Source organism: Calidris pugnax, unplaced genomic scaffold (genome assembly GCF_001431845.1).
Source record: "Calidris pugnax isolate Ruff unplaced genomic scaffold, ASM143184v1 scaffold95, whole genome shotgun sequence".
NCBI classification, from domain to species: domain Eukaryota; kingdom Metazoa; phylum Chordata; class Aves; order Charadriiformes; family Scolopacidae; genus Calidris; species Calidris pugnax.
Genome location: NW_015090885.1, coordinates 13141444 through 13213532, shown reverse-complemented (window position 1 = coordinate 13213532; position 72089 = coordinate 13141444). Strand labels below are relative to the sequence as shown.

At 39.0% G+C, this 72089-nt stretch overlaps 1 protein-coding gene across 1 annotated transcript; it reads left to right on the top strand.

The window, feature by feature from the left end:
- The first annotated feature begins 33925 nt into the window (after window positions 1-33925).
- On the top strand, window positions 33926-69603 carry ZPLD1 (zona pellucida-like domain containing 1). Its single transcript, XM_014947175.1, has 11 exons — window positions 33926-34024; window positions 46166-46279; window positions 51978-52198; window positions 55233-55414; window positions 56071-56143; window positions 59233-59330; window positions 59981-60061; window positions 60899-61070; window positions 62480-62588; window positions 65576-65605; window positions 67829-69603. The coding sequence occupies exons 2-11, from the start codon at window positions 46174-46176 to the stop codon at window positions 68002-68004; spliced, it is 1248 nt and encodes a 415-aa protein (XP_014802661.1). The 5' UTR covers window positions 33926-34024; window positions 46166-46173; the 3' UTR covers window positions 68005-69603.
- Window positions 69604-72089: the final 2486 nt, after the last annotated feature.

Below are 72089 nucleotides of genomic sequence, written 5' to 3'. Positions count from 1 at the left end.
CATTTTTCATTCTTGAGAGGGTGGCAGTGAGCACAGACATCATAATCTCACGTGCAAGTGCAGGTAGAATTTCTCTAACAGAGCCACATTTGTGTATACGTAGGCAATAATGTGAGGGGGTAGGTCATGGCTAAATCTTTCTGATTTCACTAAAAATGATTGAATTTTACCCACTGAAACAAACTGCACAACTTTCCCAAAGGGGGCTGGATATGTCTCTGAGTGATGGAAGAGCCGTGTTATTGCACATGAGTACATCAGCCAGGGAGCCACTAAAGTCATAAGTGTTGATTTTACAGTTAGATCCAAAGAGTTAAGTCCTCTGTCTGGCAGCTGTTTAATGGACTTCCTCTAATCCTTTGTGTTGGCTGTAGAAGGTGGATGTGTGACACACACAGACAGTAGCTAGCGCTTGCACAGGGTAAAGATGGTGGGCTTCTATTGGGTTAAGTCCATCCTTATGCAAGTGGGTGACATTCCGTGGAGAGAAAACTTACAAGATATTCAGCTAATACTGTACTTACAATTAAGCAACAGGCTGAGTTTTAGCTTCATTTTTAAATTTCCTTGTGACTGTAGCTTTAAGTCACCTCTTTTTTGATATTTTCCCTTGTTTTTCTGGTTTGGCCGTATGTAGATACAGTATCATGCTAGAATGGCTGAGATGAGGCTGCTAAGACCAACTGATCTGTATTATTGAGAGCTGACATGCATCAGAATACTAACTTGCATCTTCTTTGGTGCCAGTAATCTACACAACCAAAAAGCCTGTGACTGCATTAAATTGCTATGATTTTTGACAGAAGAGACCTTGTTTGCATAAATCCCTTGAATACCGATGGGAGTGTGATTACAGCTTTAACAAAGGGAGAGGTTGAATACAAATTTGGGAGGGCCAGAAAGTGTTTAGTACCTCTTATTGTTTTCATCAGAATTCTAAATCTTATTCATGCAGATGACTCTGATCTTTATATCAATGCACAAAAAGAAAAGAAGAGAGGAGCAAAAAGACTCTTCTATTTTGACTGAAACGCTGATTTTGTTATCGTGTTACCAATGAGGGTCCATTTGGGATATTATTCAAACACAGAGATCAGTGCTGGCCTTTTGTAAGAGCCCTTAAATGTTTGGAATACATTTGCCCTTGAGGGAGATAATCTACTACAAAACAGTTCGATTCTGAGCAGGAGATATAGAAGGTGGGATTGTGTTTAGCACATTGATGCATGCTGGCAGAGCAGTTCTGCCTTAAGCTTAATACTACCTGCATTCTTTTGTAACCCTCTATACTTAATAGCTGGATTCTGTTTTCTGTGTCAGGTTTTGTTCGTGAAACAAATTGGCAATTAGCCACTGGCTGAGGGAACAAAGGGTATTTGTTTGGAATAAATGCAGTGATCAGGATGCATCTGCTATTTGGTTTCTTTTGAGATCAAAAATACCAGGTATGTGTTTTTTGAACCAAGTAAGTTAAATAGGATGCTTATTATACTTAGAATAGACATTCAATTCTGTTTTCTGTACCCAATATTGACTCTGCTTCAAGGGCAGTAGCTTTGCACTATGAGTGGACAAGTAAGTTGACTTCTGCATGGACTCAAGGGGCAGAGAAAAATTTCTAGCTCTTTTCCTATCTTGTGCCCCATGTGACTTGGCCAGCCTTCCACTTGGAAGCACAGTTGCTCTTCCCTGCTAGTGTCCTGGGCATCTCCTTTCAGAAAGGAGGCACGGTGTTTGAGGCCTGGGCTGAAAAACCCATCAACATCCCTGAGGCTGGGGGATCTCATCAATGTATACAAACATCTGAAGGGACGGAACAGAGGACAGTCCCAGCTCGTTTCAGTGGTGCCCAGTGACAGCATAAGAAGGTATAAATACAACTGAAACACAAGAGGTTCCCTCTGAACCTCTTTTTTTATTTTTTTTTACTGTGAGGATGGCGGAGATTGGGAATGAATCAAAAGTGGAATAAGTAGGGCAATCCTGACTGAATTCAGAATCATTAGATTCAAGCCTGCAATGGTACAGCCACTGCTTTCATACTACTCCAAATGAATGTATCAGTTCATTGTTATTTGGAATATCAGACTAGTTCAGGATCACTTCAGTTTTAAATTATGCGTAAATGGGTCTCCTGCAAGACCTGAACATAACTGAGAGAAAGGCTTTGTGCTGAACTTCACATTAGGAGATATCCGTATGAAACCTGAGGTTTGGGCTAGGTTATACTTATATATGACAAGTCGAGTGAAACTGTGTATTTGTTGTGGCTGAGGACTTGAAAACCAGGCCAAGGTGCTCTGCCAGAGTCCTGGCTCACTGCAATATTCTGCCTCTGCTGCCCAGTGCCTGGAAGACTATAATCTAGCATCCTGTGCAAATTTAACCTTCTAGAAATTTCAGCTCCCATTGAAATTTGGAAGAGCTGGGGATGTTTTAGGCTTTTCAGAAAACAGTAACCTGAAGTCTTGTCTTCCTATGGAATTTTTATGGCAGAACTGCATTGATGTAGTGCTGCTATAGCTATATTAATGCAGTTTTCCCCATATAGATATATAGACAACCTTTTCTTGTTCTGATCATTGTTTGTGTAAAGTTAAGAACTACCCTCATTCCTAGAAGTGGTCTGAAGCCAAAATTACTCTCCATATGGTCAATATAATGGTATACTTAATTATATATTGTACTGATACAGGCTTTTCCCATGGACTTCTACAAATGGACCAGGTCTGTCTCTTTTTCCTTGCCTCTCTTCCTTCCTCACCATTCCAAGCTAGAAGAGCTGCCAAAAATGGACATTTCTCCTTCCAGGAATCAGATCAGAATAATTGAAATAACCTTTTTAAACATTAGCATGGGTCATTAAATGGCATTGGAGAGAAAATCCACTCTAAATTGTATTATCAGTTTATGCTTTTATCAATACATAATGCCTCAGAAATGAGCACTTTAGGTCATCGGTTTTGACAATCCTAAAGAAACTGTTGTTAAATGAATGTTCCTCATCAATAATGCAGAGTTTCTAGGAATACCTATTAATTTTATTTAGTTTTTTGTGCCAAGTGGATGGACCACCATAAATAGCAGTGAAAGCAACTAATGCACTGTGAAGGAGATATATTATCTGTCTTGTCCAGTTCCTCTGGTGAACATGTTCCTCTGTACCGTCATATTTTCTCTGGTATTGTTATTCCCATCAATGCTACTAGGTGATCACAGATTTTTGCATGACTGAAACAATTTGGTCTTGAGGCTTATTGTTTCCCATAGACCTTGCTGGTCCAGTAACACCCATCCTGTTCTGATATTAGTTAAACCTTAGGTCTGCTGATGCCTAAGTAGTACAGCTCTCAGTGACTCTGTCAGAGGCATGCTTATGTACTCAAGGGCAGAATTTAGCTCTTAATTATCTTGCTCTTTTTTCAGCTCCTTACCCAGCAGAACAAATTCAGAGCAAATGAAGCATCTAAAAATTCCAAAGCACTGCTCTCAGTAGCCAAAACTAGCAAATGATGAGCATCAATAGAGAAGACTGATACTGTCTGTAGGCAGTAATGTAATCGGTGATTAATGTATTTTTCCTGTGCAGAGAGATTGGGACTGCCTGAACATATGGAGGTTAATCATGGGAGATGTTCAAATCTGGGCCAGACAAAGTATAGTGCAGAATCATCAGCTCTGGTTCAGAGAATGGATGGGACAAATAATGTGCTGGATTCTTTCAAATTCAGAATGGTTGATTATTAAATTTAATGACATGCATGTTTTGCATGGTAACTAGGTTTTATGGAGCAATACTTTTAATAGGGAATAAGTATATAGCAGACATGCTACAACTTGAATTTGTGCAGTTTTGTTTTGAAATGTTGCTGGTATAAGCCCTTCTTGGTAGGCATCAAGGCAGATATTTGTGGTGTGTGATGTTTTGGTTTGAGGAATGTGCTTCAGGCTGAAGCTTGACCATCGCATCCTAGCCAAGTGCCAAGTATGAGTATGGCTTGAAAATCTGCAATAGAGTGAAAAGGTGGCAGAGGTCCTTACCATGTTAATCTTGGAGATATAACATTGCTTTTGCAATTCATTTACTTTTCATGTTACCTTTGGGAGCTTGCACAGGGGCCCATCTTGCTGGCCTACTTCTTGTCAGGGCTTTTGCAGAGAGCCTCTGTGGATTGAAGATCTGCATCTGGCCTAGGGTTAGCTAATGGGAAACTAGATACTGGTGTGGATCTCAGCCCTAATAATTCAGGGCTTCAATGCCTGTCTGAGAGGGGTGAACCCAGGAGTTACCTTCTCAGTTCTGATTCTCTCTGTGGTTAGGATCCCATGAAAGCAATATGTTGTCTACATCTGCTTTGGCTTGCTCTTAACTTGCACTGAGTTGCAGTGGGCCCAGCAGGGAGAGTAGGACAGCTGTGAAAGCCTACTTATGGTGGAGCTCTGTGAAGGAAATACTGTCCTCTTTTTGCAAGCATCTTTTGCAGAAAACAAGGTCTTAAAGCCCTTGGGAAAGGCCTTCTAATAGTTGACTTTGTCTTCTGTTTTTTGAAATAGGAAAAGGAGAGGAGGGAAGCCGTTTGTTGCTCTGAGTGTTGTAGGGGAAGTGCCCCTTATAAACAGTGAAACACTGAGCACCCAGGTGAGGTGTTCCAACACCTTTCACTGCCCATCTTGCAGGCAAACAGCATTGTGGGGTTTTGCCTTCACTCTTAAGGAAGAAAGAAGGGGAGGAAAAAACCCCAGCAGTGCAAATAGTGGCAGCTTTCACAACCTGCAGCAAGTAGTCATGGCTGCAGGCATTTTGGATTACAAAAAGGCTGTGTCATTGCTTGCTGGCATGTGGCACCGCCGTCAGTTCCCTGCTTGGATAGGGCTGTCTCATCAATCTCAGTGCCTGGGCTGCTTGTCCAGGCTGGGAGGAAGGTATTTAATAATTACAATCATAATAAAAGGGCTGTTAGAGGAGTATGATGAAGCCTCCTGTTAAGAATGCATTGTAAGCGTATTGACATATGGAAATGTACTTCAGTCCGTGTAGTGCTTTGTTTCCTTGAATACATTTTGATGATATAGGATTGTCATTTTTTGTGTGGGGTGGGCAGTTGATTCATGGATTGCTCCATAGCTGTATGCTGTGATTACAAAGTGGGAATGGAATTTCGAGTTGTTTCTCACCTGGGATATGGATGTCCTGCTCAGTGCAGCTGAGTGCACATGTGGCTGTCTTCACAGCACCAGCAAACTACTACATTAAAAAACCGTTAAGGCTGTGAAATAAGTGTGGAGAGCCAGAGATGAGGAGTGAATCTCCAGCCTGGTGATGTGGGGCTCAGAGGAGTATCAGACTACTGAACCACACTCTCTTCCCCTGCTCAGTGGAAGTTTAATACTTGGGTGTATGTTTCTGTGCTTATTTCACTAATTGAATGGTATTTTCCCTGTTACTTAAAGTCCCGTGTCAGTTGATGCTGGCAGGCTGATGCTTCTCTGGATACCCTATACTTTCTTATTTGTTGAAATAACAGAAAGCATTACCCTTATGAAATGGCAAGAGTGTGTGAGCAGTGGCTGCCGTGCAAGAGAATTTATTCATATAATTCATATATTCAATTTATTCATATCAATATTTTCTTGATGTGTATTTATATTTGCTTGATTGTGAAATTATATACAACTAACCAACTTAGGTAATTAGCTATTTACGACTATATTATTTTAAATTACGAAATGCACACTCTTTACTGACCACAGTTTGGTTGTTCTTTTTCAATGAAGTATATTGTGCAAGGAACCTGCAGATGCAGGACTTGTCCTTCACAATATCTCAGCTCCTTGAAAATATGGTGATTCTTGTTGAAGGAGTTTAAACTTAAAGTAATCGTACCTGTCTAGTTAGTGCAGCTGTTAGAATTCTGTCCAGAGTTGGTGCTGTTCACGGCACATGTGGTAATGTGTGTGCAACTCTAATGGTGTTTGGAAGATTCTGGTTTATGAAACTGGATTAAGTATCTGCTGTCTCTTGTGAGGTTATTAGTGCAAATTGCTGCATTTCTATCATATGGAAGCCTTTTAAACCTAGTTTTACAAATAAATTAGGCATGTTTCTAACTGCTTTTGAGTTTACGTAATTAATTTTGAGGCTTGGAAGGGCTTTGCTTTACATTTTATAAATGTATATTTTTGTGTGGTATGCCTGGTTGAGAGCACAATTGTTCCTAGAAGTTAATGGATTTTAAACAGGAACAAATAGAGAAATATTTTTTTCTTCATTTTTCAAATCCTATTCCTAGATAAAAGAAAGTGTATCAAAAATCAGGATATTTGTTCATAATATATTTTGGCTGTTTAAGCCTCAAATGTCTTGGTATTCCATAATGAAGTAGAAGTTTTGTGGATTATTTAAAAACAAAAATCAGATTTCTTTATCTTGTTTCTTTGATCTCTAAGCACCCTACATTTGCTTTCCTTTTGTATTTGTTTCCTTTCTTTTTGTGTCTGAACTCTTAGGTCTCCCATGGAGCTGCAGTGTTTAATAGCTGGTGCCTGAAAAAAAATTGGAATAAATGGGTGCTGCTAGTTCCAGCAGATAATGGGGATCAAACATTTTATTACTGTAAAAACAAATCAGTTTTGTAATAAGTTTTTCAGCTGTTGAAAATTTGACACTGTGGTTTACACAGTAAATGTAAATTAAGTACATTAAATGTTTCTATAATGCTTCTGAGTTAGCCTCAGATTCCAGGTGCAGAAGTGAAAATTGTAGGGAAAGATTCCTGCTTAAGCTTCTCCCTTTCTCAAAGGAAACCTGGTCCAAATGGGACATGGCACTCTTGGAGTTGTACTTATTACTGAAGTCTGAGCTTTGTTGCACTAACTTTTGCCTTGAAATCAAAAAGTATCTCCCACTGGTTTATATATTGTGTGTTCCTGTTTCCCTCTTACTTGATGCCAACTTATTTTAATTCCAATTCTAATTTTATTTTTATTTTATTTTATTTGCAATTTCATATTCAGTCCCTTCAAAATAGAGCTTTTCTATGATCAAATGTGCTCTGTTCTGCAATTTTGGTATCTTCTGTTAGGCTTAACTTCTCTGCTGCTTTGATACTTGCACCAGAGTTATATTTACACCACTAATAAGGTATGACTAAACAATGTATGCCTTACGCCACTAGTAACATATGACTAAGCATTGTGTGTTTGTCAGTGTTCATCTAATTACAAATTCTACATTGATCATTGGAGTATTTGTATCAAAATTGTACTGATTGTGATAGCTATTTTAGGAGACTATAGTTCTCAAAGCAGATTGTGAAAGATTGTATGAATGTAAGGACACTTGTTTCTGTACACATGCTATATACGTAATGTGAATAAATTCCCAAATACTATAGGGAATGCATAGATTAAGGTCGCTTTTGGCCATTGACCCAAGACTCTGATTACTGATTTATTTTTCCCACCAGCACTAAGACTACTGTTTGAAACACCCGAAGAGTCCCAAGGAAAAAATTTTCCCTCTTTCAACCTGCCTTTTAAATATATTATCTCTTCCAACCACTGAGTATGCTTTTGTCTGCATTTTTATTTAATTCTATTTTATTTTACTACCTAGAGTTGGCAATATTCAGTCCTGTGCTACTGACAAGCCTGTTCACGGCTGATTGATCAGGATGAGAAAGAGCATTTATTGCTTCCGCATCAAGATCAGATATGATTCTTAAAAATCAAAACAAAAAAGCCCCAAACCAGCTTTCTGGTCTGTGTCATACAGAGGGTCAGGCGAGAACATTACAAAAGTCCCTCTGGCCTTCAATACTGATTTGAAGTTAGATGTATGATTTATGCTGTTCTGAAGCTGAATCACAGACTAGAGAGGGAATATGGTTCTGATTGTGGTGGAAATGCCAGTAACTGAATTCAGGCTATGAAGCACGACACAGAGAACTTAGAACTTTGTGAAAACTGCTGGTAGTTGTTTTACCTCCCACCACTGCCTTGCTGGTCCTGCCCTTTGGTACTTTGTAGGATTTTAAGCAATACTGGTTTTCATGTAAGAGGTTTTTTGGTTATCCCTTCCCCCCCACCCAGTGCCTCTGCTTCTCCTGTGTTTATTCTCCTTCCTGGAGGTGTTTAGTTACTGCTCCAGCAAAGAGACTTCTTGGCAGGAACACTTGACACAGACACAGCACAACGTCCCTGTTTAACTGTCCCTTTTCTTCTTGTTTCCCTCCACTGGACTCGTTCCAACAGATCCATGTCCTTCTTACATTGGTGGCCCCAGAGCTGGATGCAGTACTCCAGCTGGGGTCTCAAGAGTGGAGTGGAGGGGCAGAATCACCTCCCTCAACCTGCTGGCCACGCTTCTTTTGATGCAGCACAAGATGTGGCTGGCTTTCTGGGCTGCAAGCTCACATTGCTGGCTCGTGTTGAGCTTCTCACCCATGAACACTCAAGTCCTTCTTGTCAGGGCTGCTCTCCAGCCATCCTCTGCCCAGCCTGTATTTGTGCTGGGATTCCCCTGACCCATATGCAGGGCCTCGTGCGTTACACTTGGCCTGGTTGAACTTAATGAGGTTTGCACCGGTCTACCTCTCAAGCCTGTCTAGGTCCTTCTGGATGGCATTCCTTCTGTCCAGTGTGTCAGCTGCTCCACATAGCTTGATCTCATCGGCAACCTTGGTGAGGGTGCACTCAATCCCAATCCTATTGTTCATGTCACCAGCAAATATGTTAAACAGCACTGGTCCCAGTAAAGACCCCTGAGGTTGGTAGCACTATGATGCAGAGTCCTGAATGCCCTGGCCTTGAGGGCACCACCAGCCCGTACTGCCCCTGGCCCTATTTCAATCCCCAGGACTGTTGATGCCTGCCCCAGTGAGGCTGCAGCATGCTTGTCCCCCATCCTGCCTCTGGCCTCTCTGCCAGCTGGGCCCCAGGCCTGTGGGCTTGGTCCATCCATCTGATGGACCCCTCAGATGCTGTCTGTGGTGTGTCTCCAGCCCTGCTGGTGCCCCTGTTCCCTGGGTGGACCCTGTGTCACCCTGTCTATTGTTGCCAGATGGGCCCTGGATCTGGTTCCTTGCTTGCTTTGTCAATTACTGAATGCTTCCTTATATGTGCTGGTGGTATGGTAAGTCTTACTACAAATCTTAGTGCAATATGATGAGTTTGGGTACTAGCCAGGCTAACCAGGAAGGTGTCCGAAACAGTTCTATGTGTGGAAACCCATGAAGTGTGTGCAATGATTTCCTTTGCAACAGGAGAGGAGGAGGTAGCAGTGTGAAGGCTTAGCTGTAGAGTCCGTGGAACCAGTGGTTTGGCTCAGGTCATCGTGTTGCAGGACCGTTTCAGAGGTGCTGGAAGAAGGCTGGGAATAGTTTGGAATTGGCAGTTGGTGCATGAAAAAAAAAAAAAAAAAGGAAAGTATGTATTGGTTTAGATATTTAAGTCAAGTCAGTCATAGACAGGAACAGCACTGAAAGTAATGAAAATGCAGTTGAGTGGCGATAGTTGAAGGTAATTACTGAAATAGAGGTACATAATGTACATCAGATACATCATGAATTTAGAAGAACTCTGAATTTCTGTGACTGAGAAAGGTGACCATGTGGGTTTCACATAAATTGAAAAGAGCTATTTGTTGGCAGGATGTGCATTGTGACTTCTGTTTATCAGATAGAGTTTTTTGAGACACTTTCAAGATGTTTGTAAAGTCTGATTTTCCAAAGGAGAGTCTTAGGGTGCAAAACACACTAACTATGGAAAATACTGAGTAATGTGAATTTTGAGGAAAGTAATCATGATATTGTTTAACTGCCCACACCCCACTTCCTTCCTGCTCCTCACTTTGTCAGAGTACTGAATTGTGTTCCCAGGTTCTCTGTATCATTGCTGCTTGTCAATATGGATTTTTATTTTTTTTATTTTTGTCCCCCTCATGTTTATTCCCAAACACCCATCCTTCTGTCCTGATCTGTGCAAGATGGGCATGTAGGCATATCCAACCTACTTTGTTGTTCCTACCTAATGTTTAAAAGACCTTAGGCTGGATCTAAGCTGAGAGAATTTTTCTCCCAGACGAGTAACTTAAAGGTAAGGGTGATGAAATACTGTGTAAATATAAGGTACTCTAATGTCATACAGCCACTAAGCCTGGTTCATCAAGGAGTTACTAGGAGATATTAAATACATACATGCATAGAAATAGACTGAAGTCTCACCCGAATCTCTGCCTAAATTTTCCCTAGCATAAATATTTGGATACAAAACTTAAGTGGCCTGATGCGTTATGTTGGTTAGTAGGCTTTTTTCTTTAGGGGTTGAAAAAATTGTGTTGCCTAATATTTCTATAGGTGTATTTTAGCTCCAATAGTTCTTAATGAATTTACTATGCTAACTTAAGTTGATAAATGAACTGATGTGAAACTGCTATTGAAAGCTATGTCTATCTGCATCATTAATTGCATGGTGTTCCATATCTTTGGAAAAATCATCTTTATTGTAAAAGAATCTGCCTGCAAGGTTGGCTGCCCTTGCTAAGTTATAATTTATAAATCAGTTCTAGGTATTTATGCTGATAGTCAATTTTGTTCTTCTCTTGTTGAGAATAGGTCATAGGTTTTTTTCTTGATTAACACTCTTATGGAACCTTGTCTAAGCCCAATATAAGCAGTAGAGATATTTACTAGCTGAGGATTCTTGTCTGGTACTAATTAATGTAGATTTTTGAAATAAAGTGATGAAATGATTTAATTTACTGTGTTTATAGAAACAACATGAATATAAGTAGAAATAAGTGAATTCTGGGAGTAACTACTTCCAAACATTTATATACATACCCAGGTGTATTGATCTGAGTTAACGTGATTATCTCCAGGCAGTGCCTAAGTACTGCAAATCCCTTCTGTGAAATCTCTAGGCTTTTCCTAGCTGTGTGAGCAGATGAGACTGCTCTTGTTCTTATGCTCAAGTGCCTTGCTCCAGAGATGGGGTCTGCATCATTTTCTGCAGGCTTGCTGAATGCATTCATGATCTGCTTGTATTCCTCTAGGATGCTAGTCGCATGGTTTCAGCTGGCAGTGCCAGGCTAGGGGTACAACGTTGTCTGTTTCTTTGTTGACTTGCTGTTGCCACCTTTTGTACTGATTTCTGTCTGTGCCAGTTGCCAAAGTCTTTCATGGCTTTAGCTGTTGTACCTCCTTCCTCATTCAGTACTGAGAACGTTTTCTCACCGTAACCAGCAGTGTGTCCTGGTTAAATCATCAGAAAGTATCTTTATTCTTTTGCTTGCTCTCATGCCAAGGAAGAAATACTAGCAAATGCTACCAAATCTACCTCCCTGTTCATCTCCATGTTAACTCTCCTCAGTTTAAGGCCTGCACAAATCTTGGCTGGACTACTCATGTTCTAAGACATTTCTCTTCCATTCCCAGAAAAGATGCATCAGCATGACAGGGAAGAGCACGGGAAGGCTGGGAGCAAGGGGCTGGGGAAGAGATGAAATTGGCTTTTTTCCCCTACTGCCCGAGGAACCACAGCTGAAGGCCACAACAACTCACATTGCCTAGTGGGGTCTCATTATCTTGATGACTGTCCTGTCTACATCCCCATGTTCTCGTGTACTGGAAATATAATTACGAAATCTCTGGCACAGATGCTATCATCTTGGTGTTTATGCAGTCTCTGGCACAAATGTAGCATTATTACAATAGAAACAGTATATAATAATGGATTTTTTAATAGAGAGCTTTAACTAGATAAAGCTTTTCAACTAGAGCTTTAGCTGAAAGAAAATAGAAATACAAAGCTGAAAGAATTGGAAAGGTTGGTATTTATTTGAGGAAAAAATGAATTTAAGGGTTTTCTTAAAACTTTTGCCTAATGTTGCGTATTCCTCCCATATATTATTTTTATCCCCACTTAGTGTTTGGTATTAAACTAGACAGTAGACTCCCCAAAGCAAAGTTGTTTTCCCAAAAGTACTTATATTGCAAGCAGCATGCCATCATCTAGAGAGAGGAGCTTTTTGCATATGATAATAAAAAGCAATAGTAATTACTCTTATTTGGAAGTAAAGCTGAAAGTGATTTGGACTATATGGAAAAAGTGTTTTCTTGCATGAAGTATAAAACCAGTAGGCCTTGTTTATGATCTTCATTCCTGTGCTGTAGCTTAAACTGCAAGTATAGCTGTAATCTGTGGACATTCTGCCTTAAAACTGACACAGATCACATCTTGATGCATTTGATCAGAGACTGATTATAATTATTGGCAATTAAGTTTATACTTTATTTTAGCTAGAGTATTCATCTACTTACTTTGGATTCCCTTTTTTTACTATTGGTAATGTTGTTGCTGTGAGTTTACACCTATCTTCACATCAAAAGAGTGATTCTGTATCTTATGTGACTGTCTCCGAGGTTGTACACAGGTCCTGTTGAGAGAAGAATAATATATTTTTATGTATAAAAAGATTTATTACACAAGGCTGAAATTGTATTTTAGAGAGCTTTTATGTATGTCTGACACATTTCTAAAACATGAACTTCAGTTTCTGTAGCTCTGCAGTTTGAGATGAGCTTTCTAGCTGTCTCCAATATTTTAAGTTCCTCGTAGATCTGCAGTTCTCCGTTGTTACAAGGACGCTCTTGAGGCTGTCATTTGTACTTTATTCAGGAATAACATTGATAAAGTTCTTGCTACTTCTCTGTTTTGTGACCCATTGTTATTCGTACATTCTTTTCTCTGTTCTAATTTTAAATCTGTCTGTATTCCAATTTAGCTGCAGTGTTCAATGTATTCTTTTTTACGTTACTTACAAGTTTTTATGCCTCGTAGTGGCTTGATTTCAGAGAGAGATCTAATGAAGCCAGCTGGCTGAGAAATGAATTTCTCCATTTCACAGGGAAAAAAAAGGAACAACCCACCCCTATTTTAGGAAAATGATTTCTTTATTTCTCCAACACCCAGCTTTGAAATGGAAATGAAATTTTCTATGGAACTCAGGTTCTGAAAAAATCTTTCAGATGTACCAACCTAAAAAACCTGCCGAGGCCCTAATGCCCTTTTAATGATTTATTTAACATTTTATTTGAGATAATCTGAATGACCAACATATTAATGTCTTGGTCCCTTTTAATTTGATTTTTGTTTTCACTACTCAAACAACCAGAGAGAAAAGAACAGGTACCTTCAGACATGATAAAGTACAGGAGACTCTTGAGCCACAGCGTAAGAACATGCAGAGAATGAAATAAAACTTCCATTGACCATGGCTTTACCAACACATCATTTGATTTAAATTTAAGTTTTGAGCAAATCTAAAAAATGGCTTGAAAAATGCAACAAAAAATACTTAGCTGACCAATATTTCCTTCAGCCCAATAGATTTAAAACCAATCTTGATATTCTTTCCATGTGATGAAATAGCCTATCATTGACTGTATTCCAGCCTGTCAAGACTGTTTCGAAGAATGTGTGTAACCTCACAACTCCTGACACGTTACGTGAGTATAGGTAGGAGTGCTGCATTCTTTGTGCACTTCATGACAACATGCATAGTTTAACTCAGACATGTTTTATAAGGAACATAATACTACTCTTCCTTGTAGTGTCTCACAAATTCAAGAGTTTTCCTATAAAGCCCTGTTTTGGGAAGAACTGTTATTCTTGTGTGGCTGGTAGTGAATGTGAGAGTCCGTGGCTAGCCCTGCATCATGTCAGCCACCCCTGCTCTGCACTCAAAAGCATGATAGCACTGGTGCAAACTGTGTAGCCGTAAGAGTAGTGTTTTGTCCTTTGTGCCACATATTTACCTGATTCTTGGGTAGGCTTTTCAAAATGTTTGGGGTCCCCCGTTGCTGCAGCCTGGCTCCTTACAGATAGGGCTGCATGCTTAAAACATGCCTAAGATAAATAGCCTGTCATCTTGCAGAAGAAGCCTTCAAACTATGGTTGGTGGTGCCGTGTGGGTCCCGGGGTCGAGCATAAAGAGGAGGGCTGTCTCTCACAACAATATTTCTTCATTTAAAAAAGAAAAAAAATCTCCTTTTTATACCACAAAAGACTTTCTCAGCTGAAACAGTGTAATGTGCCCTCAATACAGCTAGTTTTTTTTTTTGTGCTGACGCACATCGCCATGGGCTGTGAATTGCTGTGATCTGTTACCACTACACTTAACGCTGCATTCTTTTAAATCAAATGGCTTCTGAGCAGTTATCTTGATTAAAGCACTTGAGTGAATAAATAATGCAGTGGACTTAATAGTAAGGGAAGAAATAGATCAAGTGGAGCTGTAATTCTTGAGAGGATACATTTTTCTCACTTTTTGATTTTATGGATTATATAAAAGAAGTGTCTCTAATCACAATGGGTTTTTTTGTAACGTTTTCATTTGGTATAGTAACATTTACTTTGATATTACTAATGTACTTAACGGACAATACTGATAGTTAGCCTACAGTATCTTTCCATAATGCACAGACTAATGAAGATTTGCAAGCATTAATTTCCTGCATATTTTCTCCAGAAGATGAGTGTGAAGTTCAGAACGTGAACCTTTGTAGCTCTTTGTGCTGGGACAAAATCAGGGTATTTCTGAGCATGGCGGTTCAAAGGGGGAAGCAGTCATACCAGTTGAGACATATCTGCTAAGACCTGGGGATGGGCATGTTCAGCTAATGGGAACAAAGGAAGAAAGCTACAGCTTCTTTGACTTCTCTCAATGCAGAACTTGATGTAGGCTGTTTCTTGTGTGTGATAAACTGTGCTATTAAAAATACATGTTCAGACGATACAAGGAAGACAGGAATACAGGATTTATTGCAAGTTTGTGTGTCGGGGGTTTTTTTGGCTTTTTTTTTTCTTTTTTTTTTTTTCCCCAGACATGTAGTCCTCAATATCTGGTCTTATTTTCCCAACTAGTAAGGCAAGGGATCCTCATTCTAATTCTCCCCTGAAATGAACAACTTGAAGAATGTCTGACTTCTGCAGAGATGTGATAGAATGGATAAAGGAAACAGTGCATGCAAAGACTGGTGCCCCTACTCTAACAAGTCTGTTCCTTTTGCTAGAGAAAAAGGGATACTTTTTTTTAAAGTGATAATGAACTTTTTGAGTGCAACACTAAATTAAAACAAGAAAACAACCCCCCAACCTGCTCAGCTGCCCCAACCTATACCATTTGTTAATTGCCCTATTCTCTAGCAGAAGATAAATAACTCCTAAAGATAAACATTTTTTTTAACTGAATTTTTCCCTGGTAAACAAAATAGCTCATTTGGAATGCAACCAGGTCCTGGGATGAGGATAACTCTTAAGAGAAAATAGTACCTACTACACAGTAAAGAAGTGAGATAACAGAACATCAGACAATCAGTACCCTGTCAGTCTAACTCTGCTGACAGAGTTAAATAATATCAGTGTAAACCCTAAAAAATATATATAAGGGAATGAATAGAACAAAATGTGTAGAGGTGTCAGATAGGACTGTTCCCTCAGATTCCAGCCTTTCTCCTGAAAAAAATCATCAGCCCTTTCAGCATAGGGCATTTGTGGATTGGTGATGTTAGGTGGGAGGGAAAAGCAAGCCTGATTCACTGTAGCAAAAATGTAGATGTGTATATGGCTCGTGTGCTGTCATAAAAGAAGAAATAAATAGTAAACTTGAATGAAAAGACTATTTTTTTTTAACTTCTGTTATGTCGCCTGCGTGATACAATTTTGTGTGCCCTCGTAGAAACCTTCCTCTACTCCTCTCTCTTAGTCCAGTGATCTGGCTACTTAACTAAGATGTAGAAGAACCAGGTTTAATGTTCCCTGTTCTGAGGGCTTTTTTTTCAACTTTTTGTTTTGCAGGACAGTACTTCAGGCACTGTTCTAGAGCATATGCTAAACTGGGTTATTCTTTCATTTGCCGTAATTGATATTAGAGTGTTTGTGTAATAAGTTCAGTTGGAGTTGGTGGGCCCAAAACTGTTGTCACTAACCTGGGAGTAGGTTTCACCGTTTGACCTAATGGAGTGGTCCCGAAGGGGTGATGTGCTCCCTTTAGCTGGAGGAGGGACCTTCAGTCTCCTCTCCCCTGTACTGGATAAATGCCCTAGTAGTTGCTGGGGGTGGAGGGTAACGAGGATAGTGACCATGGGATTGGCAAGGCCACAGTGGCAGCAGCAGGACCGATTTTGTGATCAACTACTATGATTAGCCCTTTACTAACTCTGTGAAGATGCCCAGGAGGAGAAGAAAAATGTTTCTTCAATAAGGCATGAAAACCTTTTCCTTTTCGGCTTTGGTAACGGCCACATCTTGAGTGGATTCAAATTCATGACCTTTTTAGCTCATACAACGTTAAACTGTAGCTCTTGGGCGGGTGGAGCCTGTTTTGGCACATGGCTCTGCTTGGTGGGGGTCTGGGGCAGAAAGGTGTTCTTGTGCTGGATGCTTGTAGATGATCTGAAGACCAGTGAAAATCAATGCACTCTTGGCAAATTATGATTTGAGAGCTCATTATCTCTTTGTGAAACTCATTTTCCAGCCTACTGATTAAGCTTATAAAAGCACAGTTTTAATATGCCTCCTGCTCTGTTTTTAATTCCCTAGCTGGCAGAAAAGAAAATTCTGACCGACTCTCAGGACAATTTATACTCTTCTTTTATCTCGATGGCATATTGATCCTGCTGAACATTCCTTCTGCAAAATAATGAACATGCATCTTAAACCCAGTTCACAGAAGCTGCGTAGTGAGCTTTTTTCTTCCTAGGGGCAGTTTGCTGTTTTTGTATTCTGACAGCAGGTACAAACTAGGAGGTACGGGTCAAGGCTTTTCTGTGGAAAAACCTTTCTGATCTCTGTCGCTCTTTCTCTTTCCTTGATTAGAGTTTCCTGACACCTATTGCTTTGAAGTTTTAATCTCACATTAAATTGTAGAAAAATTGTCCTAGTAACCAAAACAGCAGCTGTATTCACCTAGGAAAAAGCTCATAGAAAGTGGTATTAGAAAACTTTCTGTGGCCTGAATAAACACGGGAAGCTCTGATTTATTGCACTGGGTCGGCACTTGCTTTTTTTTTTTTTTTTTTGGTCTTGAATAAAAGTACCTCTAAAAAAACCCCCAGAACCCACAAACAAAAGATCCCCAAAAGAAGCTTCTAGCTTCTTTTGTAAACCACAGCGTAAACCAAGCTTTAAAACCAAAACCCCCTCTTACATCAGAAGAGGGAGGGGAGCACAGCTGGTTTGGGGAACATCACTGGTGTATTAAAGTACATTAAACTTGAGTCCTACCTTACGTGGAGATGGCTTTCCTCCTTGGAGAAGCCCCAGGGTGTGGGCGCACTCATGGTCTGCAGCAGCGCTTGCTCGGGCAGCCCCTTTGCTTCAGTTCAGTTTGGGCTCTTACTGAACGTGAGCAGCAGCTGGGACTATCTGCATGTGATTTTTCACCATTGTGAAAAGGGCCTGAGCCCCTGAAAAGGAAATAAAGGCTTCAGGATTAGTCCCTGGAATAATGGCAAATTCAGGTGCATTTCTTTGCCATGCAAGCTAAACTACCTGTATTTTTCAAACAAATAATTATTGCCTCACCCTACACTCTGGAGGCTAACAGGCTCCCGATCGTATGAATGAGGTAATCTTTCAGCAACTTAACACTAAACTTGAGAACAGATGAAATAAGGAAACCACTTAGAGGAAAATAACCTCTCTGTGATGGCTCTTTCTCAGAAATACAAGATTTGCTGTTCAGCACCAGCAAGTGTGTAGGGAAACAGCTGAATGGGAGAATCTGTCTGCTCCTCTAAGTACTTAATGGGACACTTATTTTCCTTTGCTAAAGAAAGGCTGGTGACATCTGCATTTAGTTGAAGAAGCTAATGGAAGAGGGAGACAAGGAAAGGCTATGCTGTAAAGCAAGAGAACCAGATTAATGTTCCTTTGAGGTTGAAGACATCCTCTCTTTCTCATCTGAAAACCTGTAGGCCTCCGTGGAAGAAAAATGCTTAAAGTACTGAAAGATTAAGTATAATATAGCTGTTAAAGGAAAAGAAATAGTGACTGTGGGTTTGGCTAGGAGGTGGGAATGGGTTCAAAAAGGGGTGTGTCTCAGTTATACATAGAAGTGTGCAATGTTTAGGATTCATCTAATGCTAATAAAGTATATATATTAGGAAATGGTGGTCTTAGAAGCAAACTTTGCATCTTGTGTTTGGACAGTATAACTTTCTGTGACTGAAGATAAGATGACAAGTAGTAACAAAGTGATTTTTACTTTTTTTAGATTTGGTGGAAAATAAAAATTCTCTGTATAATCCAAGAGGAAGTTCAATTTTAGATTTATTTTCACAGCAGGTTGTCAGGTCTGTTATGGTCAACACAAAAACTCTTTTTCAAAACACCCGCAGGTGAGCTGAAGCTCATCTATGATACTAGAAGTAGATTCTGCCAGGAGGAGCTAAGACATCTAAAACCAAAAAGCAGAAAAATTGTGAAACAGAAGAATTTTAAAGCAAGAAATGAGCTGTTTGTAAATGCTGTTTCAAAGCGCTAGGAGAATAGATTGGTTGCCACCGAGCAGGCAGGTTTCCATAAAGCCAGAGAAACTGAAGTAATCTTGTGTGTGTTTTTTAATCCAATTCACAATTTGTTACCACTGCTATTTCTCATTTGAGTTTACCTCTGCCAATACTGAAACATGTTGGTCCTCTGATGTATGTTGTTTTGTGCTAGTATGACTAACAAGGATTTATATATCCCAGTTCTATGGTCTGTACCCAGATGAAACTGATGCCAGGGTTATTTACAATCTGTTCGGGTCATGTTTCTGCTTTTGGTAAAACTCTGCATAAACTGGATTTGGGTTCTGTGTGATGTTTCAGTGCAAGTATAATTTCATGATTGTTTTTTTTTCAGTTGTGCTCCCTGTTCTGCTAACAGTTTGTATTAGAGAGATTTAAATTAAAATTGCTTTGGCAAGATAGAAAGTGAACTAGTCGGTTCTAAGGCTAAATACTGTTCAGTTATTTAAAACTGGTGCATGCTCTCTCTAGATGCCAATAATGTAAACAGCCATGACAATTTTTAAGCCATGTGTTTGTGTGAGTATATGTGATTATATAACTAGGGAGAAATTTCTCATGCAATATTGATTTTTAGTTTTCTTTTTTTCCTTGTGGTTACAGACACATTGACTAGCTATAGTAAGAATGATATAAATTGTTAATCTGCATTATCTGGGTTCTGAATAAAATCTGATCTTTCAGAAAAGAAATTTGGGTAGTAGTGTGAATTGCTTATACCAAGGGGCTTAATGTAGATTTAATACTGAGAAATGGGTAGAAAAGCAAATGTGTAGGTTTTTTTTAAAATGCATTTTTTGCATTTTAAATGCAAAATGCATAATACAGGTATGAGAAACACAAAGCAACTGGAAGAAGGGGCGGGAGGCTTCCAGAATTTCACTGTAAGAAGAACTGAAAGTACTAGTGTAGACCTGCTTGAAAAAGTGGCAGGTAAGAGGAAACATAATAGTTGTATATGGATGATTATAATATTTAGAGAGGAAATCTGTGAGATCCCTCCTGAATATAAAACAATATATGTTCCAAGTATAAGCCAACTTCTCTCAGGTTATTTCATGGGAGAAGTTTGCTGGTTTTCATTTTATCAGTCGAGGTTTTTCTTTTAAAAATCCTTTTTTCCCCTGAAACTTTTTTGAAACATTTGGTGTTGAGGTATATTCTAGACAAGGCATATAGGTAGATAAAATACTTGTCTAATTACATGTAAGACTTCCTCTGTTCCTAAATAATGGAAATGCACTTTGGTTGAATTGTTCCCTTAGGAGGCTGTTTAGGCTGCAGAATTTGTTTGATGGACCCTCTGGCAATCACTGTGCACCTTCAGAACTGCCTGAAAAGGCAGAGTCCCTCTTAAGAGCAAAAAGTATTTCACTTTTGAACTAAGCATGGGGATTTCACATTTCTTACAAAACTGAAGAATATTGAAGAGTATTTTGTTTGGAAAAGACTCCTCTGTGCTTAAAAAAAACTTGTAATCTAGCTGAGCGTTGTGGAATTTCACATTCATGGTGAAATTCTGATACAGGCTTAAATTTGGTAAAAGCAAGTCTAGGATATATCCAGAGCTCTATACAAGAGGATAATAGTGATAAAAACATAGGGAATTTTTCTTGTTAGTAATAAGTGATAAACTTGTCTATTTATTTTTTTTTTTTTTTTACAAAAATGCAAATCTAGCAAATTCTGAAGTTATATCATGGGCAAATCAGTGGTGGAATTTGGCTTGTGTATGGACTCGTTAATAATCCTTGGACTTGTCTGTTTGGAATTTGTTCTCTTCTATTGACTTTTTTTTATCCTCTTGCAGCCACTCTGTCTCTTTGTAGGCATTTAGATATCCGCAGCAAATTGTGAGTGAGTGGGGGCTTTCCAAATCTTGGAGGAGAGGAGAAGAGAAATGATTTTGCTTATGCATTGTGTCTTTCTATATGAAAAAAGAAAGCTCCTTAGATGCTAATTGCTAAAACTTGTAATCAGACTCTAAGACTAATCTAAAATTAATGTTTAGAGGAATCAGCTTATCTAATCTCAAATAATCATAAAATAGTGAGACAGAAGGATTTGTGGGATGGAGACAGATCTTTTAATCATAATGGGATACATTTGGAAAGCTCTTTATATATGATATATTCAGTGGTTTGTGGTCTTATATTTGTTCTGGCCAGAATTACTGTTTGCAATCATACTGAAAGCTTGCAAAACTATTGAATATTATGCAGAGTGAAAATAACTTCTTTACGAATAAACTTTGTAAGATTAAAGAATCAAATAGTTGGGCGCATATTCCTTCAAGTAATAATGATGGAATATTCAGGTTTGATTTATTTTTCCATATTAATGAATTCAGGGATTTCTTTTTATTTTAAATGTAAAGAGTAGATAAATAACACATATTGCAGTGGAATTACTGCATTTTCAATTATTTATAGAGAACTTGAAACAGAACATTGGATTTTATGGGTGCATGCAACATATCCTTCAGATCACATAGAAGTAGAGCGTGATAGCAATGAAGTGTCTGTTTCTACTAAGTACAGCGACTTGTTGGTTGATTGCTTAATATAAATAAGAGTAGTTAATTACTGATAGAACACATTGGGGCTGTTTTTCTCCCTTGCTTATGGAGTTTTAATAGATTGAGGGGGTAACTGCTGCACTCCCAGGTTGTGAAAGCTGTTTGGAGTTGGGAACATCTAGCTAATCACTTTTTCCCTGAGAAGCATATGGTGAGAGAGGGATATGTCAGCAACAATTTTCATAGGGGGGTACATGATGTGACCTCCTGGGATGAAGGCTGGTCTTGCTGGCTGCCGAGGGCTGTGGTGCAGCTACTGTGAGCTGTGCTGCCCAGCCAGCTTTTAACCTGCTTTTACTCACACTTGTGTGCAGGTGGAAGTGCATTCATTTTAGCTAAGCTGCTCCAATGGTTTGTGAGGAGAGTTGGGTCTACAAAAGTGGCACCGCTCTTCTGTGCATAGCTGCAGAGGTGGCCAGCTTCTTGAATGAGTCTTGGGTTATAAGGACCTATCCTGCAGCCTGGTGTTTCATCTCCTTTATTTACTGAAAAGCATAGTCTCCAGCAAGAGAAAGATGGGATGACATCTGTGATGCTGGGCATCCCATCTTTGTGTGCATAACCCTATGGAGGGAAGCAACCCAGATGTTGCAGAAGTTGTACTTGCTGTCAGTGGAAATTGAGAGAAATTGCACACAGTGTCTTAAGATGATTTGATGCTCTTAATCTCGTCTGAAGACCAAAAGGCAAAGGATGACTTCTGAAAATATGAGAGTCTTAAATAATAAAATAAAATAAATAGAGATTCCAGTTTTAGAAACCTATTCATGGGTAGACTGTGCTGTAAACACTCTTGTTTGTGAAGCTGATATTATGTTGAGATATTTCATTGTGGATTTGTGTGATGAGGTATCAAACCTGTCTAAACATTTAATATGAAATAAAAGACTGGAACATGTCATTGCTGCATATCTATTGGTTTATCTTTTTATTAGCTCACGGCTACCCTAGTCCAGACTGTATTACATTATTCATATTATGTAATGTTGGATTTTGGGTATGTGCCTGAATAAAGGATGAGAAATTTGCAGAGGTAAAGAACCCTTTGGTGCCTGGTGACTTCAAAGTGTAACTCTTCTAGACTAGATCTTTTCTAGAGCAAAACTGCTGCTGGGAACAGCAAAAGCTCTGGCTGCCTGAGTAAGGGGACGGTGCTGGGTCAGGTGGGGTCTGCCATTCCCTGGTACAGAGCACAAGGTTTGTGTGTGCAGGGGCTACCCCTTTTCAGCACTGGGAAGAAGGTGAAATGGATCTTCCCCAGCTCTGCCGGAGCTGTGCACAGCGCTGCTGGGCGAGGAGGCTGCTGATCTCCCACGTGTGGAGGTGACTGGCAGGGAGTAGCTCAAGGAGCTCAAGAAGAAACAGAGCAGGCAGGGGGCACGCAGACCCATGAGCCCCCTGGGGTTCTTCTAGGAATCATCATTCCTTCACCAAGGCTTGTGCCTCTGTAGGATTAAAAGGGAAATCTGCTTTCTTCTGCCAGTGTCCTGACATGGTAGGACCATGGGAAGGAGTAAGGGGGTCAGTGCATGATGTTGCTGCCAGTTCTGCCATGGCTGCTCTTTGGGGCCTGCCTGGGTTATCATGAATATGCACAGTGTGCTCTGCAGCACTTTGATGTTTAAGAGGAGCTGGCTAAAGTGAAGGCATGGCAGAGGCAGGGGTTTTCTGTTCTAAAAACCACCCTAAGCCCCAACAAATCCAGGCATCTCAAAGCTTTCTCTATGGTGCCAAAGCCTATAAACTACTGTTTTCTCTGGCCAAAGGTGTAACAAAAGCTTCCAGGCATAGATGGTTGCAATAGAAACTGAAGGGAGAGGGCGAAAGGAGGCAGGAGGAAGAAAAAACCTAATGCAACAAAAGGGAGTTAAACACTTTCCCCTCCGCCCCCCTCCAAATCCCAGAGATAGGGGAGTAGATATTATGAAGCAGGTTTGGTTTCTAGCAGCTTGATCTTTGCCTTTGTGTGCACTTGGCTTTGTGTGCATTGATGTCCTGTTGGTAATTATCATTCTGTTGACACCTGTATTCATGATGACACCCCTATATCACATTTTCATCACAGCGTGAAATGTCGCTCTTTTTGCTTTTGTTTTGTTTAGTACTATGAATTTAGCCCAGAACTGAAAAAAGTAGACACTTCTCACAACACACAACGGGACATTGATAACCTTGCAGCTTAGTTACTGATCCTATCTCAGTGCTTCCATCGCTCTCCTTCCTCCCACCCCTCTTTTTAAGCAGACAAGGTTTTCCCTCAACAAGCTGATGACAGAATAATTTCTCCAGGTTGATTGTTTGCCCCACATGGTCCTCTGGAGATCTCCATACACGTAGAGAGAAGCAGATCAAAAGGCCGGAAGAAAAAAAGAGGCAGAGGATTGAAAAAAGCCACCATAAAGATCCTGCTCAGGTTTCACTCTGATGATGAACAGACTTGTAAAGTATTCTGAGACCTGTCAAACTTTCCCATCTAAAATCCAGACCTATTTTAAAAAGAATTTTCATAATGAGTGTCTCTTTTCCCCCATCCACAGGCTCAGAGTATTTTCTGAAAAAGTTCTGCAAGGCAGAGGAGTCGAACACTTGATCACATGCAGGAGCACAGGATAGATGGAGTACAGCTGACTCAACAGCTACAGGGGATTTGGGTAAGTGCCCACCATGTCAGCCAACTAGAACTTACTAACATATTGGAAAATGTCAAATTATTCGTAACTTTTTAAAGAAAATTCTTTATCACCTGTCAGACAAATTTGACCTCACTGGGAAATCTCAGTGGGAGTTTGTTGGGAAGAAGTACGCAGGGAATGGTTAATGGAAACATGAAGAAAAATTAGCATCCAACTGTGAAAAGCGGTGATTTTTTTTTTTTTTTCGCAACTTAGTTTTTACCTAAAAGTGCCCAGGCCAGACTCACGCTGTTAATGCGAGAGGAGGAAGTTTACAAACCCCTTGCAGTGCTGAGGCTATCAATGTATGTCAAACCCGCTCATGTTGCTCTCAGGAGGGAAACAATCAATTGCTTGAAGGAGACAATGTTATCCAACTTGTGTCAGTCAGCCTGTTCCCACAATCGTTGCATTGATGGAAGAAAATTTTGATAAGCGAGACTTCTTATCTGGCTCCACTGCAATCGAATGACATGGGTTCGCTGATTGGAAATTATATTGTCTCTGGTCACAAAGGTGACTGAGCATGATAATTGCACCACCTTTGTTTATTTTTAAGGTAATAATAATGACAATATATTCTTGAATGAAGATAGTGGGGATTTGAAATCAAGTATTTGGCTGAGCTGATGAACTGATACAGTCCAAATTGACATAGTTACTATAATTGCTTTGTGTACTGTAAGGAGAAACTTTGTCATGGTCTAAGAGCAGCAGAAGATAAGAGTGTTGGCCCTGCTTGCATGCTCTTGATCAAAGAACGTTTTTATCAGTGCATGATGTTTTGTTTTCTTTCAGCCAGGTCAACCCTCAGGCTTGTTTTAGAGGTTGGCTTGAAAATTATTTCAAACCTTATTTTAAGTCCAAAATGGCTACGAGGTGGACTTGAAATGTGGTGAAAGAAATATCCATAAATGAATCTTTTATATTTCACAATAGAAATAATTTTTCTTTTTATTTTTAAATGTAAATGACAAGCTCTAGGCAATCCTGTTTTAGCAGGGGAGTTGGACTAGATGATCTCTATGGTCCCTTCCAACTCTAAAAATTCAGTGAAATCTGGGAACAGTGTAAGTGTGCTCTGACTTCACAGTGTTCATGAAATCTGTGGTATTACATACTTACTTAGACCAAGATATTAGCAGCATTATTTACTGCAAATTTGTCTACCTTTTAAGGATTAGATAAGGCTGCACTGTACTGCACTGCAGCAGTATTCTGCAACTGGCATAAACTGTTCCTGCTTTTTGTCAGGGAAGTCTTATTTTACTGGTAACTTTTCAAGCTGCAAACAGATGGCTGCAGTATAATCTACTTGATAGTGACATCAAGCATTATTTACTGAAGATTTATATTTATATTTCTCTCTTCAAAAGCATAAAAAGAGTAATTAAGTAGAATGATACTCATTTAGATCTTTATCTGCCCATGTGACTGCAGGGCTCTGAAGGCAGGCAGTAGGATTAAGAGCATCTCATCGCTAGATCAGTGTTTGAAACCAGGTCGTGGTTAGAAGCAACTGAAGGCCATTAGCTTGTGATGACTCTTCAGTGGCCTATACCAAATGATTTGATAGACTCTGTAAATTTGCTAGCTGATGGAATGATCAGTGCTTGGAGAAGGAAATCTGTAGACCGAATGTGCATGGGATGAGAATGCATTTCAGTCTAGGAGTAACCTCTTTGTTCCAGAATTTAGGGATACTCTTTGCACGCTTGCTGTACAGGGGACTCGACTGCTGTCTAGTGATCCTGGACTTGCTTTAGTGCGTCAGTAATTTTCACTAAAAGTGAAAGAGGAACACAATATAAACCAGCTGCAGTAGAGCAAAATCAGCCTGTTTTTTTCTCAGTATTAGATTAATTAGCCAATGTCTTAAAAACCCTGTAGCAGTGTTCATTACAGATACTTCTATATGTAATAGCGAGTCTGTAAGTGGGTGTGGCAAGGCTGGTGGTTACCTGATGGTCTTTGTTTTGTACTTGGTGGCAGTTTTAACTGTTACCCATAGAATTTTTTTCTTGTTAATAATATTTTGTAGCTGCAGTGAGAAGTGGAGAATCCAAAATAATTTTTATTTTAGTTTTATGATGTGAATCAGATATGCAGTGCCTTTAATAGGAAATCTGTCTGCTTTCAATAGGTTTATGTTCTTGGCATTTCATGTTAAATTCACCAAAGTTGCACTAAAGAATCTAATTTCTAACAGACAAGATTAAAGAAACGCAGAGCTAAGCTCAAAAAGTCAAATTATGTGGATGTTAATGGTTAAATGGAGGTCTTGCTTTGTCAGGTGCCTCTCAATTTGGGCTAAAATGATCTCCTCAGGTCACTACAATAGTGTCCAAATCTTATACTGAATTTGCTTTCTTTTTTTCTCAGATCTCTTGCTGATGTCAAAATTTTTCTGATGCAGTAGACAATATGATGAGTGTGAAAGTGAGAGAAGAATTTGTCCAAAATTATTTTATTCAGGTCCAAAGCTTTGACCGTAAATCTCTTCCTTCAGACCTGCTTTCCTCTCAGATCTCCTCTCAGGGATAACATTCTGCATTTCATGCTTGTGTGAATGTTCTGTGTGAAACAGTGATTAATTCATGCAGGTTGGAGAAACAGAATAGCTCAGGAGATGTGATTTGTGCATTTTTCTATCTGAAACTTTGAGATTATTTGTGTTTTCACATTTTATTGATGTATCTGTGAACCATGGAGTCAGAAAATTCATTTGAAACAAAATTAAAATTTTTAGCTTATCTATCAGATAAATATTTAGCTACTTTCACTGTATGATGTGATGGGCATAGTTTGGAAAACCCTAGTATTTCCTTAGGTCATTAAAATTAATGTCTGGAAGAGTTTTGGCAATATTTTCTTTGGAATGCAGGAAGAAAGATCTAAATATCCTATTGAAGTAATCTTTGTGGGACGGCAAAGCAAGTATTATGGCAATATTTAAAGTAAAATCCAATTGTTCCATCATTAAGTATAACTACAGTAAAAATAGTATGAAATAGGATGGGGGAAGGTAGTGCTTTTGAATAATAGTAGTGGATATAGCAGGTGTAGGAAAAACTAGAATAACTCTGATATTTAGCATAGAAAGCAGGTACCACTTTACTCCATGACTTCAACAGTCAGAAGTGATTAAGTTTACATAAATCTAGAAAGTCATGATCTCTGTCTTGTTCAACAAAGAATTGTTCAGGTTTTTAAGCTTTAATAATTGTATTTCCCTAACAGTCTGTCTCCTTGGAAGAAGGTGTTATACTGCTTTGTATAAATCACTTGGAAATAATTAATACAGTCATATTCTTCATTTGATTACTGTTTCTCTTCTTACCTTATAAATATGCAGTTAACTTAGTTTCTCTTCAGACCAGATAAAAAAAATAAATCTCAGTGCATCCAAGGATTTGTTGTAACAATGAAGAAAGACGTATACTGAAGTACAATGTTTAAAAGATTATTATGAAAGTTTTGAAGTGCTAAAATGTAGATATCTTTTTTCTTTTCTTTTCTTTTTTTTTTTTTTTCTTTTTTTTTTTTTTTCTTTTTTTTTTTTTTTCTTTTTTTTTTTTTTTCTTTTTTTTTTTTTTTCTTTTTTTTTTTTTTTCTTTTTTTTTTTTTTTCTTTTTTTTTTTTTTTCTTTTTTTTTTTTTTTCTTTTTTTTTTTTTTTCTTTTTTTTTTTTTTAACAGCATATTGGCCGTATGGTACAGCGATTAAATTTGTCTAGTATTTAGGCAGGCAATAAAACAGTCTCAGCTGGAGTTTTGCCTCTCCAAGGCTATGAGATGAAGCGCCAGATGGACTTATGCTAGTGCGTATCTCTTTAAGCACACCTTTTGCTGATTTTTATAGGTTGAAGAGCACTGCTTGGCTGTGAGGCTTCTATTATTTACCCAACATATACATTGAATTCTCACTGCCAGTAATAAGATTAATGGAAAAAAGACTAAGCTATGCCTTTGGGAACCAGATCTAAGTTTTCGGTAATTTCTTGTTCAGGAGGGTTTAGAATGGTTATTTCATTTCCATTTGTAAGCAAGATATGTTTATATGGAAGCAATCCGTATTTATGGTCTTGAATTTCAGTTGCCAACGTAGCATGCTCGTTAAAATTTGAAGTCTCTCAGATTTAGGTCTAGTAATTTTGGTGTGGCTACCATTTGAGGAAAATAATTGTTTCCTTAGTCCATTTGGCTTTTCTTATCCTCTGAAAGAGATTATTGTAAAAGGACTGGAAAATATACCAGAATTTTATAAAATTTATACAAAGTTTTTGCTTTGGTTCTATTGTTTTTAAAAACCTGTGAAAAAAATTGTTCCCCAGTCTCATTTTCCTTGGACACTGTAGGCACCTGCTTGATTCACAAAACTTGTCATTTGAGACTTTAGCTATTATTTAGTCTTCATCAGGTAAAGCTCCTGTTTGGCTCTGATGGAAGATTGATTAAGGAGAGGCTCCAAGTTTTGACCTAACATTTAATTGCAAAACTGATGGATGGAGCTAATCCAGGACTCTTGTTTTTAAATCTCAAGTTGAGTGGAAGTATATGACTAACAAATAAACATAGATGATTCTAGGACCAAATAGTTGGTGCTGAAGGCAACTCTATGCCTGACTAGGTGTGTGCATTTAATGCGTGGCCTGTCGTGCATAGTCTGCAACTGCTCTCTGTGTTCTGAATAGCTACGAGATAGAGAGATTAGTTTACCTATTTAAAACAAACCTGCTTTCCCATTTTGTGGGCGGAAAAAAAAATCGGCTGTTTTTTGTACATTCTAGGGTGCACTGATCTCTCTCCTTCGTTTTATTATTTCTTCATATATGTTAAATTATTACATTTGTTGTATTTCTGTGCTGTGTGCCCTCAAATACTGTAGTTTTGGGAACTTACAGTCTGTTTACATGTTTAGTTCTGTTGTCTGCTTTAGTCCTCTGTTTAGGAAACTGCTGACCTTCAAGATATATATGTGGGCCTCTGCATATATTTGTCATGTGCATTTGCATGTCTGCATATATACATATTTTCAGCTTTGCAGGTTTTGCTGGTGTCAGAAATTGATGGCACTATGGAGTCTAAAATCAGAGGAATTTCTAAGAAAAGAAGTGCTGTGTTTCAAAGCCTTAGCACCAAAGATTATCCACAAGCGGAGGGAAATTTTATAGTTGAAATGAACCTTAAACTTCTTTGCATCTCAGGTGCCCTTTTTTGTGTAACAGTCCTTTTGGAAAAAGGGAATTATCACATTTGTTAGGCTTGTCCTCAGAACAGATACTGTAAAGACCCAAGTGCTATTTTATCTGCACCAGAGGACCTAAGGAGATAGTGGAAGACAATAATGAAAATGTGATCTGGAGAATTCATTACAATATGATGTACAAGTTAAAAGAGAAAGTTTCACTGAAGAACTGCTACTGTTTTCCTTCACCAGGTTACTTTTAAATGACTTCAAATGTTCTCATAGGTGTCTAGTAGCAAAGTGGTTCTGGAAGACCTGACAGCAATATAGTTAACGCACTTCACAACTATCCATAACTTGACTGCAGATGCAGAAGCAACTGTAGCAGTAAGACAAATGTAACCCCAAAAGACAAGGAACTGTTTTGTCGTGAGATGACTGAGAAATATTTGTTGAACATGACAAATTGACAATATTTTATGACAATTTGAAAATATTTTTATAAGTAAAAGTAGTAATGTTTCTATTCCATCACTTGTACCTAATATACTAGAGAGAATTTAGGCAATTACTAGATATCTGTGAAAACACTTATAAATGTTCCACCAGGTTTATTATATGCTTATCACATCTATAATTTTCTTTCAGAAGTTTTCATTATTACTATTAACTGTTTTTTCTGAAAGACTGATCCAGTCAGGAGGCATAAAAATTATTTTGCAGAACTGCCACACACTCTGAATGAAAAATAGGGAACAAGCAGTAGATTATAGAATGTTCTTATAAAATGCAGGATGAATGTTTGAAATACGCAATAGACTCAGAAGTCAGAACTGCCTCACAAGTGGTTTTCAGGAAGAATGTAGGGCTGAATCAGTGAATGGAAAACTTTTGAAGATCTTTTTAGAGAGGATGGGTGAAGATAAATGTATGTCGGGTGATAAGAGAGGAAAGAAGAGGGAATCTAGATAGGTCAAACCACTGCTGCTTCATGAAACTGAATTCCTAATATTACTGCAAAATGGCATTTGTTTAAATCATAAACATTTTTACTTTGAAATTTTGTGCGTGTTTTCTGACATGGTGAAGTTTATGAAAGCAGGGAGAAAAGCTTTGTGAATTGGTAACAATTAAAGTGAGGACTGTGTGTTCTTACTCTTATCTCTTTGTACTCTTCAATGATATGCAGCACAGAACAGTAAGACCTGCAGTTGTGACTGAGTGCTGAATATGTAGACAATTCTGGTTCAGCAGAGATTCACACCCTGGCTATTTCAGCATTCTGTAAGTTTACTCTAATTTTATTGTAATGAAACTTGGATATGTTCGTCTGTTTTTCTTCTTAACTGATTTTTTTTTTTTAGAAATATATATGAACCATGGTCTCTGAAATTATTTAATTAACCATGTGTGGTAGGTCTTTAAGTCCCGGACTGTCTTTTTGTCTATACCTGACCAAAGCTCTCTTGTTCTAGAAATGGTTGAGATAGTTGTCATGTGAACTTCTTTTCGTGTTAATGCAAGTCCTGCACACAGATTTTTATCTTCATCCCCAAGTCAAAAGAAAGAACGATTCCCTTGCTAAATAGAAAATACCAGACCTTGTTGGGAAGCGATTCTTAGGTGGATGGATGGAGACAGAAACATTTAGAAGTAAAATTATTTAAATGACTATGATAGAATTTTTTGAGGTGATTTGGGCATCTCAGTGAGACTAAGCACTACAGTATGAGTGTCATAAACATGGTAAATCATGTAAACATCAATTATAGCTCATAGAATAGTTTGGGTTGGAAGAGACCTTTTAAAGCTTAGTCCAACCTGCCTGCAATGACCAGGGACATCTTCAACTAGATCAGGTTGCTCAAAGCCCCATCCAACCTGACTTTGAATGTTTCCAGGCATGGGCAATCCACCAGCTCCTTGGGCAACCTGTTCCAGTGCCTCACCACCCTCATCACAAAAATCCCTTCTGCCTTATATCTAGTCTGAATCTACGCTCTTTCAGTTGAAAACCGTTACCTCTTGTCCTATCGCAATAGGCCCTGCTAAAAAGTTAGTCCCCATCTTTCCTTTAGGTACTGGAAGACTGCTATAAAGTTTCCCTGGAGCCTTCCCTTCTCCAGGCTGAACAACCCCAACTCTCTGGGCCTTTCCTCACAGGAGTGGTGCTCCAGCCCTCTGATCATCTTTGTGGCCCTGCTCTGGGCTCACTCCAACAGGTCCATGTCCTTTTTATGTTGGTGGCCCCAGAACTGGATGCAGTACACCAGCTGGGGTCTAACAAGAGCAGACTAGAGGGGCAGAATCACCTCCCTTGGCCTGCTGGCCACACTGCTTTTGATGCAGCTCAGGATGCAGTCAGCTTTCTGGTCTGCCAGTACACATTCATTGCTTGCTCGTGTTTAGCTTTTCATCCACTGCTATCCCTAAGTCCTTCTCAGCAGGGCTACTCTCATTCTCTTCATCCCCCAGCCTGAACTGATACCAGGGTTTGTCCTGACCCGGGTGCAGGACCCTTCACCAGGCCTTGTTGAACCTCATGATGTTTGCACAGGCCCACCTCTCAAGGCTGTCATGGTCCGTCAGGTGTGTCAGCTGTACCATACGGCTTGGTGGTGTCAGCAACCTTGCTGAGGGTGCACTTGATCCCACTGTCTATGTCATTGATGAAGATGTTAAATAGTACTGGTCCCAGTGCAGACCCCTGAGGAACACCACTTCTCACTGATCTCCTGGACATCAAGATGTTGATCACCACCTTCTGGATGGAGACCATCCAGCCAGTTTGTCATCCACCAATGAGACCATCCAACCAATTTGTCATCCACCAACGAGCCCACCTATCAAATACATATCTCTTCAATTTAGAGAGAAGGATGTTGGGGGTGACTGTATCAAACGCCTTAGAGAAATCCAGGCAGACAACATCCTGTCCTGGTTTGAGGTAAAACATAACCAATTTCCTTTTCAGTAATTTCACTTTTGGGTTAAACCTCTTCTGAGTGCAGAGGGGTCGCACCCGTGGGGAGAAGTGGACAGTACACGTGACCCAAAACTGACCAATGGGGTATTCTATCCCATCTACATCATGCTCATTATAAAAGCTTGAGGGATCGAGGGGTCAGCCTGTTTCTTCAATGGCTGCTGTTGGAGGGGGACTCTGTCTATGTCTGCCTTTGATCCTGATCTGTGCATTGCTGAATCCAGATCTGGAATCCAGTTCCTGTCCGTCTCTGAGTCCAGTCTGGACAGGCATTGGACTTTCCCAATGCCTGCTGGTGGCATTATTGTCATCCTGGGAGCTCAATATGCTTTTGTATATATTGTATATTTTCCATTATTTTCTTATTAATATTATCTTCTCATTTTATTATTTTATTAATATTTCATTAAAGTAGTTAAGTTTCTTTTTCAACCTATAAGTTCTCTCCTCTCATCTGAAGGGAGATGCTCTTTCTTCTCTGAAGGTAGAGAAGTCAGAGAGCATCTGTCATTCATTCAGTGGCTGATTCAGCCCAAATCACAACACACCTGTAAATCTTCCCTTGTCCACTGATGTAGTCACTCCATCATAGAAGGCCACTATGTTGGTCAGGGAGGACTTGCCCTTGGTGAAGCCATGCTGCTGTCTCAAATCACCTCCCTGTCATCCATGTGCTTTAGCATAGCTTCTAGGAGTATCTGTTCCATCATCTTTTCAGGCACAGAGGTGAGGCTGATGGATTGGTAGTTCCCAGAATCCTCCCTTCTATCCTTCTTAAAAGGACAATGTTTCCCTTTTTCCAGTCACTGAAGACTTTGCCTGACTTCCATAACTTTTCAAATATCATGGAGAGTTGCTTGGCCCTGACATGGTAGGACCATGGGAAGGAGTAAGGGGGTCAGTGCATGATGTTGCTGCCAGTTCTGCCATGGCTGCTCTTTGGGGCCTGCCTGGGTTATCATGAATATGCACAGTGTGCTCTGCAGCACTTTGATGTTTAAGAGGAGCTGGCTAAAGTGAAGGCATGGCAGAGGCAGGGGTTTTCTGTTCTAAAAACCACCCTAAGCCCCAACAAATCCAGGCATCTCAAAGCTTTCTCTATGGTGCCAAAGCCTATAAACTACTGTTTTCTCTGGCCAAAGGTGTAACAAAAGCTTCCAGGCATAGATGGTTGCAATAGAAACTGAAGGGAGAGGGCGAAAGGAGGCAGGAGGAAGAAAAAACCTAATGCAACAAAAGGGAGTTAAACACTTTCCCCTCCGCCCCCCTCCAAATCCCAGAGATAGGGGAGTAGATATTATGAAGCAGGTTTGGTTTCTAGCAGCTTGATCTTTGCCTTTGTGTGCACTTGGCTTTGTGTGCATTGATGTCCTGTTGGTAATTATCATTCTGTTGACACCTGTATTCATGATGACACCCCTATATCACATTTTCATCACAGCGTGAAATGTCGCTCTTTTTGCTTTTGTTTTGTTTAGTACTATGAATTTAGCCCAGAACTGAAAAAAGTAGACACTTCTCACAACACACAACGGGACATTGATAACCTTGCAGCTTAGTTACTGATCCTATCTCAGTGCTTCCATCGCTCTCCTTCCTCCCACCCCTCTTTTTAAGCAGACAAGGTTTTCCCTCAACAAGCTGATGACAGAATAATTTCTCCAGGTTGATTGTTTGCCCCACATGGTCCTCTGGAGATCTCCATACACGTAGAGAGAAGCAGATCAAAAGGCCGGAAGAAAAAAAGAGGCAGAGGATTGAAAAAAGCCACCATAAAGATCCTGCTCAGGTTTCACTCTGATGATGAACAGACTTGTAAAGTATTCTGAGACCTGTCAAACTTTCCCATCTAAAATCCAGACCTATTTTAAAAAGAATTTTCATAATGAGTGTCTCTTTTCCCCCATCCACAGGCTCAGAGTATTTTCTGAAAAAGTTCTGCAAGGCAGAGGAGTCGAACACTTGATCACATGCAGGAGCACAGGATAGATGGAGTACAGCTGACTCAACAGCTACAGGGGATTTGGGTAAGTGCCCACCATGTCAGCCAACTAGAACTTACTAACATATTGGAAAATGTCAAATTATTCGTAACTTTTTAAAGAAAATTCTTTATCACCTGTCAGACAAATTTGACCTCACTGGGAAATCTCAGTGGGAGTTTGTTGGGAAGAAGTACGCAGGGAATGGTTAATGGAAACATGAAGAAAAATTAGCATCCAACTGTGAAAAGCGGTGATTTTTTTTTTTTTTTCGCAACTTAGTTTTTACCTAAAAGTGCCCAGGCCAGACTCACGCTGTTAATGCGAGAGGAGGAAGTTTACAAACCCCTTGCAGTGCTGAGGCTATCAATGTATGTCAAACCCACTCATGTTGCTCTCAGGAGGGAAACAATCAATTGCTTGAAGGAGACAATGTTATCCAACTTGTGTCAGTCAGCCTGTTCCCACAATCGTTGCATTGATGGAAGAAAATTTTGATAAGCGAGACTTCTTATCTGGCTCCACTGCAATCGAATGACATGGGTTCGCTGATTGGAAATTATATTGTCTCTGGTCACAAAGGTGACTGAGCATGATAATTGCACCACCTTTGTTTATTTTTAAGGTAATAATAATGACAATATATTCTTGAATGAAGATAGTGGGGATTTGAAATCAAGTATTTGGCTGAGCTGATGAACTGATACAGTCCAAATTGACATAGTTACTATAATTGCTTTGTGTACTGTAAGGAGAAACTTTGTCATGGTCTAAGAGCAGCAGAAGATAAGAGTGTTGGCCCTGCTTGCATGCTCTTGATCAAAGAACGTTTTTATCAGTGCATGATGTTTTGTTTTCTTTCAGCCAGGTCAACCCTCAGGCTTGTTTTAGAGGTTGGCTTGAAAATTATTTCAAACCTTATTTTAAGTCCAAAATGGCTACGAGGTGGACTTGAAATGTGGTGAAAGAAATATCCATAAATGAATCTTTTATATTTCACAATAGAAATAATTTTTCTTTTTATTTTTAAATGTAAATGACAAGCTCTAGGCAATCCTGTTTTAGCAGGGGAGTTGGACTAGATGATCTCTATGGTCCCTTCCAACTCTAAAAATTCAGTGAAATCTGGGAACAGTGTAAGTGTGCTCTGACTTCACAGTGTTCATGAAATCTGTGGTATTACATACTTACTTAGACCAAGATATTAGCAGCATTATTTACTGCAAATTTGTCTACCTTTTAAGGATTAGATAAGGCTGCACTGTACTGCACTGCAGCAGTATTCTGCAACTGGCATAAACTGTTCCTGCTTTTTGTCAGGGAAGTCTTATTTTACTGGTAACTTTTCAAGCTGCAAACAGATGGCTGCAGTATAATCTACTTGATAGTGACATCAAGCATTATTTACTGAAGATTTATATTTATATTTCTCTCTTCAAAAGCATAAAAAGAGTAATTAAGTAGAATGATACTCATTTAGATCTTTATCTGCCCATGTGACTGCAGGGCTCTGAAGGCAGGCAGTAGGATTAAGAGCATCTCATCGCTAGATCAGTGTTTGAAACCAGGTCGTGGTTAGAAGCAACTGAAGGCCATTAGCTTGTGATGACTCTTCAGTGGCCTATACCAAATGATTTGATAGACTCTGTAAATTTGCTAGCTGATGGAATGATCAGTGCTTGGAGAAGGAAATCTGTAGACCGAATGTGCATGGGATGAGAATGCATTTCAGTCTAGGAGTAACCTCTTTGTTCCAGAATTTAGGGATACTCTTTGCACGCTTGCTGTACAGGGGACTCGACTGCTGTCTAGTGATCCTGGACTTGCTTTAGTGCGTCAGTAATTTTCACTAAAAGTGAAAGAGGAACACAATATAAACCAGCTGCAGTAGAGCAAAATCAGCCTGTTTTTTTCTCAGTATTAGATTAATTAGCCAATGTCTTAAAAACCCTGTAGCAGTGTTCATTACAGATACTTCTATATGTAATAGCGAGTCTGTAAGTGGGTGTGGCAAGGCTGGTGGTTACCTGATGGTCTTTGTTTTGTACTTGGTGGCAGTTTTAACTGTTACCCATAGAATTTTTTTCTTGTTAATAATATTTTGTAGCTGCAGTGAGAAGTGGAGAATCCAAAATAATTTTTATTTTAGTTTTATGATGTGAATCAGATATGCAGTGCCTTTAATAGGAAATCTGTCTGCTTTCAATAGGTTTATGTTCTTGGCATTTCATGTTAAATTCACCAAAGTTGCACTAAAGAATCTAATTTCTAACAGACAAGATTAAAGAAACGCAGAGCTAAGCTCAAAAAGTCAAATTATGTGGATGTTAATGGTTAAATGGAGGTCTTGCTTTGTCAGGTGCCTCTCAATTTGGGCTAAAATGATCTCCTCAGGTCACTACAATAGTGTCCAAATCTTATACTGAATTTGCTTTCTTTTTTTCTCAGATCTCTTGCTGATGTCAAAATTTTTCTGATGCAGTAGACAATATGATGAGTGTGAAAGTGAGAGAAGAATTTGTCCAAAATTATTTTATTCAGGTCCAAAGCTTTGACCGTAAATCTCTTCCTTCAGACCTGCTTTCCTCTCAGATCTCCTCTCAGGGATAACATTCTGCATTTCATGCTTGTGTGAATGTTCTGTGTGAAACAGTGATTAATTCATGCAGGTTGGAGAAACAGAATAGCTCAGGAGATGTGATTTGTGCATTTTTCTATCTGAAACTTTGAGATTATTTGTGTTTTCACATTTTATTGATGTATCTGTGAACCATGGAGTCAGAAAATTCATTTGAAACAAAATTAAAATTTTTAGCTTATCTATCAGATAAATATTTAGCTACTTTCACTGTATGATGTGATGGGCATAGTTTGGAAAACCCTAGTATTTCCTTAGGTCATTAAAATTAATGTCTGGAAGAGTTTTGGCAATATTTTCTTTGGAATGCAGGAAGAAAGATCTAAATATCCTATTGAAGTAATCTTTGTGGGACGGCAAAGCAAGTATTATGGCAATATTTAAAGTAAAATCCAATTGTTCCATCATTAAGTATAACTACAGTAAAAATAGTATGAAATAGGATGGGGGAAGGTAGTGCTTTTGAATAATAGTAGTGGATATAGCAGGTGTAGGAAAAACTAGAATAACTCTGATATTTAGCATAGAAAGCAGGTACCACTTTACTCCATGACTTCAACAGTCAGAAGTGATTAAGTTTACATAAATCTAGAAAGTCATGATCTCTGTCTTGTTCAACAAAGAATTGTTCAGGTTTTTAAGCTTTAATAATTGTATTTCCCTAACAGTCTGTCTCCTTGGAAGAAGGTGTTATACTGCTTTGTATAAATCACTTGGAAATAATTAATACAGTCATATTCTTCATTTGATTACTGTTTCTCTTCTTACCTTATAAATATGCAGTTAACTTAGTTTCTCTTCAGACCAGATAAAAAAAATAAATCTCAGTGCATCCAAGGATTTGTTGTAACAATGAAGAAAGACGTATACTGAAGTACAATGTTTAAAAGATTATTATGAAAGTTTTGAAGTGCTAAAATGTAGATATCTTTTTTCTTTTCTTTTCTTTTTTTTTTTTTTAACAGCATATTGGCCGTATGGTACAGCGATTAAATTTGTCTAGTATTTAGGCAGGCAATAAAACAGTCTCAGCTGGAGTTTTGCCTCTCCAAGGCTATGAGATGAAGCGCCAGATGGACTTATGCTAGTGCGTATCTCTTTAAGCACACCTTTTGCTGATTTTTATAGGTTGAAGAGCACTGCTTGGCTGTGAGGCTTCTATTATTTACCCAACATATACATTGAATTCTCACTGCCAGTAATAAGATTAATGGAAAAAAGACTAAGCTATGCCTTTGGGAACCAGATCTAAGTTTTCGGTAATTTCTTGTTCAGGAGGGTTTAGAATGGTTATTTCATTTCCATTTGTAAGCAAGATATGTTTATATGGAAGCAATCCGTATTTATGGTCTTGAATTTCAGTTGCCAACGTAGCATGCTCGTTAAAATTTGAAGTCTCTCAGATTTAGGTCTAGTAATTTTGGTGTGGCTACCATTTGAGGAAAATAATTGTTTCCTTAGTCCATTTGGCTTTTCTTATCCTCTGAAAGAGATTATTGTAAAAGGACTGGAAAATATACCAGAATTTTATAAAATTTATACAAAGTTTTTGCTTTGGTTCTATTGTTTTTAAAAACCTGTGAAAAAAATTGTTCCCCAGTCTCATTTTCCTTGGACACTGTAGGCACCTGCTTGATTCACAAAACTTGTCATTTGAGACTTTAGCTATTATTTAGTCTTCATCAGGTAAAGCTCCTGTTTGGCTCTGATGGAAGATTGATTAAGGAGAGGCTCCAAGTTTTGACCTAACATTTAATTGCAAAACTGATGGATGGAGCTAATCCAGGACTCTTGTTTTTAAATCTCAAGTTGAGTGGACGTATATGACTAACAAATAAACATAGATGATTCTAGGACCAAATAGTTGGTGCTGAAGGCAACTCTATGCCTGACTATGTGTGTGCATTTAATGCGTGGCCTGTCGTGCATAGTCTGCAACTGCTCTCTGTGTTCTGAATAGCTACGAGATAGAGAGATTAGTTTACCTATTTAAAACAAACCTGCTTTCCCATTTTGTGGGCGGAAAAAAAAATCGGCTGTTTTTTGTACATTCTAGGGTGCACTGATCTCTCTCCTTCGTTTTATTATTTCTTCATATATGTTAAATTATTACATTTGTTGTATTTCTGTGCTGTGTGCCCTCAAATACTGTAGTTTTGGGAACTTACAGTCTGTTTACATGTTTAGTTCTGTTGTCTGCTTTAGTCCTCTGTTTAGGAAACTGCTGACCTTCAAGATATATATGTGGGCCTCTGCATATATTTGTCATGTGCATTTGCATGTCTGCATATATACATATTTTCAGCTTTGCAGGTTTTGCTGGTGTCAGAAATTGATGGCACTATGGAGTCTAAAATCAGAGGAATTTCTAAGAAAAGAAGTGCTGTGTTTCAAAGCCTTAGCACCAAAGATTATCCACAAGCGGAGGGAAATTTTATAGTTGAAATGAACCTTAAACTTCTTTGCATCTCAGGTGCCCTTTTTTGTGTAACAGTCCTTTTGGAAAAAGGGAATTATCACATTTGTTAGGCTTGTCCTCAGAACAGATACTGTAAAGACCCAAGTGCTATTTTATCTGCACCAGAGGACCTAAGGAGATAGTGGAAGACAATAATGAAAATGTGATCTGGAGAATTCATTACAATATGATGTACAAGTTAAAAGAGAAAGTTTCACTGAAGAACTGCTACTGTTTTCCTTCACCAGGTTACTTTTAAATGACTTCAAATGTTCTCATAGGTGTCTAGTAGCAAAGTGGTTCTGGAAGACCTGACAGCAATATAGTTAACGCACTTCACAACTATCCATAACTTGACTGCAGATGCAGAAGCAACTGTAGCAGTAAGACAAATGTAACCCCAAAAGACAAGGAACTGTTTTGTCGTGAGATGACTGAGAAATATTTGTTGAACATGACAAATTGACAATATTTTATGACAATTTGAAAATATTTTTATAAGTAAAAGTAGTAATGTTTCTATTCCATCACTTGTACCTAATATACTAGAGAGAATTTAGGCAATTACTAGATATCTGTGAAAACACTTATAAATGTTCCACCAGGTTTATTATATGCTTATCACATCTATAATTTTCTTTCAGAAGTTTTCATTATTACTATTAACTGTTTTTTCTGAAAGACTGATCCAGTCAGGAGGCATAAAAATTATTTTGCAGAACTGCCACACACTCTGAATGAAAAATAGGGAACAAGCAGTAGATTATAGAATGTTCTTATAAAATGCAGGATGAATGTTTGAAATACGCAATAGACTCAGAAGTCAGAACTGCCTCACAAGTGGTTTTCAGGAAGAATGTAGGGCTGAATCAGTGAATGGAAAACTTTTGAAGATCTTTTTAGAGAGGATGGGTGAAGATAAATGTATGTCGGGTGATAAGAGAGGAAAGAAGAGGGAATCTAGATAGGTCAAACCACTGCTGCTTCATGAAACTGAATTCCTAATATTACTGCAAAATGGCATTTGTTTAAATCATAAACATTTTTACTTTGAAATTTTGTGCGTGTTTTCTGACATGGTGAAGTTTATGAAAGCAGGGAGAAAAGCTTTGTGAATTGGTAACAATTAAAGTGAGGACTGTGTGTTCTTACTCTTATCTCTTTGTACTCTTCAATGATATGCAGCACAGAACAGTAAGACCTGCAGTTGTGACTGAGTGCTGAATATGTAGACAATTCTGGTTCAGCAGAGATTCACACCCTGGCTATTTCAGCATTCTGTAAGTTTACTCTAATTTTATTGTAATGAAACTTGGATATGTTCGTCTGTTTTTCTTCTTAACTGATTTTTTTTTTTTAGAAATATATATGAACCATGGTCTCTGAAATTATTTAATTAACCATGTGTGGTAGGTCTTTAAGTCCCGGACTGTCTTTTTGTCTATACCTGACCAAAGCTCTCTTGTTCTAGAAATGGTTGAGATAGTTGTCATGTGAACTTCTTTTCGTGTTAATGCAAGTCCTGCACACAGATTTTTATCTTCATCCCCAAGTCAAAAGAAAGAACGATTCCCTTGCTAAATAGAAAATACCAGACCTTGTTGGGAAGCGATTCTTAGGTGGATGGATGGAGACAGAAACATTTAGAAGTAAAATTATTTAAATGACTATGATAGAATTTTTTGAGGTGATTTGGGCATCTCAGTGAGACTAAGCACTACAGTATGAGTGTCATAAACATGGTAAATCATGTAAACATCAATTATAGCTCATAGAATAGTTTGGGTTGGAAGAGACCTTTTAAAGCTTAGTCCAACCCGCCTGCAATGACCAGGGACATCTTCAACTAGATCAGGTTGCTCAAAGCCCCATCCAACCTGACTTTGAATGTTTCCAGGCATGGGCAATCCACCAGCTCCTTGGGCAACCTGTTCCAGTGCCTCACCACCCTCATCACAAAAATCCCTTCTGCCTTACATCTAGTCTGAATCTACGCTCTTTCAGTTGAAAACCGTTACCTCTTGTCCTATCGCAATAGGCCCTGCTAAAAAGTTAGTCCCCATCTTTCCTTTAGGTACTGGAAGACTGCTATAAAGTTTCCCTGGAGCCTTCCCTTCTCCAGGCTGAACAACCCCAACTCTCTGGGCCTTTCCTCACAGGAGTGGTGCTCCAGCCCTCTGATCATCTTTGTGGCCCTGCTCTGGGCTCACTCCAACAGGTCCATGTCCTTTTTATGTTGGTGGCCCCAGAACTGGATGCAGTACACCAGCTGGGGTCTAACAAGAGCAGACTAGAGGGGCAGAATCACCTCCCTTGGCCTGCTGGCCACACTGCTTTTGATGCAGCTCAGGATGCAGTCAGCTTTCTGGTCTGCCAGTACACATTCATTGCTTGCTCGTGTTTAGCTTTTCATCCACTGCTATCCCTAAGTCCTTCTCAGCAGGGCTACTCTCATTCTCTTCATCCCCCAGCCTGAACTGATACCAGGGTTTGTCCTGACCCGGGTGCAGGACCCTTCACCAGGCCTTGTTGAACCTCATGATGTTTGCACAGGCCCACCTCTCAAGGCTGTCATGGTCTGTCAGGTGTGTCAGCTGTACCATACGGCTTGGTGGTGTCAGCAACCTTGCTGAGGGTGCACTTGATCCCACTGTCTATGTCATTGATGAAGATGTTAAATAGTACTGGTCCCAGTGCAGACCCCTGAGGAACACCACTTCTCACTGATCTCCTGGACATCAAGATGTTGATCACCACCTTCTGGATGGAGACCATCCAGCCAGTTTGTCATCCACCAATGAGACCATCCAACCAATTTGTCATCCACCAACGAGCCCACCTATCAAATACATATCTCTTCAATTTAGAGAGAAGGATGTTGGGGGTGACTGTATCAAACGCCTTAGAGAAATCCAGGCAGACAACATCCTGTCCTGGTTTGAGGTAAAACATAACCAATTTCCTTTTCAGTAATTTCACTTTTGGGTTAAACCTCTTCTGAGTGCAGAGGGGTCGCACCCGTGGGGAGAAGTGGACAGTACACGTGACCCAAAACTGACCAATGGGGTATTCTATCCCATCTACATCATGCTCATTATAAAAGCTTGAGGGATCGAGGGGTCAGCCTGTTTCTTCAATGGCTGCTGTTGGAGGGGGACTCTGTCTATGTCTGCCTTTGATCCTGATCTGTGCATTGCTGAATCCAGATCTGGAATCCAGTTCCTGTCCGTCTCTGAGTCCAGTCTGGACAGGCATTGGACTTTCCCAATGCCTGCTGGTGGCATTATTGTCATCCTGGGAGCTCAATATGCTTTTGTATATATTGTATATTTTCCATTATTTTCTTATTAATATTATCTTCTCATTTTATTATTTTATTAATATTTCATTAAAGTAGTTAAGTTTCTTTTTCAACCTATAAGTTCTCTCCTCTCATCTGAAGGGAGATGCTCTTTCTTCTCTGAAGGTAGAGAAGTCAGAGAGCATCTGTCATTCATTCAGTGGCTGATTCAGCCCAAATCACAACACACCTGTAAATCTTCCCTTGTCCACTGATGTAGTCACTCCATCATAGAAGGCCACTATGTTGGTCAGGGAGGACTTGCCCTTGGTGAAGCCATGCTGCTGTCTCAAATCACCTCCCTGTCATCCATGTGCTTTAGCATAGCTTCTAGGAGTATCTGTTCCATCATCTTTTCAGGCACAGAGGTGAGGCTGATGGATTGGTAGTTCCCAGAATCCTCCCTTCTATCCTTCTTAAAAGGACAATGTTTCCCTTTTTCCAGTCACTGAAGACTTTGCCTGACTTCCATAACTTTTCAAATATCATGGAGAGTTGCTTGGCACAACTACATCAGCCAATTCCCTCAGGACTCTGGGATACTTCTCATCAGGTCCCATAGACTTCTGTATGTTCAGATTCTTCAGGTGGTCAGGAACCTGATCTTCTCTTACAGAGGGAGGGACTTTGCTCCCTCAGTCCCTGCCTTGCAGTCCCTCCTCTTGAGAGGTGTAAGATGCTTGAGAGATTAAGATCCTTGAAGTTGCTCAACAGAGAAAACCAGAGATAAGGTCTGAAGAACATAGAAGAGAACTCTCGGTACCTCACTGAAACCTGGTATGGGTTTGTCAGTTAAGAGTTTCTTAGATAGAAAGGATCACATTTCCCTTGCAGTATCTGGTGGCATCTTTAGAATCATGAGAGTCTTCTTAACAGCCAAATATGTTTGCTACTAGACCAAAGCAGCACTTTTTTTTTTTGAAAGCACCAAGAGGTGTATTCTTCAAAAAAGGCTAAAAATATTGCATTCTAAGTTGAAGAAAAATGGCAAATATCTTTCACATGAATTTCTTTGCTCCTGGATTATAAGTCACCCTATTCATGACACTTCCATATTACCTTTAGTTTTTTGTACATGGAGTTTTCATTTCATAGTCATGTACAGGCAATAAGATTTTGATGTTCCTGTTACTATTTTGATAAGACTTTTATGCTTCTTTAATTAGGTGAAATGTTCAGCAGTATCAGTATGGTACAAATTTTTTGCTTAGTGTGACATAAGTTTGGGGACTGAAGTTTTGGAAATTTCTGTTGAGAAATAAATTACCAGAGGCCTTTAAGAACAGGCTGGAAAACCAGGAATGGCTGCCTTGTTTCTTGCTGGGGGGAAGAAAGGTAGGTGAGGTTGGCCTCTCAGGGTGCTTTCTAGTCTTGCAATACTCTCTAGGAATGAAAAATAATGCATATTCCTAACTTATTTAACTGAAATAATCAGTAATGTGGATCTGCATGTTGAGCCATTACAGATGAGTCAATAGTCAGAAAGCAAGTAGGACATGATCGGTTGTGTTAAAATGTGACTTGTTCTGAATACAGCTAGAGAACTAATGCTGTAAATACTTAATGTCTTAATTCAGCTTTGTTACTCAGCAATCATCTCCACTTCCTCTGAAACACAGAAGTAGAAGTAGAGTTTAATAATTAAAATTTTAGAATTTATTGTACGTTCTGCTTTTCATCTAAAATAATAGCTACAGCTTTGTGTCATCTTTCATTACATTCTTTTCAAACAGGGTTTTTTTTGGGAGCAAAAAATACTGTGGCAGTTAGAAAATTGAAGTCAGATTTAGATCTTGGTAAATTGCCCTTGATTTATACCATTGTAATGGACATCAGAAACCAGCTCATATACAACAGAACAGTAATAGCCACTTTATTGATGTAGCTGTTGTACAAGCAGAGGTAAGGCTCCAGTACGCTGGAGAAATGCCAATTTTCCAAAGGAAAAAATGTTTCTTTCATAATAAAGTATGAATTTTCATAGTAGACCAACAAACAAACAAAACACTGCCTTATTTCTCCATCTGACAATAATGGAGAGAGTGAGGAGATAATGAAAATACAGAGGTTTTATAGCAACTCAGTTGGGAATTTTATTTTCTTTCTAACGTTTACAGAGTCCTTCATCAGCATGAGCTGCAAGTGCTGTCAGCCTCCACAGGAGTCTAATGGGAAAGGAGTAGAAGGTCAAAGAGTGCTTTCATTTAGAGTTTTGTATCCACCTGAAACTAAAAGGAGTTACTATAGGTCACACTCTGAGGAAGTTGTGCAGAACCTGCTAGAAAAACTGCTTTTTGATATGACAGCAAAAGTTACGCTTTACTTAAGACATACATGCTTAGCAGGAAGCTCGTGCTTTCAAGTCTCCATTTTTATTCCATGTACTTCCAAACAGAATTACACAGGAGTGAATGGTTGGACATTTGGGTATGCCTTTGACTTCTTAGTAGAGTTTGGCTCTGTTTGTTGTAGTTGGGTTTGCTTTTTTCTCTGACGAAGCACTTGGTAGCATCCTCTATGGGTCTGTCTTTCAACATAAGACTTGAAATCCCAGATTTGTGCACTCTGTGAGCATGTTTGAAAACTAGTGGAAGCCCTTCTATCAATTTGAGCAGACTTTAGCTCAGACAGCTGTGTAGCTGTGAAAGATCCAGTTAAGAGTGAGGGTTTGTTGAAATGTTCTCTCCATGTGCTGTTCCCAGCTCTTCCCAGAGTTGCAGGACCACCACTTGCTGTGGCAGATATGGCTGCATTTATGTGTGCTGTATCTACAGAGTTTGAGTGTTTGTCCACTTGGAGAAAGGTGATGATCAGCATCTCTGTATCTACAGTTTTAGAGAAAGTAAATCTCCTAAATCTTAGAATTCCTCAGTTCCTGTCTAGGCAAATGGAGAACATTGCCACATTTGAGGTCCATATCAGCAGAGATCTTTTCTAGGACTACAAAATTTGTTATATATATATATAAATCACTAATACTTGTATTCATGGACAGAAATGTCAATATTTTGGGATGTTTTTGACAAAAGCATGAGTCAAATATTTTTTGGTTGTGCTAAATACCACAGGAGTGGTATTGGAGCAAATACCTTGGAGTTTTTCTCCTAAGAAGAATAATTACTCAAGACACTAGAAATTAATGTGTTCTGATCTCCCAGGCTGGTTGCCAGATACAATTCAAGTAGGATGCAAGTGTCTCTGCCAACTTTGTACATAAGGTCAATGTAATTGTATCCATGCTTCAAAGAACAGATTTTGGGCAAATAGATATGAACCAATTTTCATTCTAGGACCTTGAGCCTGAGAATTCCTCAGCAAGCCATTTGTCTGAATGGTTTGCAAGGACTTGGCTAAAACAAAACTAATGTTCTAAGATGACTCTCTCAAGGAATTTTTACGCTAAAATATCAAAAAAGCTGTTAGAGTTTAAATATTTAAGCAATCCTGATCTATTAATATATTTTAGGGATTTCTTCTTTCACATTGTCCTTGAGCACTTGTTCTGCCACAAGTTGTGATTAAAAGCTGTGGAAGTTATAGAAATTACACATTACTCAGAAGTAGAGAAATGGGCCCCTCAAAAGTAGAGAAGTGGGCCCTGCTGCTTGTGACCTCTTTCCCATCAGCTTCTGAGTTTTATCCCCAGTTCCTTTGCTGGAGACCATCATCTCCCAAGTGGTTAAATGTCTGCAGTAGGCATCTTTAATGCAATGAACAGATGTGTGTAATAACCACCTAATGTTTTGCTAGGTTTTGCAATGGAACAGGTATGGTTACTGCTCCTGCTGACGATTAAAGTGCTCCCAGTGACTGCTCAGTTCAATGGATACAACTGTGATGCAAACCTCCATAGCAGGTTTCCTGGTAAGTGTTTAATAGACTTTTTTCCTAATGGCTTCTTTATTGTCTTGGTTCAAAGCGATGCTTATTTTTAAATACGGAGCATTAAATCTGTCTGAAGCCTGGGGGTAGGACTCCACATTAAGTAAGTGTTAAGTATCTCGGTGACAATGAAACTCCTCTAATGTTGCACTTTACTTTCTTCTTAACTGCACAATGAGTCAAATTCAGCCTAGTAGTAACAAATATAACTCCCCTTACATCAGTGGGGTTTGACCTGCTTTTGACAGAGCTCTGTCCTGTCTAAGAAATTCACCAGGTCATGTTGTTGTAGATGTTCTTCATAGATTTAAGAGTCTGAAACTTCTAACTGGGTTTCTTTCATGTTTTTTTCTGGGTGATAGTATACAATTATGTCCTTTTAGTGAAATAAAGAAATGTTTGTATATTTTTGAGCAAAATTAACTTCTTGGCAAAATTTAGCTCCTCACTTCAACATTCAGTGCTTGGTTAGGGACAGGTGAATGGGATGTATCTATGTATTATGTACATTCATGACTGGAAAAAAAGGCAATTAAGTAATTTTGGGGACATCAGATGTCTGGAGCTGTTAACACAAGGAGAAATAGAAATGAAATTTCAGTCTTAGTGACAGGTGTATCTGGGTTTACTCAGCTTAAGAATGCTTTTAGTCTCTGTTACACTGGTTATGCTTCCTGCCTCAGTTGTTTCTTAGACAGAACAATAATAATAAAAAGGCTGTGAATACTGGCTCACTCACATCTTATGTTTCATAGGTAACAATTGAGTCGAACAGTATAGTAATGAACTCTCAGTGTAGTATTACGCTGTAATACCTTTCAGTATTGTTGCTTTCTGAATAATAATAGTTTTGGTTTTTTCAGGATCAGCTCTTTTCTTAAATTTAAGTCAGCAGAAAGCCTAAAGTCTATTTATTGTTACCTGTGTTACAACCACACTGCTAGGTGCATTGTTGACCTAAAGACCAAGACTGGGTTTGATTCTTTTCCACTTAATTGATGTGAATATGAAAAGCAGAGAAATAAGACATGCAAATATGTTGTCTCCATCCCTGACAAAATCACCGTTTAACTGAGTATTTCACAAACTACTTCTATATACAAGCTTGCCTTGAAAGTGTGGGTGAATGGTGCCCACATCTCTCAGGTCTATCTTTCATAGTTTTTCAGGTAATTGTTTTCCTGTTATGGGCTTCTTGAGAGGATTGCAACAGCTAGAGGGAAGTTTAGATTCCTCTTTCTCTCCTTTTTGAGTTTTTCTCTGGTCATTTTTTGCACCAGCCCTGTGCCAAGACTTTATATTGCAATGTGATACCCAGGAATTGAGTCCAGCTCATATTGTGGGTATTTAGGGGCCTCTTCCAGTTCTGCCTCATAAAAAAGGGTCATATCAGATTCCATGTCTGCCAAATCTCAGGGACTCAGGAGAAAATCTGTTTAGGTTACAAATAAACAGATTTCTTTCTTTTTTTTTTTTAAGTATATGCTAATCACCCTGCACTGCCCGTAGGAGCTGAGAGTAGAGTCCTGCTCTTTCTTGTTTCTGATCTCAGGCAGTAAAGATTCAAAGGTTGGAGTGTAATTAACAGTCTTAGTGTTGATTTTGAGAGCTAGGGAAGAAAAATAATTCTGCTTGTTAGTCGTGTATTTGAGATGAAGGTGAGAACAAAAAAAACCCCTTTTTTCCCCGAAATTCAACAGGTATTCTCTTCAGTATGCAGAATGGACTGCTATGTAATGGGCTGGGGCTAGTGGAGCTGAGTGGGACTGCAGGAACTCTGTTTTCTGGGTTCAAGAACCCCAGAAGATGGGTGAGAGAACCTCTGCGGGGAGAAGGGGCTTGCCCTTGCTATGCTTGCTTCCCAGTGCTGGGCTCAGGCTGTGGCTTTGAAGGTGCTGGCCTCACTGCATTTGGAGTTCAGATATAAGGGGAGTGGTGAGAAGAGAGGTCAGAAAGAAGAATGTTTCAAAACCAGCATCCTCCACACTGAGATACTGCTCACAGAGCCTAGTTAGGAATAGGATTTTCTTCCTGTTCCTTAATTCTTCCACATAAGAAATCTTCGTCGTTGTCAGCTGAAATTGCAAACATGGAGTGAGAATGGACTTCCTTGCTGAGGCCTGTGGTGTGCACATACCAGAGAAGCCACTGTGTTTTGAAGTTGTCTGCTCTTTTCAAATGCTGTGAAGAACAGAAGTTGTCTTCAGCAAAGATGAGGAATTAAGCGTTCCTAAAGGAACCCTGGAGCTCATCCATTTTTCATTTGTTTGCGCTTTTATCATTCTTTGCTTAGGTGACTCTTGCATAGGGATGGTACTGCATAAATAGGATGATAAATAATCAGGCAGGACTTTTGTTTCTGCAGTTTGTGGCTTTGTTTTAGAGTGTAGATATGCAGTAGTCAGCAGAGATGAAGGAAAAATACCCATATTTGGTAGATTGAAAATTCCGTGACGTTTTATACCAAATGCAAAATGTGTTATAGAGAGTATGGAATAAGGTCACATCCTGCTGTCCTTCAGAGAGTTGCCTGGAGAAAAAAGCTTTAGTTCTGCATTGCAGAACAGCATAGCTTTTAGAATGCTTTTGGGGGAGGGAGTCATAGCAGTCTGGCTGTCTTCAGATGGGAAACGCACAGTTTTGATTCAGGGGCTCTTGCTGTAAATGCATACTGAGAACTTAGAGGCTAAGAAAAATTTTGCAGCTTTTTCACATACAATATGCATTTCAATTCTCTATCAAAGCAGTGATTTGATCAAAGAGGAGGCTCATGCAGAGAAGCTGGTTTTGAACTATAAATGTCTTTGCATGCCTCTTCTAGTGGAATGACTTTTGTCAACGATGTTCTGTAGCAAACTTGTCCTCTGCAGGTTTTTTTGCTGTCTTGGGGTGAGTTCTGGGGTGAGTCTTGTCAATATGTGGAAGGGTGCCAGAGCAGAAGTGGGCAGTGGAACTGTCAGCATTTGGCTTGTGTTGCCATCTACCTTCATTCAAGATGATCTCTGTTACTGTAGTATCTATGTACCTCTTGAGCTTTACTCTGTTTTGCATGCGACACCCCTGTGAGTACTGTTGACTATAAGTAGTTTGTGTGATTTGTGTCAGAAAGAGGCCAGGTAATTAGTGACAGAACGAGAGGGAATGGCTTCAAGCTCCAACAGGGTAGGTTTAGATTGAACATTAGGAAAGAATTTTTCACCAAAAGACCGACAGGGCATTGGAACAGGCTGCCCAGGGAGGTGGTGGACTCACCATCCCTGGCTGTTTTTAAGGTCCGTTTAGATGCAGAGCTAAGGGACATGGTGTAGGGGATGACTTTGTAGAGTAGGGTAGATGGTTGGACTCGATGATCCCAAGGGTCTCTTCCAACCTAGACGATTCTATGATTCTATGGAAACACTGACAAAAAGGTCATTACCTTTAAGGCCCTATCAGCTGGGTGACCTAACCTTCACACCATTGCTCCTTTCTTACTCAGAAAACCAGAAGCCTTTACTGCAGGAATGCAAATATTTTTTTTGTTGAAATTTATGCATATAGAGGAATAATATTTCTCTCTCTAAATCCTCAAGAAATGAGCAAGATGTTTAGCATCTAAAGGAACGTTAGATCTGTTTGCACCAGGTTTCAGATTAATTTCTGAACAAATCATGTTTTAATTCCAGAATGAACTAATTTGGCAACAACAGTTCCATGTAAAGTAGTGGGCAGTAAAGGTTCAGTCTGGAAATGTCATTTATCTTCCTGTATAGCACAAGGGTTGTTTTTATACTGTGTGGTCTCACTTCCCTTACTGTCAAATGAGAATTTTGCAAGTGGTAGCGGTACCTTAACAGGTAAAGTAATATCCTGCTTTTTGAAAGGCTTGAAGTGAGTTATAAAATTAACTGAGCTACTATATATTGCATCCAGCAATTTGTTACAATTTGACTGTTTGTGCATTCGTTCAAATAAGTGCAAAAAGGCACTTTGCTATTTGCTTTTTCTTATTGTTCTGTCTACCTTAGCATATGCATTAAATGAATCATAACAGTCATACTAAGAATACCAAGGCAAGCTTCTTCTTGATCTTTGTATATATTTTGTACAAACCAGGAGAATTTCATGCCAAATTGCTTGAACTCATCTTGCCTCCATACCTTTCTGCCCAAATTTACACCCAGTGAGTATAACATTTATCACCACATTAGCTCGGGACTGAGTTTAGCCTGTTATTTCCTGCACTTGATTGTTTTGGCTTTAAAGCCATCGTTAAAGCTGTCTAAATTAAACTGCTTGTGCTTCTGTACCATGGGGGAAGAGCTAGTTCATTGTAATGGAGATTTCATTTCCTCTCTGTTGTGACAATGCAATGAAACAATTCATTTCAGCAGGCTTAATGGTATAGTATTGACTGAAGTTGTTCTGCAATTTTTAATAGCACTTAATCTTTAAGCAGATGTAATAAATGAGTTGTTATATAAAGGAGTAATGTCTGTGTTTAACATGATGCAGTATGTCTTTTTGTAAAGGGCTAGGGGAAAATACCAAAATAGCCACCCCAATCATCTACAAGCAGAGCAGAGCTTATAGAAAAGCTATGTTATGGCTCTAAAGCAAAGCAAACTGTTGCTTGTGCCTATATCCTAACCTGATGCTTTTCTATTCGCGTACATAAAAATCTTCAGAACTTTCAAAGAAAAGGTCAGATTCATCCAAGAAGGTTTTTTTGCTATTGTTCAAAAATTGATCAGTTGTAACAATTGCTGTTTTCTAGGTCTTCTGTATTGTCATAATGTACAGAATGAAAGATTGCAATACACTTTGTAGTATCGATCAATGTCTTTCAAAAGCCAACTGATTTTTCATTAAAGTGTAAGTTGATGGTTCTTAAAAGAACCCCAACTTTAAAGATATCATAATAAATTGCTCTGATATGCTGTTGATTGTACTTCAAAGCCTGCACAGCCTGAGACCACGGTCTCATACAAAGTGGACTCCAGACAACCTCAGACAAACATACCTGACTTACATGCTAGAGTTGGCTGGAAGGCAGAACTCAGCTTCCCGAGCTTCTCAAAATCACTGGAAATATCTGTTCCAGAGGGGGCTGTTTAGTCAGACTCAAAATATTTAACCACTTGCTGTTTTCCACTCAATTGGAGTGCTTCGGTTTACTTCATGATTTTCTGGGGAATTTTGGAATAATGGTTTTGTTGTGTGGTAGACTACGTTAGCATATTAATTCTTGTTTTCTCTTTAGTGAAATTGTCGAGTCAAATCTGTTCTTCAGAATAATGCAATTCTAACCTTTATATTCCAATATTTTGCTGTGAGTAGGGTCTAAACATTGATTTGATCAGAAGTTACAACACTAGACTGAGTGCTACAATAATTAGATGGAGATTAGTTGAGATACATCTTTTCTTTTTTTTTTTTTTTTTTTTTCAGCTGAACGAGATATCAACGTTTTCTGTGGAGTGCAGACAATTATTACGGTTTGCCCAAGGGGAACATCTGAACTTGAGGCATGATTCAAGCTCGTGATTGCTTCTTCCCATGTTAACAGAAGTAGTTCCCCTCTGTCTTCCCATAGAGTTTCCTGAAGATCCATCCTCCTGTTTTCAGGATGTTCTTGATGTTTCTGACATTTTCCAATTTGGCTGCTTCTGCTTTTCTTTTTTTTTTTTTTTTTTTTCAGCTGAACGAGATATCAACGTTTTCTGTGGAGTGCAGACAATTACTATGAAGATAAATTTTTGCACAGTTCTTTTCTCTGGTTATTCTGAGACAGATTTGGCACTGAATGGGAAACATGGGGATGCCCACTGCAGAGGTTTCATCAATAACAACACCTTTCCGGCAGTGGTCATTTTCATCATCAATCTGAGTACTTTGGAATCCTGTGGAAACACTTTAGTGGTAAGACAAGGTCGAAGTGAAATTGTAGCATGGCTGTTTATGCATAGGATCAAGTGAATGGCCTTGACAGCATTGTATCTTTTAATGTTTTAATGATAATATTTCCATTGTCTTGCCCAGCTAGCAATATATTGCATACATCAAAGAAAACCAAATAAAGTTGGTAATTTATAATCTTGGTCACTAATGAGAATATGTGGTGGGTTACACGTTTGTCCTCTGAGAAAGTATGTTTTCCATTTAAATATTTTTTTCAGTGGAAAAATGAGATTTTCCCAAGCCATTTTTAAAACTCTTGCTGAACATGCCTTTAATTTTGCTGAAACTTTTGAAATACCCACTTGGAAACTGAAAGTGAAATACGTTAAGAGTGGATTAGAGAGATGAGAGTCTGGGTAACTACTTCTGTGCTCTCATATGTGAGGGGCTTGCTGACTGGTTGACTGATCTTATATGTTCTGCGATAAGGCAGTGGCTGAAATGTTTCAGGGTGATAGTCTGACTAGAAGTCCCAATCCACAGTAAACACCTCGGCTAGCAGTGCCTTGAGGTCTTGTACCTCCTTGGAAGGTCTCAGCTCAATATGGAACTGCCTGGCAACAAACTGAAGTTTTCAGGCAAATTTTGAAAGTTTGACAGACAAAAAAAAAAAAAGGCTATCTAACCTATGCACTCAGTTCATGCCAAAAAAATCAAGATGTGGGGCTGAAGTTCAGATTTGTATGTTCAGCTCTGGTCTCTTAGTGCACAGCCACTCTGCAGTATGGTGTTTTGCCTGGGGGTGTGACGTGAGTGTCTACATTTTGCACACCTTGGTATAGATAATGACTGAATCTAACCCTTAGCTGTGGGTAAGATTTTGGAATCAGAATCTGATCTAGAAGCTGACTTTGAAGTCTGTTTTGTAGCAGTATAATTTCATTTTCTTCAGCAAAACATCTCCCTCTGAAGGAAGGGGAAGAGTCAGGTCTCAGACCTTCTAAACCAAGGGAGAGGAGAGTTGTGCAGTTTGTGTGTGTATCACACTGTACAAGCAGTGATGACTTGTAAAAAGGTATCTATGAATAACTTACAAAAACAAGTGTAAAAATGTGTTATTTTCAAGGCTTATATTCTGTCTGGAATTCAGACTTGCATTCGATGATACCCGTCAGTTTTTGTAACAAACCGCCTGTTTCTGTTGCTAATAATTTTGTGAAACTGGGCTGAAATGTTCAATGTGTTCTGTCACCTATTTGCCTCAGGCTGAGTTTTGTGTTAGAATCTCAACAATAAAACAGTTCAGCAAGTTCAAGGTTCTTTTTTTCTATTTTCTCTGAAAAGCTTCATGACTTGCAATAGAAGAATTTGCCAGGAAGCAACTCTTTCCTTTTCCTGTGGAGTCAGTCACGTTGTAAACTCCCTGAACTTGCTATTTGGTTATAATTGTAAGACCTTGATGTTTTAAAAAAAACCCAAAAAACAAACAAGCCCAACAGCCTGGTAAGTCCAAATAAGTGGAGCTCCCCATGAAGCCCCCCATGAGGCTATACAGGATGCAAAGACAAAGTAGCAGCTGCTAAAAATATAACTAAAAATTCCCCTCATCCCCTCTCAGTTTATGCATGCTGTGCTACCAACAAAGAGGATAAAGGAGCAGGGATCATTTCTTGTGATGTACCCCACACTGCAGTAGTACAGCCCCATGCATTTCTTGGCTGTGTTTCACAGCAAGGACCTTCAGACTCATTTTCAATAAAAGTAAAGACAGCAGTTCAGGCAGAACTCAGGTAAAACCAAAGTCTGTCTATAATATAGCAGATACAACTTTTTATTTTTTGGGGGGTGGGGTGATAAGGACTCTAAACAGAGCTGTAGCTGGCTATACTAACCTTAATGCTCTAGCCTGTGTTTTTTAGGCAAGGAATAGATACTAAGAAATTTTATTATCATCATCTTCCTGCCATTTAGCAAATAATTAGGTATGCTATTGGCAAAGCGTATGGCTGCATTTGTCTTCTAGGTGTTTTTTCTGTAGCCAGAGGAATACCTGTTGTGTATCCTGTGCTAGTGCAATATGTTACAACTTGTGCACCTCAGGATGATTCTTCCATAGTGAAATGTCTTTTTAAGAAACCATGTACTATAAAGCTATAGAAAGCATCTGTTTTGCTAATATAGTGATACAAAAGAAATGGTAGAGTGGAAGTCCAGTGCCATATTAATTAGTCTTATTGTGTATGTGCCTACTGAGTAATTTGTGACACTTGTCTGCTGTTTTAAAACCACCATCTTATTCAGATCAGTAGCTACACATGGAGTTGGTCTGGGCTGCTACCAGGATGTGCCTCAGTTTTCTGGAGAGCTGCATGTTATTGCTGTCTCTGCACACTCTGTGAGCCTGAGCTACACAGGATAGCACATGTCCAGGGACTGAATTAAGGTTGTATTAGTATTAAGGTCATATTACTTCTCAGTTCTTACATTTCTGCCAGTGTTTCTTTGCAAAAAGTTTATAATTTAGATTTAGAGATGTATAACGTAGACAAAAACACAGACTCAAAATTCAGGTATTTGGCTTGTATCTGCTGATAAAGTACGTTGGTTTTGATGTGTCAAAAACAAAACTCAAGAGTGACAGAGTATTGTTTCTATGAATGAAATTGATTGTGTAATGACTTCATTATTGCGTATGGAAGCTCATTTAAGCTGGTATTTTTAAACTGGAATAGAAAAGTCCATTCAGATTTTCCCAGTAAGTCATGTGAATTCACTGGGAACGTCCAGAAGAAAAAAAGTACCTAGCAAAAAAAAATGCTTCCAGGATTCATCAGTTTTTTTCATATGTTGCTCAAGTCTGTGTTTTATGAACAGGGCTATCACTTGCCAACTGTGTATGGATGATTTCAGGAGGTTATTAAACTAAATTGGTTTTTTGAAGGATTTCCTGAAGATATCTCTATGTAAATTACAGGCTAAAGCATCAGTGTCCTTAGGTATCTTTTGTTCCACAGTTAATTTTCTGATAATAGTTGTTTTCTGTCTCCCTCAATAGGTATCCTCAGCTCGAGGTATCAATGCTTATGGAAATACCTCAGTGGTACAGATAGGTAATGTTTCAGGCTATATCGATACACCAGACCCACCAACGATTATCAGCTATTTGCCTGGGCTTCTGTACAAATTTAGCTGTAGCTATCCACTGGAGTACTTGGTTAACAACACCCAGCTTGCTTCGTAAGTGCAGTTTTCATATCTGTTTCTTCCCCTTGTTTATGTAAGCCCATATGTGTGTGTATATATGCATATACACCTAAATATATGCAAGCCATAGCAGTATTGTCAACATAGCTGTTTTTAGCTGAGCAAGACTAAAGGGAAAGGAAAAGACACTGAAAGAAGAAGTAATGCAAAATAGAAAATTCTGTAGCATCGTTGTATGAGATAACATAGCTTATGAAGAGAGTCTTAGATAATATAAAACTTCCCTTAAAATTCAGATGTTCTGATGGCAAAATGGTAGCAGCAAAAAAAACGGACATTTTTTTATTAAGTAGGTCGTAAGCATGTGAATATAGAGTGCAGGAAAAAATATTTCAATGAGTAATCCTTGTACATCATGAAAAGTGGGTTCCTTTTTGTCATTTTGCCTCCCTTACTAATTATTTTTCTGATTCATGTTTTCAGCAGTATCCATTGCTTTCTGCATAGTTAAGGTTCTGTCAGTGTTTGCGCTATAAATTCCTATTTCTGAAGCTTATAACCCAAACGCATAAATTAACTCCTTGTAACATGATTCGAGTTTTTTTAATGATAAAAAGCACTGAAGTATGTAAACATGAAAATAAGATAACTTTCTTCATGATGGTTTTTGCTTTCTGGTTCTGTTGCAGGTCATCAGCTGCTATTTCTGTAAGAGAGAACAACGGAACCTTTATCAGCACTTTGAATTTGTTGCTTTACAATGTGAGTATAAAACGCAATAGTATGACCTGGACTAAATCCATCTCTGCACTATGTGAGTGCAAACTGGATTAGCAGAGAAAAGTACAGACTCCCCTTCATTATTTGCTCTTCCCTTCCCACTCTTCCCATGAAGAACCAGGCCTTTCTTTCATCTCTGAGTTCCGTTGTCCTTTTTAATGTGCGTGTACCTGTTCTCTTGTATTTATAGGGCTGGTCTTTGAGGACACACACAGTCTTTTTGTTCTGTGTTTATACAGTTCCTCGATTTATAGCTCCAGCTTTCAGGTTGTAGTGCCCCGTGAATAATCAGTGGTATTTATAATAACAGTCATACTCCAGAGTGCATACTTGTGTTTGCATTTATTAAGTGTGTGTGCATATTTCTGTGTGTGTATAGGTACATTGTACTGATACAGAGAATACTCTGTTGAGTTGGGTAAAAATATTTTAGACCAGTTCCTTAGCAATAAACTGTAGCACTTTTGCTGAGGGATTTTTATGTTCAAGCTTCATCAGAATGTTTTGATCATCTGTAATTGTAGTGGGACTTCTTCCAAATATTCAGCCCACTGTATGCATTGCCTCATTGTGGGACTTTCCAGATTTTAAGGGTTAATTTTAACAGCTTTCAGCTGACACTTCTTCCATATGTTTTAGATAATTTAACTTGAATATCCATTATTGTGTAAGCTTTTACCATGTAAATACGGATGGTGACAGTAAAATGTGAAAAATCCACAGACTTCTACTTAACAACATTAATCTCTGAAATGGTATTTTCATGTTGATTAAAATTTTTATTCATACATCTTAAATACCTGATTTAAATATCAATTTTTCAATCTATCAAGCAACATTTTTGTAAATTATGAATCTGATTTTTTTTGCGTTATTATTCATGCCATCATGACGGTGAGTTATAATTCATGCAACTGATTTAAAAGTCAATGCTCTACGCTTTGAACATAATGAGCTATAAATATTGTAACAGGACATTTTCCAAAGGCATACTTAGAAAAAAATCATGTTTGTTTGAAAGAGCAGAGCTCTGAATAGCGACCTATAATCCGTTAAAATTAAGATTATATTTCTCTCTTTTTTAAATAAACCTGTGACCGAAAAGATGGGGCAGGGTGAGGGTAGCCAAAGTTCTGTCAGGACAAGCACTGATCACCATGCGTTTGCTGCCTTTCAGAGCCCAGCTTTGCACACAGTCAGGTACAAATGCCATTGACACTTATTCTGAGGACATTTTTTCCCTCAATTACCACGTGCCAACTGGGCTATCATCCTCCCTACCCCACTGAGTTTACAAGTCAACCATGAACAGTGATGTCTTATCCTTCTGATTTCACTTGTATTACTCTAGTGAGTAACACTAGCATGAACGATACTGCAAAGGCTGGCAGATTCAAGTGATGGACACGGTCTTGTGAGCTCTGATCCTGTGGGCTCAATTGGTCTCTGTTCAGGAGGGCTGGTTTTGGGAGGGGTCTTGAGGCTTCTGTCCACTCTTGGTATTGGCCAGGGGTTTTTGACTGCGAGCAGCCAGCCATACCTTCAAACTTTAGCTGTGGTGTTATTTCCTAACATTGACTCTTTATCTGCTCAGTGTAATTCTATCTTTCCTCACAAGGTGATGTTTATATTTACTTTCTCTTGTTAGCATGTGTTAGTGTTAGGAAAGACAAGCCATTGTGATAGACTCAGACTTTAATAATAGGATGCTTAATGGGCTTTTACAGAGCCTAAGCAGCTATGTGCTTTTAGGCCTTCCTGTGAAGGCCCAAAATGAACAAAATGAACAAAAATACTTTTAGAAAAAAAGGATAACTTTGGAATGTAATAGTGGTGGACCTGCTGTAGACTTTTTAATCGTTGCAAAATGTGACAGAGCTATATATTCGAGAAGTTTATGATTAACTTTAAAGAAGGCAAACTTACCTGATCTCACTTGACTAGATCTTCAAGGACTTGATCTGTGTATGTCCGATAGCTGGTTCGTGTGTGCATGCACACCTCCCAAGGCTGCCAGTGCTGCGGAGATTGAATACTGGGCATGCTGTATATTTTAGCATTGTTTCTTCTCAAAAAAGACCCGATTTATGTTCTTAATCCTTCTTGTTGCTGACAGCTGCTGTTCTTGGTCTTGCTTGCCACATTTGAACCTGGTCAAAATTCTGTTTAACAAATTTTTTCTTATGTACTGAATGTTTTGACCTCTCACAAGAGGTCTCAACATACTGAGCCCCTGTGCTTTCTGGATTAGCAACCAATTTGACATAGAAGACGTTACCAGTAAGTGTGTTTTGATATGCTGAATTAATGTCTGTCACTCATCTATTTCACGGCATTGTTGCTAAAGTGACATTAATGGTTCTGCCTTTGAACAAGAAACCAATAAAACAGCTGTATCTATGTAGTAGTATATGGGGAATTCCTAACTTTTATGTTCTTACAGCTTTCTTGAAACAGCATTTTTGGAATATTAGAATGTAAGTGAAAATTTCTGTTACTTGGAGCCTTCAACAAACCAACTTCCATAGGAACTACATTATGGATAATAGAATGTATCTGTTCTCCCAGACTACAGTTTAATATATATATATGTGTGTATATATATATTTATATGTAACCTGGTGGAGTTGCTGTGTCCACTAAATCAGATAACCTTACAACCTTTCCTGGGAGAGGGTGCTCTGTGACAACGCAGTTAAGCTCCCCTTTTAGAAAACCACAGTAGCTGCTATGTTTGCTTGTAGGTTGTTGGAGAGATTTTGAGGTGTCAATGAATGACACCTTTTCTTTAATCACCAATCCAAGCACTTCTTAAAATCATAAATAGATTCCCCAAAATAATTGCATAGGATAAGGCCAGTCAAGTGTTTTTGATCTTTACAGACAGACTTGTAGGCAAATACACTGTCACTGCTTTTTGCTTCTTTCCTTACAGAGGATGAAGTAAATGATTACATAAAAAAGTCAAAAATATTAGATGGGAGTTCAGTCTGTGGATGCAGATGAGTTGTTACAGTGGGATTTCTGGTACACTGAGGCAATGTTGTTTGTGGGTGTTGTTTTTTTTTCAGGATTCATCCTACAGCCAGCAGCTCCTTATTCCAAGTACAGGTTTACCTTTGAAAACCAAGATATATGCAGCTGTAAGAGCAACCAACCTGGATGGCAGGTACCATAAAGGATGTTATTTCTTGTCTTGCTTCCAGCTCTTGGTGTTGCAATTTTTTTTTTTCTTATTTAGAAGCAGCTGTCTTTTCTCATAGCCTTTTGTATGTTAAAATAATTGTTGGTGTTTGATAATCATTGCCCTCAGTTGAAGTGTATCAAGTTCTTGATGGGGAGTGCATATCTTGCTGCTATCCTCGTTATGGAAGTTTTCCTGAATTATACTTTAAATCCTGTATTGTTGTTATTTAAGAAAGGGCATCTGTAAGGTCAAGTGAGAAACTCCACAGCTGTTAAACATGGAATGGTTTTGATTTCTAGTCCTATGTGGCCATGATTTCTGAGAGGAGGTACACAACATATGTAGGTATGGTGGTTGACCTACATGAAACAAAACAATTTTTTAAAATACAATTCTGCTGCTCTGGTGTGATGTTTAGTTTTTTAAGTCATGGGAAGAGACAGTTGATATATTGGGAATGCAGAATGACTTGTACATGACCTGTTAAATGTAGTAACTGAGCTTCAGTGTAACAGCCTGCACTGTAAGTTTGTATGCTTGCCTGTACTGGTTTTAACCTTATCTCACTCCCTCTCCACCCCTACTCTTACATTGCCAGTTCCCTTCATCTATCACTTTCCTCCCTCTAACAGGTGGAATGTTTTGATGGACTACTGCTACACCACACCATCTGGTAATCCTAGCGATGATCTTCGATACGATCTTTTTTTCAGGTATGTCCTGTGCAAACCCAATGTTTTGTGGGTCCTTGCTTTACAAAATGGTTGTAAATCTCTACAATAGTGGTGTTCTGAACTGTCTGGGAAGTCTAAGTAGTATTAGCAGGGGGGACTGAGGGCTGCGCTTACAGATAGCATGTCAGGACTTATCTTGTTTGTGAACTTAAACATAGAAGCAAGGGCAAAGTCATAAGAATTATGAAGGTAGAGAAGTATATATCTAAAGTGCGTCTGCTAGAGATACCATAAACACACAAACTGAATGGCTAAACTGGCCTTTGTTTTACTAAAGGTAGCCCTTTGGTGAATGACAGTGTTATAAAACATCATAGACTGCAGTTCAGAAAAGCAGTTAAGCAAATGATTAAAGATAAATAGATGCTCCTGCTGCTACTCCCAGTAATAACATTTGAATTGGAACTTTGAAAAACATCTTGGCAGTATCTCAGATTAAATTTTATCAGTGACAGTTGCTGGAGAGATACTGTCTTCATTTGGAGTTACCCGTCTACAGCAGTTAGCATACCTGATTACTTTTTTGCTTCAGGTCTCAAGTTTCTTTGGGCACTGGAATTAAATGATACCTTGGTTATAGCTGTGAAGTTGCAAAACAAAACATAATGGTTTTATAGGAATGCATTTCAGCCCAGGACTGTACAGCCGAACAGGCAGGTTGTGGCTGCCCATCTCGGATATTAGGGCACTGTGTTCATTTCCAAGGAGCTAAAGCACTGAATCTGCTGCTTACGTTATCTTATTCTCAGCGAAGAGCTTCAAAATTCTAATCATACAGATGCTCATCCTAGTTTTAATCTTTTCTACAAAACCTAGCTGTGACAAGGACCCACAGACAACTATAATTGAAAATGGCAAGAGCCAAATGGGCCGGTTTTCCTTTGAGGTGTTTCGCTTTGTGAAGCACAAGAACCAGAAGATGTCTACGGTCTTCCTTCACTGTGTGACAAAGCTGTGCAGAGCAGATGACTGTCCCTTTCTTGTGCCAGTAAGTTTCAGTGGACGGAAGCTGCTGTTAATTATCTGGATATAAAACAGACACGCTGGAGTTATTCTGCATCCAAATGTTGTTTGGATGTTTGGAAGGCACAGAATGAGGGTGACTTGTAGAGTCTGAAGTAAGAAAGTTTTTTGTGCATAAAGGAATGTAAAACAACTGGTGAAGAATAGGCCTATTAATATTGTCATTTGGAGGTAAAACAATACTAAACCTGCAAAACACTGGTTGTTGAACATGTGAGAAATGACCTCTTTGCCTTTTGGACCTTAATTCATTTTAAAAGTAGCACCTCTGAGAGAGCTTCAGAGCTGGTATTCTTAGTATAGCGTCTAAGAAACAAGGTATCCACAGTTGCAGTGGATGTATATAAAAATCTTAGAATAGAATTCACGGAAAACTTAAAGCTCTAGTAAGTTCAGTTGTACTTACAAGGAAAATTTGAAAGAGTTTCAGATACCCAGAGTTTCAGAACCCCAACTTACTACATCCCCGGTCATGTATTACCTACCATCTCCCTGATGGTTTGCAAACTGCTGTTTTTAAGTTCATGAAGTTGTGTCAATAAAATATTTCATTTTAGGAGCATCACAAACAACAAACATATTTTGGAAATTGAAACACTTAAACATATTAGCACAGAATATTCTGTGTTAATGTCTTCAGAATGCAGTATTGTTTCCTGTTGAAAGACTTTTCCATTTAGGATTTTAAAACGCTATCAGTTCAGTATACTTCTGACATTTTGTACGTTATTTTATACTTTTATGTTACACTTTTAAATAATTCATTGTTTCTGTTGAGAATTTGTGTTGTGAGGTTTTTGAGGCTCTTTCACAATAAGTTGAAATTAAAGAAATGCTCTCAGTTGAAGCAAAGTTGAGTACCCGAGATTAAGGTACATGACAAGTTAGAGAAGTTAAAGGTGGATTCCAGATGACAGAGTGCTGGGGATTGTTTTAATGTGGGTCATTGCTATTTAGAACTTCATGGAAAATGTGTGAACTTTAACTTGACAAGCTTGCTAGAATAGGGTTTGTAACACGTTGTCTCTCCCTAGTCAAGCAAAACACATTTGTTGGGGAAAACTATCTGTAAACAAAGCTTTAGGAAATTAACTACTGAAAATTTAATATACTATAAGATGGATCTTGTACACAGCAGCGATGTAGTTCTGTAAACGAAGTGAAGCAAAATACAACAGGAAGCCAGACATTTATAAGATATATTTCTAGGGAATATTGCAGCTGTTTTTATTGCAAAGTAATTTAATGCATACTAAGAAATAAAATCAAAGTTGTAATATTGCTTATAAAAGAGTTTACGTTAAATCAGGAAGCACAGAAGGGCAATAATTCCATTCCACTCTGAAACTGTGATTGTTTTGATTAACCGCTTAGATTTGCAGTAACAGAGAAAGAAGAGATGCTGGTGGGAGGACAACTTGGAGCCCTCAGAGCACCTCTGGCAATGCTGTAATCTCTGCTGGCCCCATCATTACAAGGAGTGGTAGGAATGAACAAACTTTTTCTATGGACTGCTGGAATTGCAGAAACCTGGGGAAATGTTTTGCAGTGTAATATGAATTTGCAATGACTTAGAGGAAGTGTGAATTCTCCATGAGTTTGGGTATTTTTTTTTTCCCTACTGTTGGAGTCTTTGGTAAAAAAATTGAGCTAATATTTCTGTTCAGCTCACATGCTTCCCCCCTACCCCAGTAAAATCACCGTGAAATACTGCTATGCATGTAAGACCATTATAAAATCCCACACTCAGTGGGTTGACTTCTTTTTTTGTCAGATTTCACTGAAGATAATGGAATTTAAGGTACTGTGTTCAGCATTGCAATTTAATTTGGACAGCTAATGAATATTCACTGTCACTTTCTATTTGCCATTTCTTACAGCTTCACCTGTGGGTTTCTGTCTGTTGCATACAATTAATACATGCTATGTTTAGCCTTCAGCTATAGGAAAGAAATAGGACAAACACATTGTAAATTCTAAACAGAGTGTGCCAAAACCTACTCTTTTAAAGCCAGAGTGAAATTCCATGATTTCCATTTTTATTACCAAAGGTTTTCTAAAAACAAAACCAAAAAAACTCACCAAAAACCAGCTCTAAATGTAACTGGCAGTCTCTGGAAAAAAATTATGTGACTGCTGTTGACAAAAGAATAAAATATTTCAAAATGTTTAAGAAATTCTGTTTGCAGTTAAGCAACTGATTTCAGCAGTCTCACATTTAGAAAGCTGAGAGCAGGACTGATTCCTCTCTCGGAAAAATAATTGAAACACTTGAGCATAGAATCCTTTATGTGCCAAGTGGTTATGCCCACATATAAAAAGACAACAAATGACCCTCTAGAATTAGGAACCATCTAGCAAGAGCCCATTTTTAGAACAAATGCTGTCTGTTACAAGCAACATTTCTGCAATGAAAATGGGTATTTTTGTTCTGCATCACACATAATCCCAATTGAGTTGCTGCTATCTGATTAGTCAAGAAAAAGTGAAAAGGACTATCTTCAAAGTTGCATACCTGAGTACTTATGGGGAATGAATGACAGATTTGTTCAGACAAACATGTATGCTAGAGAAATGCAGCCTCCGGCAAGGAATGGAAACTAGGTAAAGCTTATTATATAAGCAACCCTTATTAGATAATATAGCTTATGATTCAAATGATGTGAATGCTATTTTTACAATTAAAAAACCCCTCATCAGTTACCTTTAAATAGTGCATAACTTCGAGCAAACAAAGATCTGTCCATTGGTGTTTAACGACCCCAAAGAAAGGATAAATGATTTTATAATTTCTTGACAACTGTTCAGGTTTTTTTTCTTTTAAATGAAAACATGAATAAGGGTGGGAAAGGCAAATAATATTTTTTTAGGTATCTTCTACTTGAAATATGTGGCTAAAGCTTTTTAGATTAGACGTATTTCTGCACCTCCGTAGTATGCTTTGGAGCACCTCACTCCTGCTGCCAGAGGGATGATTTGATGGGAATTACTCAAAGTCTGCCACAAATTTTTCTGAGTGACACTGGGCAAGCCAGTCTGACTTGCACTTCACTTTTCCTTCTGGAGTAGGAGGAGGAAATATGTCCCTTCCCATTGTGAAAATAAGTGCATTAAAAATGTGGAGTTCATGAATACTATAATCAAGGAAGGAAAAGCAGGGGGAAAGTCATGAAAGAACACGAACAAAACTATCTGGTTTTGGATGAGAAGTGCCGGGGTGCTGTGCTGGTTTCCTCCGGTGTGATGCTGCATGGAGGTGCTTAAACTATTTTCAAGGCCAACTCTAGTCCAGCTTTAGTACAGATACATTTGTACAGAGCCCATCAAACCTGCTGCGCCTGACTCACCCTAGTAGGTACCCCAGTATTAGGTCTGCAGTTGCATGGATGTACATCCCTTCACTTCCCTCATTTAGGTTGGTGGTGCATCTCTTGTGGCTGTTCCTGTGCACATTGGTGTCTGCAGAGACACCTTGAGTTAGCCAGGTCTCCCCATTACTGTAGTCACCAGTTGCTCTGGTAACAGAACTGTTTATGCAGTTACCTCGATAGGCACTAAATAGTGCTACAGCGAATGAGTAATGGTCCTTCTCCTATGTATTTCTGAACTCTTATTTCTAACGTTATGTTCTCTTCAGAGAAACTTTATTCTTGTTTGTTAATCTAAAGCAAGTCGTTACAGGAGACATACACAGAAGAAAATGTTTTAGTCTCTGTGTATAAAAACAAAGCAGGTACCTACTTCTGAAGGTGAAATTGTGTAGCTTTTGATGGATGCCTCGCTTAAACTTAGAAGACAGCTGCTCAAAACAGATGTATACGTGAGCTGTGCTTACAAGTTGCACAAAAAAGCAAGAACAGTCACAAGAAATGTAGTTCTAAGATGGACAATTTTAAGTAAAAATTGAAGAAAAAATACAAATGCTTCTCTGAATATGCTGCCACTGTGTAACTTTCACGAGAAAAGTAAGTGTGAGGAAAGGACATTTTTGTAATCATTAATGGTCACTGTTGTGTTTTTCCTTGGAAAAACTCAGGTTAAATTTTTTTTTTCTACACAGATCTTCTGGTAATATGATTAACAGTGAAGGGATTTGCATAAAATACTGTGCTTATGATTCTATTTTTGAGGAACAGAATAGAAATGGCCACATTTTCAATTAAGAAATCAAGGTGTACGGGTTTTGTTGCATGGGTTTTGTTGTATGTTTGTTGTGTGTGTTTTGGTGTTTTTTTTTTTCCCCACAGAATACTGAGTAAATTCATATTGGTGTACTTGCACGAACAATGAAACAATGTCATATAATTAATGTTGTCCTTATTCTACCAGAGATGTTAAAAGACTTGTTGCTAGTATAGCCGATATACTTTGAAAAAAAAATCTAGGACTATTGGCTTTTGTGTTGCAAGGAGGGGGGAGTAGGCAGAGGCATTTGTAAAATATAATGCATCCCGGTTTTGTTTTATACAGATGAGACTCCAACCAACAATTCACAGCTTGGTAAGTTAATCAGACTTCCAAGATACATAAAAGTGAGTTTGAGTGAAACAGAACTGACAAGATGAACCATTTTGACTGAGCTCTATGCACTGAGCTGGAATATGGTGGGGTTTTTTTTGACTTGTTTTTGTCATTTAAATGAGTCAATACTGACATGCTATAAAGAAAGCAATTGATGAATCTGGAATGCTCAGTTAATTTGTGTACCCGGCCCCACCAAGATAGCAACTTCTAATTCCTATGGTGGAATTGAAATTAAAATCTGCTGCTATGACACATAAGGGTGAGGGAACATTGCAACTGCCAGATGCAAAATCATACTTAAGCAGTAAAATCTGCTCATGCCATGCAGCATAGAGCAGCAAAATGGTTATTATGCTGCAGCTCAGTTCACAGCTCAAAGTCAGAAGAGCCCTGCTTCAGCTCCTGTTCATTTAGCCACACAAAAAAAGCCTATGGAGAAGCTGGAATAGAACTTGTGGTCTGCTAGGGCAATGAAAGAAATAGGCTTCAGGGGAGTTCAGGTGCTTAACCTCTCAAGTTTTAGAGTGGTTCTCCTTTGCGCACTTGGAGGACTTGTTTCAGCCCGTCTGTCACTGTTCTCTGCTGGTAACAAGGAGTAGCTAATAACTAAGAAAGGATGGTGAAGCTAATCAAGCGGTCCATTAGGCCATTCCACTTCTTTCTTATTCATAAAAGATCCAAGGGGCTGGAGCAACCTATCCTGTCCTCTGACCTCTAATAGTATTTGTTGCCTTCTTAATGTAGACCACATAAAAAGGAGCTACCTTTCTTTCCTGGTATGGAAACAAAATTCTCCCTGTAATGAATTGCTCCCTGTTGCATTCCTGCCAATGAATATCATTAAAATAATAATAATGATGATAAAAAGCAAATTCTCCATTTGCTGCATGGAGCTTGCTATGTTAATAACTGCTACTTTTCCCTCCTATCCAAGGAAAGCAGCAACCCTCCCTTTCCATCCCAGAACAACCTTTTCTGTGCCTGTTGCTGTCCCAGTGGAGAGCATAGAGGTAGTGAGGTGGGTTTACTACTGTAGTGGAGAGAAGACAAGTAAGGTCAGAAGGCAGCACAGTGTTGAGTAGAGGATGGCAAACTGATGAACACAGCTGACATTTTTTAGCTTTGGTGAAGTGGGAGGGGTTGATGATATTGAGGGCCAGTGGCTGCTTCTGGGAGGAGCACTCTGGTTGACCACATAGAAGCTGTGTGATCATTTCACCTCACTCTCCAGCACTGGTAATGGCAAACACACATTGGTGCTTTGCGTAGCATCTGCCACTCAAATAGGTTTTTTTTTTGTTGTCACCACCTCCCCCCCCCCCCCCCCCCCCGCAGAGTTCTCCATCAGCAGCTTCTGCACCGTGGTGGACGTCATGAACTACTCCAGGCTCCAGGTCCTGCGGCTGGACGGGAACGAGATCAAGCGAAACGCGGTGCCCCCCGACGCCCCGCTGTGCCTGCGACGTGCCACCATCATCGAGATCTAACCTGCCCCCCCCTGGACCCCTCCCCATCCTCAGGACTTGGCTCCCCCCTTCCTGGGGAGACACTCACTCCCGTTTTAATCCCCTCCCCTCCCCAGCTCCTTCTGCTGGAAAAGATGGTAGAGGCTGCATGTATGTGTATTCCAGTATCCAAGAATTGGTCCATGAGCAGCCTGTTTAAGTAAAATATGTTACTTCCACCTGAAAATTCATAAACATGTTAAGAAGCCTTCTGTGAAGTCACACAGAAAAACTCAGAGTAGCTCAGATATGTGGTGCCAGATATTGCTGGTAAGGATTTATATACACTTTGAATTGAGATGTGAATAATGATATCAGGGAAAAAATCCTTTCACTAACCTGATCAGGTGGCAAACCCTTATAGCTCTCCCTTGGTAGTTCTTGGATGATTATAGTCTTGCCTTAAATAGCACAGCTCAAGATTGGTCACTAGCATATGAGAGATTAAGCCTTAGAAGCATCCTTACTGTCTTTATCCCCCAGCATGATGGCTATTGAAAGAACTAATAACTATTTTCAAAGTATACTCAGATAAGCTTTATCCAAGTAGACAGGTGTTCATTCTGAAGTACAGTTTTAGTCCCTTCATTGTAATTATTCTGTATATGTGGTGTTGTAATGGAGAAACAGAGATGTTTGGCGCTACTGAGAGATCATATCCAGGTCTTACCTGTGCTTTTTTGTTCTCTTGCAGCTCATCCAAACGGACCTCCTTTCCAGCTGAACTCGGTCACCAGTGCACTGATTTCAGGCGTTGTCTTCCTAGGAATCACAAGCATTTTCTTTTTTGTATGTTCCCTAACTCTTCTGCACAGAAAGTGGCCCAACAGTTTGGTCTTGAGTGGCATCCGAAATCCAGTTTTCAACTGAAAGTGATGATTTACTTGCACTTTTTCTTTGGGGTTGCCTTTCTTGTCCATGAAATATGATTCCATTAAAAATAATGTTAAGGCAACACTCCAGCTGTATCCAGCTTCTATTCCAGCTACTCTGTATTTGTAGATTTGCTAGATGTTGTGTAGGTAAACAGCAGTAATATTAGTGACAATCCTAGAAAATTATGAGAATCTCAATTGTGTTTGTGATCAGACTGTAGGACATTATGCCCATGGGTGTGCTGACAATAGAGCTTGTGTCTCCAGCTTCTCAGTAAGGTTTCAAAGCTGAAGGTGAGAACCTTTCCAAGTATGCCATTCTTATACAAAACGTGATCCATTCAGAAACATTCTTAAGTTCATAAACACTACTAAGATAAGGATCACTTCTATTTTGTTAAGGTATTTTTCACAAATTTGAAAAACAGTTGTATCTCAGGAGGAACTTGTTTTCATCAGTCTTGGCTAAAAATAGCCCCAGAGAGACTTTGAATAAGTTACTTTTGCATATTATTCAGTTGGAAATGTTTCTTAGAAGTATCTTGCATTGAATTGTCGTTCTATCATGGGAAGGACATCATTTGGCTGGGTATCTTTGAGTCAAATAGCTTAGGGCAAACTGCAGTTGCTCCCAGGGAACAATGCTGCAGTTCTTGAGGTGGAAAAAACTTTTTTCCAGCAAGATCCTTGAGTGAGAATCAGTGAGAGCTTTAGATCTAACTCATAGTCAGCAGAAAGTTAATTCTGCTCAGAATTGCCACATCTGCAGCCTTTAGCCAAATTCTAACCCCAGAAACTGATCCAAGGGGAAAAGCATTCCTTTCCCCCCACGACTCCTTGAACAAGTAATGCCCAAACTTTCGTCATACAAAATTATTTTGGAGCACAATTTGGCAGTTGAGTAAAACCCTCATTAATATCCTCCTTTGTAAGGGCCAGTTTTTCCTCATGAGTTTTGCAGTTCTCAGATAAGGCTTTGCTTTCTACATTAAGAATTGTAAATCAAGGCTTATTTCTTTAGCAGATTTTCTTTGTGCATTAGACTTCTTCACTGCATAGATGAGGGGAGGAGGGCAACTAGAAGGGTAACAGGCCACAAGCAATACCATACTGTTGACTTTAATTAGTCTGTTAAACATCAGATTTATCTGAAGTGAGTGTGAGTAACCAGGTGCCCTCAAACAGGAGCACAGGGCAGTGGCATAGCTGTGTAGAATAGACAAAAATGCTGGTACTAGAGAGGCCACCGTAGACACAACACATATTAAGCTGGACTGGATAGACAGTTGGGATTTTGGTCACACATGCAGCAGTTAAATCTCATTTTTGATGTACTGTACATGCTGGCCTAGAAACACCTCATCAATATTTATCATCATCCTGTGTTAACCATGTCTGTGTTTTCACTGATGTGACACAACTGGCTAGTGATCAGGGCTTTTTGGCTCTCAAGACTAAAGACAAATACAGACTTGTTCTGTTTTCTCTGATTCTGCAAATGCTCTATAAAGGCCTGTTGTTCACAAAGTCCACTGTGCTGTAGTGTGGTGTCCCTAACAACCAATACTGTGCCTGTTTTCCTCCAGTCTTAATACCTCAGAAACATTTTTGCACTTCAGGGGTTAGGTCTGATGACATGTAAAACATGATTGTTTAATAAAATTATTTGAAACGTTTCAGAATGGATGCCTTGTCTGAACTGTTTCCCTCTGCCTGTCAAATTGTTACAGTTTTGTACATGCTTTCAGTGACCTCATGCTTCTTTAAGTCAGTTCGGTAAGAGCTTTCGATATAAAGGATAAAGTAATGTTAAGTATAGCTTTAGTGGCCTTTAAAGGAGGGCAATAAACTCTGGAGGTTGATATCACAGTCTGGGGATAAATAAATTCAGATAATCTATTTTAATTTACTCATAAAGACAACCACAGAAAATCCATTAATGTAATTACTACTTCATAACCAGCAGCTTTAGCTGAAAGTTTTCCGTGAGGGAGATAGCCATTACTATCCTTAGTAAGTTGTTCCAACAGTTAATTGCTGTCTTTAGTACTTTTTAAATTTCTAATGTGAATGTGCCCAGTTTAACTTGCCAGCTATTAGAAATTATTGTGCCTTTGTTTGCTAAACTGAGGGAGACCCTTTTTCTAACACAAATCTCACATAATTTGGTTTAGACCACAGCAGGGTGGGCTGTGGGGGGGGGGTGTGGGTGGGGAGTGAATAGTGTTGCAAAAAAACCCAAGACAAAACAACAAAAGCTGCTGATATAATATCATATTTGTCCTATTCGAATTTCTCTGTATTTCTGGAAAGATAGTTTGTTGTTTTTATATAGAGAAAAGTAATTTACAGTAATTAGGTGGTGTGGGGGGGGGGGGGTGTGGGTGGGGAGTGAATAGTGTTGCAAAAAAACCCAAGACAAAACAACAAAAGCTGCTGATATAATATCATATTTGTCCTATTCGAATTTCTCTGTATTTCTGGAAAGATAGTTTGTTGTTTTTATATAGAGAAAAGTAATTTACAGTAATTAGCAAAGACTTGTTGACCAAACTCTTTGAGGCTTGGGTAGCTTATTGTAAAAACGGGGTTGTTATCCAATAATGTAATATGCAAAAGGTTTTTCTTACATTAGTTAAAATTTCTGTCTTGGTTTGTTTTAGTGGTGAACCCGATAAGATGATGTGCCTCGGGGAACTTTTCCTCATCTGAAAATGATTAGGTACCAAAGGGTGATCCCACACCAGTTGAGTTAGTGGACATAGTTCCCACAGTCATCTGTATGAGTCATAACGGAGCTTGCTATGGATTGAATACATTTGTCTCCATCATTCATTAAATGATATAAATACCTGTTCCTCCTTGGTAAAGCAACACAGAGAGGAGAGTCACAGGTCAAAAATAGTGTCTAAAGCCAGGCTTATTCATTTGCAGATCTGACACAGGACTGCTTTATGAATGGTTTTTAGGGGAGGTGAAAATTTGAGCCAGGCTGCCCTAATATTTCTAGTAGGGAGAGGACGGACCGTGTTTGCAAAATCATCCCCTGCCTGGTTTGTTTGAAAGAAGTATATAGGTATCCAGGAACATGTGGAAGCCATAACTCGTGGCCTGACAAGTTTTGAGAAGCAGGTCAGGTAGAAGCTGGGTGAATGCGCATGAAGGTTACACTGTACTTTTTGAAGGGCAGGATGTTAGATGAGAGGGAAGGGCCAGTGGATTGAAAACATAAATTACATTCGGTGGGCAGGGACTTCTGGCACTCGAAATACCAAGTTTTAAGTGGAGCAGTGAATTAAGAAGACACTTTGGACAAAGGAGCTCTGGCCAGATACATAATGGGGGTCTCATGTGTTAAGTGCAACTGAATTACTAAAAGAATAGTGGCTCTGCTAATGAAATCACTTCTATTAGGGTTGCCAATTATATGTGTTTAAATGCTCTTTTGAACAGGGGTCAGGTTTCTGCGGGTAGGCAGAGTGTACTGAAATGTTCTCGGGTCTGTGACCCAGATTGGAGAGCAGATGGGAAAGAAACTGAGGAAGACTTTAAGCTTAGTTTTAAATCCAGTAGAATTTAATAAATCTCAAGAGTTAAAAACAATTCCTGGGTTCCTGTCTTTGAAAGAAATAAATGATGTATCAAACTGGAGCTATGCAAACCAGTGCTTGGGATAAATTCAGATGATATTTGAGAAACAGGCCTTGGCAAGGGAACCTGGAAGTAAATCACATTTCCCTCTTCATTTGGCGGGCAGCATTTCTTACTCTTGGTATCTCTTAGGCTCCACAAATATGCCAGAAGAAGCAGCCTGGCCCTGTTAAACTACTCATCTCTTCACCTGGAGGAGACATAGGTGGAAGTTTTGTGATAAACTAGGAAATGTTCCAAGTATGGCAAATTGGTCCTTCCTCAGGTTACTCTCAGGTTTTATTTCAGTGCCACTTGACCTTTCCCATGCCTTTCTGGAAGAATGAGGTAGGACGGAGGTGGAAGAGACAGCAGGGAGCAGCTCTGCACAGTCATCAGTGCCTGGACTGGCTGTTTGATGATACACTGGTGGTTTCAGGATTCTATCAT

Excerpts from the sequence above, each read along its gene's own strand:
- ZPLD1 (XM_014947175.1), top strand. The coding sequence starts at position 46,174 with ATGGAACAGGTATGGTTACTGCTCCTGCTGACGATTAAAGTGCTCCCA. Across the intron at positions 56,144-59,232 it reads TGAATTTGTTGCTTTACAAT|GATTCATCCTACAGCCAGCA; the intron begins GTGAGTATAAAA and ends TTTTTTTTTCAG. Across the intron at positions 61,071-62,479 it reads ACTGTCCCTTTCTTGTGCCA|ATTTGCAGTAACAGAGAAAG; the intron begins GTAAGTTTCAGT and ends TTAACCGCTTAG.